Source organism: Haemaphysalis longicornis, unplaced genomic scaffold (assembly GCF_048455015.1).
Source record: "Haemaphysalis longicornis isolate Haplotype H1 unplaced genomic scaffold, Haemaphysalis longicornis Haplotype H1 scaffold_1, whole genome shotgun sequence".
In the NCBI taxonomy this organism is placed as follows: domain Eukaryota; kingdom Metazoa; phylum Arthropoda; class Arachnida; order Ixodida; family Ixodidae; genus Haemaphysalis; species Haemaphysalis longicornis.
Genome location: NW_027526203.1, coordinates 382,860,266 through 382,922,245, shown reverse-complemented (window position 1 = coordinate 382,922,245; position 61,980 = coordinate 382,860,266). Strand labels below are relative to the sequence as shown.

At 45.9% G+C, this 61,980-nt stretch overlaps 1 protein-coding gene across 4 annotated transcripts; it reads right to left on the bottom strand.

The window, feature by feature from the left end:
- Positions 1–2,711: 2,711 nt before the first annotated feature.
- Positions 2,712–58,365, bottom strand: LOC144155211 (uncharacterized). 4 transcript variants are annotated; one of them, XM_077686519.1, is made up of 15 exons: positions 58,146–58,365; positions 54,551–54,643; positions 50,024–50,277; positions 45,360–45,676; positions 40,380–40,548; positions 38,944–39,114; positions 36,245–36,435; positions 32,236–32,435; positions 30,755–30,889; positions 29,932–30,005; positions 29,363–29,492; positions 18,816–18,884; positions 17,109–17,333; positions 10,521–11,681; positions 2,712–5,966 (listed from the first exon to the last, which is right to left on the bottom strand). In XM_077686519.1, the coding sequence occupies exons 2-15, from the start codon at positions 54,615–54,617 to the stop codon at positions 5,962–5,964; spliced, it is 3,168 nt and encodes a 1,055-aa protein (XP_077542645.1). In that variant the 5' UTR covers positions 54,618–54,643; positions 58,146–58,365; the 3' UTR covers positions 2,712–5,961. The 4 variants fall into 4 exon arrangements, with proteins under 4 accessions (XP_077542645.1, XP_077542650.1, XP_077542646.1 ...); XM_077686524.1 differs by having other exon boundaries at positions 17,109–17,288; XM_077686520.1 differs by lacking the exon at positions 58,146–58,365 and adding an exon at positions 57,937–58,089.
- Positions 58,366–61,980: the final 3,615 nt, after the last annotated feature.

The following is a 61,980-nucleotide window of genomic DNA, read 5'->3' as shown; positions in this document are numbered from 1 at the left end:
CAATGCGATGTCTGCAAGCCAGACAAGAAGTGGTTCATCCAGTTCATGTTGGAATAGTTCAACTGCCATGATCCACATCAACCAACCACTGTACGGAGGTCATGCACTTTCCCAAAACACCATGAACTTTTCACTCGCACAAGGGCAATGATACAGACTGTGGAAGTGTCCGAGCCATACAAACGAAAGATGGAATTGTGAAGTCCACTGTGTGTATATCTCCAAGCACGCTCAGAGGAGTAATAGTGAGAAGTTCACGACCACGCACTTTGCATGGGTTAGCTATGATAACACTACCTCTGTCACCATCGTTGGAGGTTACAATGTGGACATCTCAAAATCACACAAGAAGTGGTTCACTTTGTCTGTGCTAGAACAGTTTGGTTGGGAGTGTATCAAACTAAGTCACTCAACTACTCAACAACAATCGTGTACAAATTTAGCTTCAGTTGAGAATCTGTCCAAAATTGCAACTGGACCAATCAATCAATAAATACACATACCCTTGTATAACCTTGTGTGATGTGCTACAGCTTTACTGATCATCTACCCTCGCAGAGTAAAATGGATTTCTATTACTCATCATAGGCAGAATATTTCTTGATGCCCCCACCCCTCCCTATTTCATGGTTCAAAGGAGTTTTCACGTGTGATCCAGGGGTTGCAACATTAACAGGACTGGTAAATCAGCCTTACTATTATTGTGCAGAGCACAGTCGTCCATGGGGCTTAGCTGGAGCATCACATTTGACTTTAGCACGGAATGTCTCAAAAGTTCCTCACAAAAACTGTTCAAACGAATGTGCAGGACTTAAGAGCCCCCTTAAACTTGAAAGAAATGCAGCAGTTCTGACTAAATTACCTTACACCAAAGCAGTAGAAAACAAGTGGGCAAAGCATTGCTCCAGCTTAGCCTGTGGACGACTGTACACTATAACTTTGGCCTGCTTTCTGCATGTTTCGATTGCAGTTGCTCAAGGCAGGTGTCAGGAGATAGTGATAATTTGTCACACAGCCTGCTTTCAAATTATGGGGGCTTAATGAGCCAAAGCTACACCTGGGTGGTGAGGCACGCCGTAGTGGAGGGCTCCGGATTAATTTTGGCCACCTGGGGATCTTTAACGTGTGCCGAAATCTCGAACGCGGGCGTTTTCACTTTTCGCTTCCATCTGAAAAGCAACCGCCACGGCCGGAATCGCACCTGCATCCTTGGGCTCAGCAGCACAGCGCCTTAGCCACTGATCCACCATGGCATGCAGTGGTGAAAAGTGTGACGAGGAGCATGAAAGTTGCATAAACCATGCCACAATCCCATGCCGTTTCCAGTGCGGATAGGCCTTTTAAATGTGCTGCTAGAGGTTGTCCATAATACGAGACTCGCCTAAAAGAAGGCACCACAAGTGTTTTTAAGGTGGCAAGTTTCACATGTGGAGGAGCACACGAGGGCACACGATCAGGCTCAAGTGCACCAGAAAAAATTACCTTTGCCTCCCCCATTGAGCTGATGTGGCCGCAAACCCAAGATATGTATGCCAGTGCTGGGACCGCAGACTGTCCAATTTTTTTCATGTTATCCTTACACGCTTTAAATCTTTAAAGGGGCCATGAGGACAACATACAATTTTGTTTTATTCAACAGATTCGGCCAGCGCAAATGATGCTTTATTCAATGAGAAATATACCAGTTACAGCCAAAATTTAATCCTTCTGCTGCATTGCATGTTTCGCAAGGTCAGCCATGATTTATTAGGACAAATTACCTAAAATGTATAGTTAGTATGTAATGTTGCAGCCAAACATTACAATCCAGCAGGAACCGGAACCAAGACTGACAGGAGCTAAAACTGGCAGGTTACTGTCTGACTGACTGTTACTGTAAGACTGTAAGGTTACTGCAAGACTGACAGGTTACTGTCGGCCTTCCTAGATAGTGTAACGATGCTACTCAGCAACCGCTCTGTGCTCAGTTTAGTTCCGATTGGACCTGCACTGCACGTATGTTGTTTCATAGTAACTGTATCGTGGAACATCGGTACGACTTGACAAACGGTTGCATAAATGGCAGTGTCACTTACGCCACTTGGCCGCTGTAGTGGCAGATGCCCAGTGAACCCAAGAAGTGTCTGCACAACTATGGTGTTTTGTAGCCTTGGCTGCCGGTAGTTCCATATGGAGTGTGCATATGTTTACGTGTTTGTTCAGAAATTGTATTGTTTATTCACCATTCTTGAATCTGTAAAAAGAATATGCACTAAATTTTAAGCTCGTATATTTTGTTCTGCAAGTGTATAATCCCTTTTTCGATTTTTGTTGGCCTCAGCCAATTGCACAAGCAGTCCGTATTGCATCACAGCTCTGGTGCGGGAAAGTAGATAGTGAGCTGCCTCCTTGTTCTGCTTTCCTTACGTACTATAGATTATTTGAGAGAAGTTTGCGTTAAAAGCGGTATGAGTGTTATTCTAATGAGGCAATATTTAAATGAACTGTACAGCACAGTCCTGGTAAAATGAACTTAGCCGAGTCAATATAGCTGGTTTGTTGCAACAGACACAATTTTCCCAGTACCTTCAAGTTCACCTAAATTTCACCTGCAGTAATGCAACAATTTCACTGGAACGTTTATCCATGCATTTTTTTTTAATCTACGCCAGTGCGAGTTGCCATTTGTGGACCAAAGTGTCAAGAAAAAAAAAACAGGCATTGTACACACATTCACTTAACCATTTTATATATATCGTACAGATTATTGCACAAGTCACATCATATACAATGCTTCTGAATGCAAGTATAGCAACAACGTCATTAAAAGTCTGGCAGCAGCCAGTGCCCAGCTGGTCTCAACCATTTGAACTTTGACTCAGCTGCCAGCTAACTGACAAGAAATCTTGGCTGCAGACACAAAGCGCTTAGTCTATCTAGAACTTCTTTCCACAGGATACATAAGACCACATGCTTACAATTAGTAACGTTTGGCAAACAGATACAACCTGGTCAGCAGTGTTTAAAGGAACGTGAAACATGAAGCAAAGGCTGACGGAATTCAATTTTACTGTTTGTTCTTAAATTGAGGAGAAAAAAAAAGTACTTAATTATATTTCTGTATCACCTACATTCAGTAACAAGTAAATTAATTCAACTATTAACAGTAACTGCTGTTGCAGTACTAAAAAGCACTTTTGTTTTCAACAACTGCTTTCTTTTATGGGGTCATTTGAAACACTAATTAAACCGATTGCACATGTAGTGAACAATGCAAAACATTTACATATTTTAGGAAATGTAAAACAGCCCCATAAAGAATACCTTGTCTGTTTTGAGAGTACATATAAGCTGTTAAAAAAAATAAAATATCACATGAAGCGCATGCTGAATGCTTACCAATTAATTTCTTCCAGATGCAGCACAAACGTTTAGGTTACAAGGGCTAACAAAAAATATACTAATGAATATTTCATGTGTGTAAGATGCTTGCTGCTTGCACATTTTCAGAGACCGCACCAACCGTAAACCGTGGAAACTTTGTTACAGTGCATTTCATTTATAACGGTATCGCATGTGCCAGCTTGTCGGTTACAATACCTTTTTTTAAATATTGACTCCACCAAGTTACAAGAACCATCCAAATATGATGATTGGCGACAACTAAATCTGCCAGTTGACTTGGTATCATCATATAACTGCACGACACTACACTTTCACGAAAATAATATGACAATACTTGGGTAACGCAAGTACACATGGAGCCCCACACAACCTGAAAAAAATATTAAAAACAGAACAGATGGCTTTAGAGGGATGAGAGCATAACTTCTGCCACTGCCAGAATTTTTCTTCATCGAGCAGCATTTTTGCACATCGACTAATGAATAAACCACTACTTCAATGGGCCTTTGAGCGCAATCTTGGGCCAGCTAATTCAGTTCAAATAAGCTTTTCTATACCAAAGCTACAACCAGGCTACAAAGTGCGAACGGTACACAAGTGTTTTGTTGTTTTTCATGTCAATCTGAAGAAAAGCTGCTACAGCTAAAGCTCGACACATTCTTAATAACATCTGAAAACTGTAGCGTTAGTCTTTTTAAACTGCAGACTCAGCTTGAAAATTCGGCTACCTCCTGTGGTACTTTTATGTACAGATTTATCAATAAACTATTATCGGTGCAAATGCAGTCCTCACAAATAATTCTACTTTCATCCTCGTAAAGCAAACCATGGTATTCTCAAAACTCAGTCCATGTTGTGTGGTGCACCATGTGTGGTCTCCTGAAAATGAGACAAATCAGCTCCCTAAAACGGAAGAAAATAGGAAAAACTGCCTTTGATCAAAACACAGCAGATCATCAAAGAAATTCTCAGCACTCATGCAAACACACAGGCACCCGCACACACACAAAAGTTAAGAACACAATTAGTGCACACTACACTTCGTCTCTCTTTTCAGCAGCTGGAAGATAAATAACGATGCTTCCTTGAGAAAGCAGAGAACTGAATGAACCTACAAAGATTGCGTCGAAGACATTGCATTCTACAGGAGACCAACGCAACACTAGTCTAACGGAAATAAAGCCGGGCAAGCAGACGGCCCTAAAAATATCTCTTACCAACTACACCTGGCAACCAGGTTTGCATTTGTACATTGCAAACTGAAGTTTAACGCTGCTGTATACAAAGTGTTAGAAAGGTGTCGCGAGAGAGATTACAAAATGCGGTTTGTACGCTCTTTGTTGTCAGCCCTCAGTATTTTGTACGAGAATAATGTGTCAGTTTGTAACCCCAAGCACACTGTGTTTACATACATATATCAGTGAGAATAGCACTACACACATTTTCACAATAGGGCACGACCAACACATCTGCAGAAAACTTGCAGAGCTATGCGGTGAAATCTCGCCTGTTTTCAGGGACACAGTAGCCAAGATCAGACAGCGTAGTAATGACAACGCCGTTTCAGCCACAGTGCGCCACTGTTAGCTGCACAAGTCCCACACACGAACAGCACACACATGCAGGTAATCAGTTGGAGAGGTCAAGTTTAATGTGCTCCGATGTGGACCCCTCGTAGTGCCCTCCAGTGTGAAGGCCAAACTGCAGCCCAGAGTGGCAGCTGGCTTTTACGGAGCTGTTGGCACTGCGCTCACTTGTGCCTGATCTTCCTTGTAAAGTGGAGTTAAAAACGGCAATAATTTACAATGAACCAGGCGAGGCATTTGCCCCCCTTGCTTCAGCTGCACCCACTTTAGGCTGCTTGCAGCACTCAAATGACTCACGCAATGAAGAACAATGCATTACCCGTTGCGAGAAATGTTGCAAACACTGTCACAATATGTACGCCGTACAGAAATTTGACAAGCAAAAAAAAAAAAAAAGGAGGGCAGGAGACATAGCAGACGAATTTCATTCATGTAAATATAACTTCAGGCCAATTCCATGCAAATATAACTTGTGATAATATTCAGGCAATTGGCAATTTATGGGGGATGAACAGGAATGGTTAAAAAAAGAGGGGAAAAGAAGAACACTTCCCGCACTCTAGTGCACAAGCACACTGAAGTGCCCATGGGAGCTGTCTCAGTGTTTCTGGTTAAACACTGGAAAATGCCAGCAGAATTGCTTGTACTTCCTTAGCACTTGAGGATGGCAAGAACTGGGACATGCAGCACTAGTAAGGCCACCCACACCCCTCAAGCAGACACAATGGGATCTGGAATATGGCCAGATACCACCCATAATGTTCACCTTACACCAGCAATGGCAGTGCACCTCCTGCGAGAGCACTGCATTGGGACGCACACCAGACAACACACCCATGCACCTAAGTAGCACTACTGAACACTCCCACACTGTCTTGCGATTCTCCACAGGCTCGGCGACTACTGAGTGACGTTCACAAGACAGTGAGATGAACCAAAACGCCGAAGATTGGCAGTGTCCATGTGCCTGCACTGTTGAGTCAGCACGCTTTCACACTGGAAAAAAAAAAAGAAAAGAAAAAAAGAGAGAGAGGAAATTCAGGTGCTACCATACTCCAAGAACGAGCACTTTCAGGGGCACAACCGAGAAGTTTCAAGGTATGAGATTACGTTCAGTCATTTAGGAAGCATCAAAGGAAAAGAAACGAGAGAAAAACCTGGTAGTAGAGAATTGTACTGGCTAACAAAATGCGCATAATATCCCTTTCTGAAAGGTCATTCAGCCATTCTGCACGAGACTTCAGGGAAACTAACTTCAGACAGCTTATTGGCAATTATAACTCAATTACAACTTGGCTGCTGCAAAAATGCCTACAACCATACCACTAACCATGGTTAAAAGCCTTCCAGTTTAAAATACTACACAGGTATTTGGATAGGGGAGAATTGTGGCACTCTCATCTGCAGACCATGTATCTCATGACAAAATCACGATGATAAGCCCTGCTGCTGCACAGGCTCAGAAGATTTATTTATCCAGTTTAAGCTATTAAGCTATCTACAAGTTCACAGCTGGCTTGCAAAGCCTGAATAAATGCTCCAATCAGTACCAAGTCTACAAGGGAGACTTTTAATGCCATCAGCATTGCATTCATTTATCCTTGACAGGCTCTCTTGCATGAACACATACAAGTCTTGGCATTGGATTACCTGGATCACATTATTAACGAAAGTTGGACCACTTACACAAGACAATTTGGATGTACTCTCATAAAAGACTACAGACAAGACGTAGAGAAGTGTACATTAGGTTTTCATTAAAAAAGAACATTTCCCAAGTTACTTCAAACTGGCGAATTTCGGACAACAGTGACAACCACGAATTATCTACTCAAGTTTTCAGCACAAACACACCTTGTCCTCGACAATAAGTACCATTCTGTTTAACCCTCTCAGACGCTGCTCGCTATTTGCCCCTACAAAATTTTTTTTGTTGTCTCTGTGCTTTGTGTCTCACCAAATAAGATTAATTGGCAAGTTACTGACCCCAACACAATCTTAGTATTTTTTTTTTTAGACATGTACAGAATTGATTGATGATTGATTGTGGGGTTTAACGCGCCGACGCAACGCAGGAGATGAGGCGCGCCGTAGTGGAGGGCTCCGGATTAATTTTGACCACCTGGGGATCTTTATCGTGCGCCGAAATCTCGTACACACAGGCGTTTTTGCTTTTCGACATGTACAGAATTGTGTACATAGCATCACAGAGGTCAGGAGAGTCAAGTAGCACTGAATATTTCCACATACATATATATTTGTGTGATATGCATTGTTTCTATATTTTTTTAGGGCCACAAGTGTTTTGAGAAAACGAGGAGAGAGTGGAAAAAGCTCACCCACTGAAGCCGCTGCGTGCATCGCCATTTTGTTTGTTTACGCTATTAGTAATCTTACTCGCTGCCAGATGGCCTTAAAATCTTCGTTGTTAGAAAAAGGATACACAATTATGCTAAACTAGAGAAAACTTCCAGCTTTGGGATTTCTTTTTGTAAATAACTGCAGGATTGAAATGTACACAGTTGTGTGCATTCATCTGAGAGGGTTAAAGGGATCGTGAAGACAACATGCAACTTAGTTCCATGAAAGAACTGCCACTTTTGAAAAAGGAACACGCCAATCTCATCACAAACATCATTTAATTAAGGTAGATAATTGGGAAAACAGAAGAACAGGTGGTGAGGCACTAGCAACTTGCCCTGTGATGTCACAGGCACGCGTAATAAGATGGCACCAGTAAAAGCCGCCCAAGATTACAGAATCTTGCAGGTGTGATGAACTAACCAAATGTGGCTGAAATCTGAAATACCACCAGCTTTTGCTAGGAACACGGAAATTAACAAAAAGCCTCAAAGTGAAAGCAGCAACAGTTTGATGTACTGGAGATGATGCCATCTGTGAGTGGATCTTGTAACTACGTTATCATTTCTTACAGCCACTTTGCTCACTGTTGTTAGGACCACCTCGTTGTCGTCAGCTGTGCTGTCCTAAGTATGAGGCATTTGAGTTGGCACGAGTTGTTAAATACATGATGAGCTTCATAGCGCAAAGCAAGGTCAGAACCAGTGGCCACAGCATATTTGGCGGTGAGGTGTTTCAGTGGCGCCCCCTGGTTCTGACGTTGGCGTAGGGACTCGCGCCGCTGTCGTCTGCTACATTCCGCTTGTGAAGGGCAGCAGTTCCAGTGCTAGAAATCGCCCGCTTTGATGCTTTAGTGCAATAAAAGCGCATTTCTAGTAATTCAGTTATTTTTGCCAGCTTCTGACAGCTCTGAATAACTTCAAGCTGTATCCCACACAAGTGTGCAACGCATGCGGAGAGAGAGAACTACTTTCTTCAGAGCATTGGTCAGATGATCGTGTGTAACTCGTCCTTTCTAGCTTACTTGCGAGGTTCGGTGCTCAGAGCTCCTTGATAAGCATTCAAAATGCGTAGGCTTCCGTAAAGTATTTTTGAGATGCTCTTACGAAGACTTAACAGCCTAATGCTACGCACCAAGCAGTGGGCCCCTGCACAGTGGGCCCCTGCATTGCACAGCAGGAAATAAAGCGGCTGTCTTCTATTTCTCTCGCTATTGTTGGCATGTATCAGATGAATGTTCTTTCTGTACCCAACGCATTAATTTTTTTGCACCGTCACAAACGTCTTACTAGGAGGTTTAGGGATGTTTGGAAGGCTCACAAAGTTCATGTGGATATTTTTTTCAAGCTGTAAGGCATACAGTACCTTCTTCACAAATTGGCTTTCATTATGGCTGCTTGCAAGAAGGTGCATATACACAGCATGCGCTGTTTATTCACATGCAAATGCAATGAAAAGGTTTGTGCTACGCCACCGTGAAACGGTGCAGACAACGTTGTTGTCCAGAGTACTCGAAGGCGGCCTTTGTGATCCAAATTTCTATCGTAACCACCGTTATCATAATGAACTGACTCGCATCCTGAACAGTGATGACATGATTACAGTGTTGAAGGCTTGATATACTCGCTGGCCAACGTAATAAATAGTATACGTGCCGGTTTTTAGCATAACAAAAATCGAAACCGATGAATATGTACCAAACAGCTCTTTGTTTTCCAACCTTTGCAGGCGTAAAGAGCCAATCCTGGCCTACTCGCGATGGTGTTCTATGAATTGAAGAAAATTACTCTTACTCTCTTGTCCTGGATTAAGGACTCAGCACTCGATTTTACTGTTAAATAAAGTTGTTTCCTCCCCCTGCTCCTCCGTCTCCTTTAGAGTGCAGTTTTACTATAATGCAGATCTTAATATTGGGAAGATATGGCTGTGGGAAATGTACTAAAGTATCCCTCCAGCCCTGAACATATATAGTGTGACTGTATATTTACCGTAGACGTGACTCGTTTTGCTCAATACGCCTCCACACTGATTTGAAGCCTGGTATAAAACCAGCCCACGCCTATACACATGGTAGGTTATTTGGAACTCAACCTACATTTTTCGTGGCATGAAAGTATGCAGACATGTACTATATAACATGCCTGCATACTTTCATGCCATGACAACGTAAAGTGATGGGATATAATACTTTTGAGCATTCGCACATGTCTGCATACTTTCATGCCATGACAACGTAAAGTGATGGGATATAATACTTTTGAGCATTCGCAAAGTTGCAAAAACTGTTTTACCATCTCCTTAAAATAGGATTACTGGGAATTGTAAAGCCGTCTGCCAAAGCCAACAGTCCCGAAGGCCTGAACTTTGTTTTGGTCTTGCATTTTTGCTGTTGCCGGTTGTTAGCAGCTGGCTTTTCCCTTTGTTCGAAAGATTGCTGAATACAGAAGCTGACGCCTAGCTCCGACTGTTCACGCTCCGCAAAGGACCGGCTTCGCAAGGACAGCGGCGATACCGGCAATGTTTCTTCCAGAGCGGTATCCAAAACTATGCTTTAAATCACGGCTTGAGCTAGTGTATGCGATTTTTTAAGTCATTTATTATAATAAAAAATTACGCAAACACAAAATCTGGTGCGGAAAAGCATCAAAAGTCAACTGAGCGCAAAGCAACAGCAGGGAGAGCAAATCCGAGTAAAGCAGACGACAAATGTGAGAATTCCTAAGCCAACGTCACAGAGTCGCGCTTCACAGTGCCACCCATGGTCGCGTTCACCACCAATAGAGGTGTCTTACACCTCACTAGGTTTTGGTCGTTTAATCAATGAGCACCCTATTTCCAATTCTTGCCTCACCATAGGCATTGGCATGCAACGAGCACACTGGCTGCCTAATCTTGGCTGTTGCTGCGATCATATCACATTACAATGAAAGAAGCGGAGAACTGGAAACAGGCCCCTTCAACTGCAAATACCTCAGTGATGCAGCATCGTTTCTCATCAGACACGAATTTAATGAGGTATGAAGACTATCGCTTTTGAATGTAGCAGAGTTGTATACGTTGTCTCCTTTAAGTTCCTTTAAGTCAGTTTGTCTAACAATATTGTTGTAACTGGACCTAGCCAGCCTCATTTTACTTGCGCTAAAATGTGCTGTGTAGTGCTAGTTGTGGATGAGAAAATGCTCGTCGTACCATTGTCAAAAGCATTGGGGTTGATCATGCGCAGCAGCTCAGACTCCGGAAGCATCGACATGGCCGAGATGTGGTCCATGTTAGGCCCTTGGGGTTGGTTCTGAACTTGCTGAGCCGACGACGTAGCCTGCTCCCTGGAGAGCACCAAGCTAGGCTCCACAACCAAGGTTTGCTGCTGGCTGGGTGGCTGTGCGACGGCCTCGAAGGAAGCCATGCCAAATGCACTCGTGCCCATATTGTCCTGGCACTGAGGGCTGCTCTCGTAGGCACCCGCCACGGAGAACTGGGCATTCGGTGCTGCGCTGACTGCACCCGGGTCCATGATCACCTTGTCGCCAAACACAACGGGCACCTTGTTGGGCTCGGGTTGGCTGAGCATGCCATTCAGCGAGTTTGGCCAGCTAGGGGCCCCCTCCGACTTGACTGCGGTGCAGGTGAAATCCATGCTCTGCACCTGCTGCTCCAAGCTGCCTGAGGGCCAGCTGGCCAGGGACAGCACGGGGGCGTCCTTCACCTTCTGCTTCTTGAACTGCTGCTCGTCCGCAAAGGGCGTCGCCGCATTCTCCAGGCCGACGGGCATCTCGGGCGGCTCCAGCTCGGTCTCTGCGGCAGCCTGGTCGCAGCCCATCTGGCCCCACAGGGGCTTCGGCTGGCTGTCTGGCTGCACCGGATGGCTCGCGGCCAGGCTGCTCCACTGGCTCTCGCACTCGAAGCTGGCCGAGGCGGCGGCCGTGTGGGGGGCGCCCGTGGCCGCCTCAGTGGCGGCCACCCCCATGAGCTGCTCGACAGTGCACGGGGGCATGAGGCCCTGGTCCGAGTAGAAGAGGCCCAGGTTGCCCAGCTGCTCCTCGCCACTTTTCAGGGGCTCCTCCCCAGGCAGCTCGAAGTTGGCGGCGCACTTGTCCGGGGCCCCTTCCGCCGCGTGCGAGATCTTGCGCTTGAGGTGACACGACTCGGCTGGGCTCGTGTCTTCGGACTTGAGCAGCGCCTGCTGGGTCGCCGACGACACCACGAGGCTCAGCGTGGCAGGAGTGGCCGGCTGCGGTGGCTGCTGCTGCTGTTGCTGGGGCTGGGCCGACGGCTGTGCTGGCTGCTGGACCACCACAAACTGAATGTTGTTGGGGGCTGCTCCACTGCTACTGCCTGGCTTGGCTTGAGACTCTGGAAAGGGAGGAAAATAGCCAAGGTTCATTTAGGAACTTTTATTTGTCTTAGCCTAATGAAAAGCAAGCAATTCTTATCAAAAACTGTCATTTAAAAAAAAAAAAAGAATAAAATAGTAGTATGCAGGTTCGATTTCGCTTTCAACACCAGCTTTCAAGTAGTACGCTGGTTCGCTTTCAACACCAGCAACATTCTTTCGACCAACTGCTGAAGCGAACCCACTGTTCGAACTTCGTGGCTTTGAAGTAGAGCCTCCGTTCCTATTGTGTAATGGCCTGGGGTCAAGCCCCCACAGCCCTACATTTTTCTTTATCTTCAAGTCCAGTGAATTTTACCTTCAAATGTTTCTAGATGAATACCTGTGCCCATTTTTTCATAAATAACAGAGGTTTAGTACGTTTTTAGATTGCTGTAGGTTCATCGTGCAGCCAATAACAGTGTTTAATGGATGCTTTGTGCTGGGCAGGAAGGGCCGCTTCTGTACAGCTGACGAAATGGAAAGCTGCTCCCAGGCCAGTACTGCCTGTACAAATAGTGATGGACAATGCGGGTGCCTGCATCCTTACGCTCAGAAGTGACCTCCTCAAATTGAATTGCCTATGAGCCCTGAGCACTGGTATAGTGGTGCAGCGGTGGTGTAGCCAGGTCAGGATTGGAGCAATTTTTGAAGCATGACAAAAAAAAAAATTTTTTTTAGAAGTTCTTGAGCAGCAAAATTACCATTTGGGATTGCCTATGGGGCTGTGCAAACGTAACTTTGTCGGTAGCATCTGGTCATAGTGCCCTCTTAATATTGCTACACTACCAATAAACTTCCTCCACAATGCAGATTAAACATTGTAAGATTACTTGTGCCTTGTGCCTTGTGCAGTGTCTGGCGTCCCTAGGCCATGTTTCAGCCACTCTGGGTGGATTTATGTGAATTTATTTAGTAGAAAAATCAATTCGAAAGCACTGTTCTTGTTTCTGCATCCTCCTAGCCACTTTCCTACCACGTTGCCTATGATGCGCACTTTTTTTGATTGGCTTGACAGTGCAGCTCACTGATCACAGTGCCTACATAATCAGTTTGCTGCCCGCCAGCAGTTTGCCGCAATTAGATTGCATAGGCCTAGAGACACTGCAGCGCCGTGCCTGGAACAATGTGGCTCTATCTTATTAGTTTGTAGACTGTATTAAGCTTGGAAAAGTCGATGAAGTGAAAATAACTTCCCACTAAAACATATGCGATACGTATTTTGGCTTACAACGCTTCGCTGACTTGGCTTCACAGGAGCTGTAAGCTGCATGTGCGTGTGCGACTGGTATCCAATTAAACGCCGGAGAAGAGTCAATGAAGTTAATTTAAGTAATAATGAATTAAAATTAATTGAAGCTTTTATTATAAAGCATAAAACTAAGGTACGAAAAGCACATTTTGCACAGGGTGAACTAGCAGACCAGTCTGCAGCATGACAATACATTTGCGATGGCTTTTGCTGCCAGAACACAGTCGCTGGTATTCAGATATTTGTAGGGCAAAGGGGAAGCTTGCTGCATAAGCGTTATCTAAGAAACGCTCTGCTTAGCAACTCGGAGTGCTGCAATGCAACAAGTAAAGCCACAATGGGGTAGGCCTCTGGGAAGTGGACTTGTTAATTGTGAGCAGCTTTGCATGCTGTCTTAACTCAGTTGTATGGAGCACTGCGCAAGTAACATCTCACTGTGTGGGTTCAAATCCCGGAAGGTTTTTTTTTGTTGTTCTCCCCCTCCACCAATGAGGGGTGCATTTATTATGCAGGCACATTTAATGCACTTGCGTGTGAGTGAATACTGTTTGATTTAACCAGAGGCCCATTAATTTGCACTGTGCGGGTGAACCACAAGGATGCGGAGAAAAAAAAGAAAGTAGGACATGACTGATAAAGTGAGCCCAAATGCCGCAGTGTCAGTTATGGCGCGCACGAGACAAATCCTTTTTTGCGACACCCACTAACATAAAAAATGACTGCACTGTGGTTGGCTCATGGAAAAAATCAAGGAACTCCAAACTGGCAGTTTCTCTATTGCACTCGTGCTCGGTACGCCTGTGTGTGGTCACCTTATTCAGTGGTGATGGCTATTGATGAAGCCTTCATCAATGGGGTTTTAGTGGGGTTCTTCAATGGAACTCAATTTGGAGCTACTGCTGAAAAATTCTCCTGGTGATTAGTGCCCGGTGCTTCAAATTCAAGCTATTTTCTAGACTACAAACAGAGGCTTTGAGAATTGCTTGGCGTTTGTTGAAATGTTCAACTGCTGCATGTGTATCATGAAAATAAGTGGTGAGCCAAGTTCTCATTTCAGTGTTTGTGGCACTTGCTGGTAACTTTTTGTGTTGCTGTTCAAATTATCCGAAGAAAATCATTACTCGCTTCGTATTCGCTTTGACGACAAAAGTCACAATTAGCACATACCATACTTACCCGATTCTAACGCGCCCCCGATTCTAATGCGCACCCGATTTTCCTGGCAAAAAAAAAAACAAAAAAACTTGCATATCCAATTGTAACACGCACGGAACTTTGTGAGCAAGAACAACGAATGCGAGAGAAACGGGCGATTTATTTCCCGAAGTAATCTTACTCATCTCGCTCCTCGTCGCTCTCTGCCGACCACAACATCTCGTCCTTGGTGCCGTCAAGCGCGTTCGCAATGCCACACTTCTGAACGAACGTTCAACCATGGTCGATGGGATCGTGGCCCACGCCTCGCACGGCCATCCCGCGAGCTCCTCCAGAGCTGACCGCTCGTTTTGAACGCGTGAGAGCTGCTCGTAAGCCGTAAAAGCAGCGCACCTTCGTTGCCGCTGCTGCCACTGCTGTTATCAAGCACACAAGTGGAACAATTTGACGATTTGAAAAGCCTAGGCACCTAGGCTTCCTGTATGGTCCCTAGAAATATTTGCTAGTCTGCCATCCCCGCGCCGTCTCTATGGGGAGGCGTGTCCGCGCCGCTGATGCACGCACAGCGCTGCGAGCAATCGGAGCGCCGGAGTGGTCAGAGTGAGTGGCCGCTGGCCGGCCTGTGCCACACGCTACTACCGCGGAGAGCATTGGGGTTTGTTGGCCAGTTAGAGCAGTGAAATCCAATGGCTCGAGGTACATCAGCTCACAATTGAATCTACGATAGTATACTAAAGACCCTTTAGTTTCAGGGCCCGAAGTTTTCGCGAATCGGGCTATGGAGCCTATTTGCGGCCGCTGACCTTCACGAGTGAGACCAAAGAATGAAACTGCAGCAACGAGAGTAGCCGTTTCGCCACCGTCGCTGGATCACGCTCAAAGAGAGCCCAGCGGCGCCAGACTCAGTGTTTGTTCCAAAGCTGAGTTATCTCCGAACGTCATGCATTGACGGTGGTGCTAGCTCGAGAAAACGGGGGGAAAAAGCTGTAGAAAAACGCTTTACACACACACACACACACACACACACACACACACACACACACAAAAAAAAAACAACTTACCTAAATCTAAATACTCTGAGAAGGAGGGGGGGGTAAAGCGAGGCATATGGTCATCGGACTAAATAAGCCTCAAGAACTTTTCTTCTTAATTTCAAACAGCCGGGGAAAAAAAAAAAAAAAAAAGAAAAAGAAGATTGGCCATAACATATTTTTCCTTGTTGCTTTCCACGTTGCGTCTCGCGATTCACTCCGAATATGTGGGCGATCAAAAAAAAAAAAAAAAAAAAAAGCGCAATGAAGAATGCAAGCGTTGTTTGGCAGCCTGATTTTTTTTTTGAACCCAAGTTTCGCGCACCCCTTAATAAGTTAGCAAATTTTCCAAATCGCGGATTTCACAAAAATTACAGGCGCGCAAAATAAAAGGTTCCCCAGTTTCAGTTTCTGCCTGTTGAATTAAAGTGGCAAAAAAACATCGTACGCATGCATACACAGGCAATATTTTTATTCGGCATTTATATTTAAGAGATATTCCCAACTCAGGAGGAAGACGTACGATGGGGACTAATTAATGAACAATGCAAATTGGTCAGATACCGTTCAATTGCATAATTTGACTCGCAAACAGAGAGAAGTCAAGATGGTTCCAAAGGGCTAAAAAAAAATTTGCGGGGGCGCCCACACACCACACAAATATTTTACGCGTTACATAGCCATGGCAGTGTATGGCAAGGGTTAACACGAAAACGCTTCTTTGTTATGTAACGTAGTTGAAATTCCCGAGATGTGCCCCAGCTAGCAAAAGATGCCATGCTGACAGAGTTTCTGATGCCCCCGAGTATGTGTGGAAACCTTTTGCCCGGAAGAGGACATAGAGGATTGAGCGCAGCGACATGATTCCGTGGTTTGGCTCGATCGTTCATAATACGCAAAAACGTATACTGTACTCCCATAATTCATGCTTCACTAAAAAAACTCTTGGTATTCATAGGAACCAATTTATTCGGCTAATCTGTTTTGTAGACAGAAACGAAGAGAGGACGAAACCACCCAGAACTACGAAGGCAGCACGCCGGAGTGCCGTCCCCCGCACTGCTGCCCGCACCGGCCCTGGCCGGCCGCGCTCCGATTGCCTGCAGCGCCGCCGCTGCATGCATCACGGAGGAGCCCCCTTCACGGCCGGCGGACGGCAGACTAGCAAATCTTTCTAGGGACCATACTTCCTGCGTTCGAAATCGTTGTTATAAGCTTTGGCGCCATCTTGAGATGGTGATGGGTGGGACGAAATTTCAGCTGTTGCAGCAGTTTCGGTTTCTAACGCGCATGCGATTTTTCGGCCTATTTTTCCGGAAAAAAAGTGTGCGTTAGAATCGGGTAAGAACAGTACCTACTACAGAGCTTGCCACTTCGGACAATGGCATTGATGGGCTCAGTTTACAGCACTGGAAAGAGGTCTCTCGATATGTCAAAGCGATAAAGCCATTCTTTGACGCCACTGTTATCACCAGTACAGAAACATATCCACCACTTGGTACCACTTATTTTGGGAATGCTACATCAGCTCTCCAAATTTACCAGTACAACTGGATTTCATACAGCACTGGCATGTTCTGTAATATCAAGATTCATCTTGTATATCAAGATTCACCTTGTTTTTGGACACGTGCTTCAAAACCATTATACGTATTAAGCACCGAGAAACAAAATATGCATGTTGTGGCTAAAAGGTTTAGCGCTCCAAGACCTAGTCCTATGTGCTACATTGGAAGGAACGGACTGAAAAGCCACAAAAGAGGAGGCCAGAGCTGCACACTGAGTCTTCACTTGCAGTCTGGAATGCATTTGAAAATTCGGTGAGGAACGGTGCGGAATCTGTAAGGCCAGGCAAAAGTAAGCACTACCCAGCCAAAATCTGTGGCAGTGGCAGCGACAAGCACACACTCCCCACACGGTTGCTTTCCGGCACCACTACACTGCCTGGGTGAGTCTTTTCGCGCACTAACCTGGGACAGGAGCAGATGCAGGTGAGAGGGAAATGGTTGTGGTTGGGATGACAAGCGTTGAAACAGGGTGGCGCTGTGACCGCGGGGATGCTCCTGCCAGGAGTGGGATCTGGATTATGGTGGGGAGCTGGGCTCCCTGTGAGCCCCCAAAGGGTTGTGTCTTCAGTTCCAGGCTTGGTGCTGCACACAATAGATGCCCATGGCAGGCATTAGGTGGACCACCACCTGAGGCAAATGACAATAGCACGATTACTTGAGAATTGGAACAAAACAGTAAACCCTCGTTTACTGCATTTTCCTGTTATAACAAAGATGGCAGAGAAAGATTTCATTATAACAGGTACTTCTTTAACGCATATGTTAGTAGATCGGGCCACAAATAATTTCGAATAAAATTATACTTCGAATAAACAGATTTCATTAAAATGAGGATTTATTTAACTGGACTGCTGGGTCCTAAGTGCTCAAATGTCACACAGCAAGGCAAGTCACGGTGCACAGGGTATTCTTGCGGCTGCACTTGGCAAAAAAAAAAAAAAAAAAAAAAAAAAAAAAAAAATCATTATCACCATTAACATCATCATCCTGTTTGTGTCTACTGCAGGACAAAGGCCTTTTCTATGTTTTCCCAGTTACTCCTGTCTTGGGATGCCCTAGTTGATTCTTCACCTCAGAATCTTTTTTATTCCTTTCCTCCACTAAGTTTTGTCTTTCCTTGCCTCTAGTCGTACCATCTCAATAGCCACGATCATTGCTCCACGAGAGAGTTCACAGAATGCGTGCAGACTGACACTGATGCGCTGGCAAGTTGGTGTGGTGTTGACATAAGCACCAACTGCTTGTGGGCACAGTGCTGAATCGGTCGACTTTGGGCCTGGTGCGAACAGTTACGAGCCAGGCAAGCTCCAAAGGTTACGAGCCAGGCAAGCAAAGCGCCTCGCATTTGAGCGTCTCCAATGACGCAGAGGGCATTCAGCCACTGCATACACCTTGGCTAGTGATCGTTGCGATTCTAAGCCGTGCTGGAAGGCTTATCTGATGCATTTTACAGCCGACAACATGGCAGAAGCTCGGTATGATGATTCCCAAGATATCAAGAATGCTCAGCCAACGATAACGGCAGACGCCAAACACGCTGCTCTACAGAACCGAAACCGAAGCTGGTTGGAATTCCAATCTTGGACATCATCCAATCACACTGCTTCTCGAATGTGCATCATTGCTGTTAGTTGTTGCCCCCACCGCAAATGTCGCATGGTATTCTTTCTTCATTCAGGCTTTATAAATTGAATGCTGCCTTATCAACTGGACAAACAATGAAAAGTGTGTTTATTTGAGCCAGTCTAAGCAATGCCAACAAGAACAGAAGTTTGACGAATTCACTTCAGTGTCCGTTTAATTATCCTGATTCAGTAAAAATGTCATCCGTGAATCTTACGTGTCTTGAGTGCCCCCCATTCTCTCGCATCTTTCACTTCTCCCAATCAAGCTTCCTGAATGTCCCCTCCAGACGGGCTGCACAAAATTTTGGAGAGACAGTGTCTTCTTGGCTCGCACCCTTTTTAGTCAGGAGCTTCTCCCTCATCTTGCGAAGGATTATCTTGCCTGCACATTGCTTGTGTACACTACAATCAAAAAGATCAACCAAGTGGTGATGCTAGGGTTGCCACATGCGAGATGCAACGCAGCTCTATTACTAGCACTTACCAGCCGTGATGTTCGCACCCTGCTTGGCCTTTGTGGCGCTCAGAGAACCAGAGGATAATTGGCCTCCACCTACAGTAAACAGAGACCGGTTACACGCCACCCTTCCACCTGGCAGGGCCAAAAGAGTGCGAAAGAGAGAGAAACTGATAAGAGGAAACGGCAGCACACTCTACCCGCTAAAGTTACAGACCGCCCAGCAACAGGTTGACATCAAACAGCAGCCCCCTGCCACCATGTCAGAGGTATGAGGGGTAGACTGAAGTGCATACCAGCACCTTTAACGCAAGCCACTGACAAGACTGTCGCTTTCTATTACATTCCCCTTGTCCTCAGCATGGTGGCAGCTCGGAATCATGCTAAGTGTGCCGCACACTTTGGGCCATCACACACACACGCAGTCACGCCACCCGCACAAACACGCGCCTTCCACGCATGCCAACCAGCCACTCAGAGCCAGGCACAGTCATGCATGCACAGCACTCAGTCGCTCATTCACTCGGCCGAAGCCATGCACCGAGCAGCATCGCAGCAATGGCAGAATACAGCCTTCACTGGATTAGCAGTGCACTGAAGGTCTCCAGGTGAAGGAAGAGCTAAGCTTATTCGCACTGTAAAACCCCCATGTAGTAAGGTATTCTTGCTAGAATACCGTTCTGCGAGTGTGCTAGATTTTAGTACCTGTGCGGGCATGTCCATGGCTATTAATTTCATTGGCAAACAGCTGAGGCACAGAAAGTCAGTGACATACTGAAAAATAGATGCATACCCATCTATCGCACGAGATGCTGCGATGCCTCCTCAATGGGTCTCACTGAATTTATGGCAATGCGAGTGATAGGAACGGCAGCCACTTTTTGTATGTTGCCAATGCAAGCTTAGAGCTGGCACTCATAAATAACACAATGGTTAGGTGCTCCGCATCAGAGTTTCCACCTAAGCTTCATTTCAGAAGCAGTCTGAGCTAACCCCTAAAAGTTAGAATAAGCCACCAGGCCAAATTCTAACATTAAATTCTAACATTTTTTTTTCATTGCACTTATAACATTAAAGGGGCCACGATGACAAAACATAAGCTTGCTTAATTAGAAAGAGCCCTCTTTTGGTAACTCCCTCAGGGCCATTCCAGCCACGAAAGACGATTTGTAAGTGGGGAAAAAAATTAAAACAGAAGGAATGTTAGAAAATGTTCAAATTTCGGGGAACGGCGATGTTACGGGAACGAGTAGCGTAGTATGGGCCAGCACTAAAAATGCAATTTTCGGTGTGTTAACTGCCCGTTAGCATTCCAGTGATACGACCAATTGAAACTAGAGGCCCCACTACAGTAGCCCAGTCATGTTTCTTGGCGGTGGCAAAGGTGAGCGGCCGCCAATCATACAAACAAGATTTTGTGCCATCACAGACAAACTGCCGAAAAGTGGCTGGAAAGTTGCCACTGCTTCATGTGTTTTCTTCGGTATCTTGATTATTTGTCAGCAGTTTGCGATAAAATTGGCATCATTGTTATCAGCACAGAGCGCCTTTTTAATAAGCCAAACTTGTATTTTGTCTTCATGGCCCCTTTAAACATCATAGAGAAAATTTTTGTTGAAATATACTTTTCGGAGCAAATAGCCTGTTCGAATGGCTAACATTTTTTTGTCTTATAATAGCCCTGAAGGTTCTTTCCAATGGCAGTTTTTTGCATACGCTGATCCTTACTGAGATCTCCTAGATACAGGGGCAAAGCCCGTAAAACAAAGACAAAAGAGTTTTTTCGCGAGCATTAGTGTAGACATCTCAAATCATCCAGCCTAACTGTGATACCCCTTTTTTGTTCAACTATAACGCTACTAGAGGTTACCACACAGTTATTTTACAGTGCAGAATACAAGTCAAAGACAAAAAGCATTTATTTAATTGTAATCAAGAGGGTAATGTTTTTTTACAAAAAAAAATCATTTCTCTAGGTGCAGGCCTTCTGATTTTAGACCACAAGTTGAGCAAGTCGACCAAAGCGACTCCCTGCCAAAAGAATTTCCCTACCAACTTGAAGTGCTGCTCAATGCATGATGACCATATGTCACGCACCCAAACAGACTTAGTTACTCAACATTCAAGTCCATTACATTACGTACCATGACGGAAAGAGAGAAAAGAGAAAAAGAAATGGAGAAACGAAGACCTGACGTATCGCACACACGCACCCACACAACCTGTCGCACAAACCGCGCACTCTGTCTTGGGAGCCACGCAAAGTCAGGTTTCACACAGCTGTGCGTCCCTCCCAAGAGCTCGGGGAGGAGACAGGCACTAGAGCATTCCGTGTGACAACTCAGCCTGCACCTGGCACCTTTTACGGGGGGCAGTAAGGGGGCATGAACCGGGCACGGGACGTGTGGCCCATGCGACGCGCCAATCAGTTCCCAGCTGCTCGTCCCCGAGATGGGCCCACTCACACTGCACCAAAGCATGCGGCACCAGGTCCCCTTCCCACCCAGCACAAACCCAAGGTGAAGGGTCACAAACTAAGAAGGCATAGCGTAAACGACAGATAGTACGTGGCAGTCAGTTCTGTCTCAACCATCACCAACCAAGCCACCTGTAAAGAGGCACACCAACAAGAGCCATTAACGAGGGTCACACATCAGCACACTGAGAAGAGCAACACGCATCAACGTCAGGGCACCTGCAAGGATAGTACACGCATGAAGTGAGAGCGCTGCACGACTAGCAAAGTTTCCCTAACCACGGCGCCGTTTGAATGAACAGTAATAGAATGAGACGACATGACAAAGTTGGGAATAGCAAAACGCAATACAATCATTCAAATACAACTTTGGCTATGAACTTGATTGAATTTACTAATATGCCAAATTCTCTTTTTTATCAATGATTACGTTGAAGACACTATAGTGCTTCCTTCTTTTTTTTGTTTCTGTAACACATGTAACGGCGTTTCTTACTACCACTGTGTGGAAGAAGAACTTTGATTTTTCACTGACACAATGTTATCACCAGGCACAAGATAATCCAGAATATCCAAGGAAAATGATTTGGCGACAACAGAACAGTTGGCGCAAACTAAAGAAAACTGACAATTCCTTTGATATCTCTCAATGGTATAAGTATCGATCCTATAATTTTCTCTGCCAGTTCTGCAAGTCACCTAAAACTGGTAGCACTTTGGAACACTCACGTCATTTTTCACTGAGCAGATATCATAACAAACATATGATAATATATTAACTGTAACAGCACTTAAAGCCAAACTGGTTATTTTTCCCTTGTTTTCTATCTTTAAAAGCTATCCCTATCACTCCATTTGCAGGTGTTATCATTATTAAAAAAAATCATGGCACTAGCTGTACACTCTTCAAATAGATCAGTACCATTGGCTCAGGCCATATAGTCTTCTGCTTATTAAGCACTATATATGTTGAATTTTACGTCATGAAAGATTTCATTGCAATAAGGAAGCTCGCCTCATAAACTGTCTCGTAAGCTAAGATATTTTTATGCATTTAAAAAGGGGCCATGAGACAAGATACAAGTTCAGTTTATTTGAAATATTGCCTCGTTGGAAATAACATTCATCACATTCCCCGCAAACTTCCCACAAATAAGCTGTAGTATAATAAGCAAAACAGAGAATAAGTAGGTGGCTCACCGGCTACTTTCCTCCACTACAGTTATGGTATATTATGGCCCCCTCGTGCAATTGACTGAGGCCAACAACAAAATTAAATGCAAGTTAACATGGATTATAGGCTTGCAGAACAAGCAATTTGCACTTGAAATTTAGAGCACATTCTTTTTATCGCTGCAAGAATGGTGTGGTAGACAACAGAAGTTCCAAACAAACGTAACAATCTATGGAGCTGCGCTACATACAGCACTACCGCTAGCCGACGCTGCGGAACACCACCGCCAGGCGTGTTGGGCATGTCCGACATAACACCGGCCAACTGGCATAAGCAACACTGCCGCTTACGTGACCCTCTTTGTTGAGTCGTGCACGATGTTTCACAAGATGATTACTATGCTACGAACCAGAACAAAATATGGCATGTACAGGTCCACTCAAACGTAAATAGAGTACCGGGTCATTGCCAACTGGCATCACTGTGCCAACTAGGAAGGCCAACGGTAACTAAGCGCATTTTAGCATAGCCTCCTGCCAGCCACAGTTCCGGTTCCTGTTTAATTGCAGCGTTTGGATGTTACATGGAGTTACCATACTAACTACGCATTTTAGGCACCTACCACTAAGACGCCACTGTTGACGTCACGAAATATGCAATGCACCAGGAAGATTAAATTTTGGCTGTAACTGGTAAATTTCTGAGTGAATAAAGCATCATTTCCCTTCAGACAAGCACTTGAGGGTACTATAAAACACCGAATCTTTTGTTTGAACGTTGTAAACAAAGTTGTATGTTGTCTTCATGGCCCCTTTCAAAATGTCTTACACAGACACATGCAACAAGCACACAGCAAAATTACTTCAATGGATAACTAGCACATTTAAGAACAAATAACTTTATGTAGCAAACCATAATACAAAAACTCAGACCAGATAAAAGAGTATTAAGTGTGAGAAAGACAACACTAAGTCTGTAAGAACAAACAGTGCTACAAGCACTGGCACAGTCATAATGCTAAATTAATGTGGATTTTAAGGCACTAGTGGCTTCATCATCAGATTATTTTCCCATGTCACTCTACAAAACAAACTACTGCCACACGAGTGGTATTTGAACAAATACTCTTGAATTCAACAAAACAATTAGCACAGCACTGCATAGCCTGACCACACAAATTACCTGTTACAGTAGAATCTCGTTTAATTCGAATCCACTCAGCCAAACTTTGGGTTGATTCAAGCTAACACTACGGTCCTGCCAACAATTCTTTCAATGTGCCAAACACTTTGTAATCTAAATGCGTGAACATTTCAGACGACAAATTTTAACAGATTGCACCACCTGACCATGCTCCTGCAAACTAAAGGCCTTAGCTGAAGGCCTTTCAGTTTTCAGTGGCAAAGGCGAAGACTATGACACTAGTGAACCTACTAACCAGCATAACTCGTGTAGTGTTGGTGCTGAACATGAATGAGCTCCGCTTCTCTTACCAGGAAAACGTGAATACTGCACTACTAGTGCTTAAGCTCCAAGCAATTGGACAGTGACCAATTATTTCTGATCCCAATGTCCCTTGTACTGGCCAATAAATGTTTTGCAACTTGTCATTCGTGTTAACTCAGTACACATGCAATGTCACCTTAGGCACTGCAAATACATTTGTAAAGTTTTAAACCCCTTGAAATTCGAATTATCGAGATTCGGCTGTATTATTAAGAAACAAAGTACTTTTGCTCAGCCTACAAAACAAAACTGAACGTTTTCAAATTCTCTCGTATCAGAAAATAAACAATTCCAGTAGAACAGCAGGAAAACAAAACAAAAAGAACATGATTCTTCCATCGTATCAAGAAGTTAGCCAGTAAGGACAATGTTTCTGCTAAAAACCTGTTTCATTAGGGGAGAAAAAAAATACGGAGGCTTCACTTTTGAACTTACTTGCTGATTAAAGGGGTCCTGAAGCACCCCCTGCCGGCACTATGGAGCACATAATGTCCCAGCGCAGGTGAAGTAACCACCTCCCGGAAAAATTTTGTTAATTCAACAATAATCATGAGAGTTATTATATATACAGAAAAAAATGCACGCTCCTTTTTGTCCCCCCCTCCCCTCGACTTTCGGAACACTGTGGAAGGTGCCGCCTTGCTGGCTCAGGCACTAACTGTGGCCTGATGATGCGCACATCAGCCAAGACTTCCGGCTCATGCTTTAATTTTAAAGTATGGTAGTGACCGTGGCTTTCATGCAGCCGTTCATGATCTTGGCACAACTTTTAAATATGAAGAGAAACTACTATGTGCTACGCTGAGCACTAGGGTTGAATTTCAGTGGTCCTGTGCTTTGCCCAGTGCAATCTTAAATGGCTGTAGCAATCAATGCGTACATCACAAGAGTGAATGTTTCAAATTTCTAAAATGCACTGCAGGCACAAAAAAAGAAAACAAAGGTGGCTGGCTGCAGTAGCAGTTCATGTTTTGTGAGCCTGCAATTCAGTCCTTCTGCATTCCAAGAAAAGCACAATTAGAAAACGGTGGAAGGTCAGTCTCACCAAATGCTTTGGTACAGGCTTTGGTACTTGATGAGACGCTTGGACGTGCGCAGCTGCAATTTGCAAAGAAGCTGCCCCACAGCCTACACAATTCCTTTCCACATGGTGTGTGCATATCTTGCAAAAAGGTGTACAGAAAGATACCTTAGACGATAAGATATTTTAAAGACAAGGGCAAACAAAAACGAAAACAATAGCGTGTAGGCTTGCTGCAGGCGACGCTAATTAATGAAAACTGTCGCCACCGACGGGGAGATCACGACATATGAATGATGCTTTCACGTTACTGGAAGTGCCTGAAAAAAGCTGCCAAAAGCAGAGATCTCTGCTCAGTGATGAAGGCAGCACACAAAATGCCGGAGATGGTAAATAACCACTGGAAAAAGCAACATTAGGTTCAGATGCCCATGAGCTTGTCACAACCTTATGATTGCTCTCAAGTTCGCTGACCGTGCCGAAGACGTGTTTCAGGATCCCTTTAAAAGCAGGTAAAAGGCTGACAATCAGGCACAATGTAAGCACAGAATCGGTGGGGGCCGGATAACCTTTTACCGGACGAGTAATATTACACCGCTTGTGTAGCAGTAGGTGTTCCCAGTTTAGCAAAGCCCTCAGTCTCCACTTGGAGCGAAAATGTGCGGAGGAAAGGAACGCGAGACAGAGGAGAAGAAATGACGCGGTCGTTGGAGAGAAACAAACAACGAAAGGCCAGCGGTGCCGGAGTGCACCCTGTGGCGCAGTGATGCAGCTAAGGCGGCGAGTGTCGCACAGGCACAGTCAATGCAGTAGCGGCGGCAGCAGCAGCAAACGCTCGATAATTAATGGGGATATGTAAAAAGTGTCAAGAAAAACCTCCGTCTGCGGCAGAGAGAGTAGGAGTAGGAGGAGGAGCCGCCCAGGCAGGGGAGGTGTGAGCGATCACACCCTGTGCACAACACACCGATAACCCCCGGGAGGGCGCTCATTCCTTTAACCTGCAGTCTGAGAAACGGGGAGGAACAACACACAGGTTTTCTCTCGCTTGCACGGCCACAGGACTATGGGGCCACTCATCAGCATCATCATCAGCACTTCAATGAGGCAAGAAAACAACAACAACATCATAAAGCACAGCACACGCGCACAAACTCTGGCCCGGCGTGCAGAAGGCCAGGCTCCCGAAACAGCTCCATGAACCGTCACAGTGCGTTTATTTTACGATTTTTCCCATTTTGGAATTTCAAAGCGGAGCTTTGTGCCCCTCTGTGTCTTTCACTGCGTGAACACTGCCACAAATCACCACATCTTCACTGCATCTCAGGTCGTGAAGTACAAGTGCGAAAATTTAGCATTGGGTTTTCCCCTCCTTTCATTGCAAACCAATTGCGGCCCAAGTCTGGCCCACTTTGAAATGCTCAATCGAGCTACCCGTGCGTCCCTTTCCCAAGATGTGCCTGCAGTGAAGATGGTAAAAATTTGCAGCACTAGCACCAATGATGGTGAGCCAATTGAGCAATGTGAGGGAAGTCAAACACACACACACACACGCACACACACATGCACACCCATGTACACCACATTCAGGCACATGCTTCGAAAATGGAGTGCCTCCCTTAAAATGTGCCGCATCATAGGCAAGGTACTGTTCAGGACATAGTACTTGCTGCCAAATCAACGTAAATGGGAAATTTTATTACCACGATGAATGACGAAGTGGCTTTTTTTCCCTTGACTTCACACCTATAGAATGCCTAGTTTTTAGGAATGCTTGTTTATCCACTCAATTTAGCAGCTGCAAAAGCACACCTATGACAAGTACTGTAGCCCCTAAATGTAGGCCTGTACGCATAACCCTGCCTTTTCGACACCGTCTGGCCAAGCTTACATTCTGCTGTGCCCACAAACCACCAATGAGCAACCAAGGTGGGTAAGCCTGGACAAAATTACGGGTGAAACTGAATAATCTGCAAAGCAATCTGCAAAGCAACACGTAGCGAACCTAGTTACTTATGCCCTAAAAAATACGGTGCATGACACTGCACACAGAACATTGTGGCAGAGTAGATTAACACCATTTTTGAAGCAATGAAAAGGCCATTCACACTATGTGCACATTTCAGAGTGAAAGGGCGCAAACTGCTGCCAGAACTCAGCCCAGGTGCTGGGTGAGAAGAAAATCATGTTGCACTGCGAATCAGGCATTTGTCGCAATGGCGGTGCCTGCATTTTTTTGTAGCTTTTGTGCAGAGAGAAAGTGCAGCTTTCAGTCTGAAAGTGCTGCCCTGGCACACATTCCACCACGCATGCGTCGGCAGACACGCCAGCTGCAGATGACAAGAGACACAGGGCACTGGGAGAAGAAGGAAAAGGAGGAGGAGGAGGAGGAGGAGGAAGAGGGGGAGGGGGAGGAACTGCCCCGGAAGCTGGCAGCAGCACGCGGGCAGGAAGGAAGAAAGGGGGGACAACTGCTTGGGCCCTGCCGCACAGCTGCACACCTTGCACACTCTCGCAAACCTAGGGGGGCCGCCCACACACGCGCACACACCCTTGCACACCACCAGGCACACCAGGCTTCGAGAAATGCCAAAACAACGGCCGAGAAAGGAGGGAAAAAAAAGGGGGGGGGGGAGGGGACTCGTGAGATCCTCCACACTGCACAGAAAAGCAGAAAAACGCTGCCCTTCTGGAGCTGGAGAAAAAAAGAGCTGCCTGCAAAAGAGCCAGACCTTCCCCACACTGCCACAATGCATGCAACGCGACACGCTCTTTATGAGTACAAGCACAACAACAGTGGCACACATCTCGCAAGCGATACCAGTCAGGTAGACATATGTGAAAGCAGCTACGTTGTACTTAAAGCTAGATATAGACAGACGGGCAGCAAGGGCGGGTAAGCTGGATACGTTCAGAAAGCTACAACAACGCGATGCCTAGGGACTAGGGGAACGCAACTATAGTGCGCCCCGAGTGTGCAGCTAACTTATATACCTATGCGCAGAAGTTACAAGGCTCTCTGCTTACTTATGACCTCAACTTGTTTGTGCAACAGAAATTAAATTTCAGCCCTGTCACCTAATCACTATGTTTTTCCACTCAGGGAAATCCAAAGCTGGCTGAACAACTAGGATTTTAATTACTTTTACACACAGCCAGAGGGAGCACTCAGGTATCTCAACTTTACATTTGTTTGTTTTTTCATTAAAGAATTAGAAAATTAGAATGTGCTCCTTTAGGCTTGTCCCAAGCTTCAGCTCTGACAATGACATGAGCAAAGCACCTTTTTGAAGCATATGCCAAAACTGGAGGTAGACTTCAATATGCAGTCCCTGATGGCACTAAGACGCAATCGTTTTTGCCTAAACACTAGCCTTACAGAAATGGTCAAAGCATGTGCTAAAAAAAAATGGACACGAAGGAAAGACAGCTCCTGTAATAAGGGCAGTAATCTGTAAATGACTGGCACAATCCACATGCATACAAACACTGCAGAGTATACAAGGGTTTTCGCCCATAAAGCCACTCGCATTTGATGCACAGGTTTGCACTTAATTTAATATGACTAATATGTATCTGAAGTTCTTTTACCTCCAGTTGGTGTACCTTACCAAGGCAATTTTTAATGCCGTTCTTAATCAGTTTTTGCAAAACTTAGTGGCAGCTCAGCTTTGCCTTTTAATTTCTGAAAGAAAACAGCTGGAAAGACTCAGAAAATTTACACGCATAAATTGGACGTCAAGCCTCAGTGTCAGAAATAGCCATTCCCCTGGAAAAATTGTGTTCGCAGTGTCAGGCAATTCTTTCTTAGGAGCACACTAAGCTTTTTTGAGCACAAAAATATGAGGGAAAAATTGAGCTAGGAGCTAAAGAAATGTAACAACGGAAGCTGCATTGTCTTCATGGAACGTGTCAGTAGTCTAAGGCAGCTATGCGGTGTGCCAGTGAATGTTGCTGCCTCACGACACAATAGCAGCACCTATTTGCTCCAGCACTCACTGATGATCTAATAAAGCTGCTACGCGGTGTGCTACATAAAGCTACCTTCTGGGCGCGGGCAGTAGCATCTAGCTGCGGCACTCGCTGATGGCATAAAGTTGCCTTGTGACACACTAAGCTTACTATGGCACCTAGCCGTTTCTTCTCCTCGCCGACTGCCTACGGCCAATACGCAGCAGTGTCGCAATGCAATCTGAGCCTGTAACTGCAGCTTGCTCTGGACAGCCTGAGACTACCATGGGGGCGCGCACTAGCTATGACGGCAGCGTGACACTGTTTGCAAGGATCGTGTCCCTTCCCCGCTGGCAGCCGCGCCAGCGCCTACCCGTGTGGTCCCCTGGTGGTCACCCATATGGGCAGAGAGGCCCGGGAGGAAAGAATGGGGAGGGGCCGAGGCCTACCTGACAGGGGCGTGTAGGTAAACGGGTGGGGCTCGCTTGCCCGTCCCCCGCTGGTCACCACCAAATGCACCACCACCAGGTGCCCCACGTCCAGGTTCCGGTAGGCCGGCACGCGGCAGATTAGGTGGGTCTGCGAGGGAGGAGGGCTCAGCACCACACCCCGGACCAGCCCACTGCCACAAACTGACTTCAAGGGCGCACTGCTGAGCGCAATCAGGTGACAAAGAGGACATAATAGACTCCACATCATTCCTAACGAAGTCGGTTCCTCTACAGATCCTAAGCACTGTAACAGGCCCGAAGCCAACAATATATAACACCTAGATTAGCATCGGAGCAAAATGACGGTATGCCATAAAGTCTCTTCACATGTACAGGCATGTGCGTGTGCCTGTAACTGAATGTGGTCATAGTCTCTCAACAATTAACAATCGAGCACCGTAAAAATGATGACTTCAGTACTAGTGGAAGAGACACATCAATGGGCAGGAGGTCATCAGACCATGTTTAGCAGTACACATTCAGGGTAGATGCATTCAACACAATGTACAAAGAAATTTAATACGTACCGGCTGCAAATATTCTTTTTCTGGAACAACACATTTTTCCCATATATATTTTGGCTCACAATCTCCCAAGTTCTCTGTGAAAAGAAAACAGAAACACTTCAGTGAAAATAAAACAAAGTAAAATATACCTCCATTCCAGGGTTAAGACATATCGTGCTACAGAAGGATCATCGCTATATTAACGATACCTTCAGGTACTATCTGTCTTTCTGGACTGGTGCAGATGAGTCAGCAAATATCACTGCTATAGCTCTCTTATGGTTCAAGGGTTATGGCTCAAAAATAAGGCAGCAAGACACAATTCTGGCCCCACTGTAGCTCTTGAAGCGCAAGTTTGAAATGACTGAAATGCAGTTCAACTTCACTTGTTCACAGTAGCGCAACAGTGAGCCACACGGAGCTTCACAGATTGCAGCCCAAAATCAATTTAACGTGAAAGGTCATAAACTTGAGTGAATGGTCGAACCAAAATTTCAGGTTAAGGATTATTTTTTTTTTAAACAGAAATAGCAAATAACTTACAAAGTTTCAAGAGCTTTAGTATTTACAGCACAATAGCTCATGAATTAAAATAGCAACGAATTCGTGCAAATTTCATCATGGTGAGCGGTGAGAATTTAAAGCAGCCAAATTCACATCAGTTTTAACTTAAGTTATATAGAAAATTTTCTGAATGTTGTAAAAGTTGAGGCCAAACAGAAATAGTGCAACTAAGAAGAAAAATAAATGATTATGTTAGGTCCAATGCCAGAACTCATTTAGCAAAACGTTCGCACGCAATTAACACAAGAAACACTTCAGGAGTGTATGCAGTTTGACTCACCAGAAGACGGTTCCTTAAAGATTACTTTCGTATCCTTAAGAAAATTTTTGCCAATGATGAATAGTTCCACATCTCCCTTCACTGAGCACTCAGCCAAAGACTTTTTCGATATCTCTGGGATGCCTGGTGGCTGGGCTGAAAATAAAAGTGAAAATTACATAAGCAAAACCAGCAGTCAGAACTAGAGTAGGCATTTTTTTTTTATCTTCAAACTAAGTCATGCTTTCTCCAATTCAGAACAGGGGCGGTATTCTCGTAACTGTCCCTTTTGAAAACGTCCCTTTTGCGTCCCTTTCATCATGACGTACTTCCGGTTAAGAAGTGGTCGTTGGCAGCATGGAGAAAGGTTGACAATAGGTTTGCCGCGCTTGCGTTACGTCACTTCCGGTTGTTTGCTTTTAGCCAATCAGAGCTCGCCAAAAGGGACACTTTTGAAAGGGACGCAAAAGGGACAAAACTCGAGAATACCGCCCCAGATCAGTTTCTAATTAATGCAAAAGCGTCAACAATGCCCTCAACAGCCCTTTCAAGAATGCCTATGTAACTGAAAAGACCATGCAATCAGCCTTACCAGTGATCATAATTGTTTGACTCAAGCTCCTGTGCCCCTGGACCGTGGACCCTTGCGCATGGTGCATTTAATTGTGGACAAGCATTCAATGTGTTATAAATAATGATGACTACATATATTAATCGTTGGATGTGCACTGCAAAAAAGCCTGTCCCAATGGCTTCCAGCAGTTGCTATCTGGAATCAGCTGGATCCCCTCCCCTGAACCCCATTTTTACCTCATTCCTCCTCCAGCTAGGTATCTGCCCACCGTTGCTTCTCATCCTGCCAATGAATAGCCACACTGCTACTAGTGGCGTACGTCTGTTGTTTCTCTGCAATTTTCCACCCAACCAAACTCCACTTCCTTTTTTCACTCGGAGCCAGATTGAGCACTCGGAGCCAGATTGAGCAATATCTAAATGAGTAAATATGCAGGCAAGAATAAAAAAGAAAAAGGAAACAAGGGCCTGCGTGCACCCCATTGGTCTGACAAACAGCAAGGAAAAGGTGCAACTGTTATGGAAGTTAGCTGCTGCACAGGGTCCGACCACCACTGTTACGTGCGATGCCAAAGTCCACGGGGGGACTGTGGCATCACCATGCAGCTTAGCAAAGCAGACTGGCATCAGCCATTCCAGGTCTCATAATTCTGGCCCAAGAAGGGGGCTCCAATCCTGCTCATTTCCAACAAGATCCGAGACTAATGTACAAGCAAAACAGTAGCACACAACAAAGAGTGGTACAGTGTAGTTGCGGGGGCTGCGAAAATACCCACTACAAGCGGCAACAGCAAATAAAATTGTTTCAAACAACACACGAGAAGTGCCTATTAAAAAAGAAAAAAATACACAGCTTAAAAATTTGTGCTACGCTGGCACTGAGCACTACTGGGTCTTCAGAGTGAGGCCCAGCAAAAGGCTCCACTTACTGCACAAGATTGGTGCTGAAGCCACCTGCAGAATCTCTGAAGGCAGGCCCCCACTGTCCTGTGCTCGCTGCGCAGGCAGTACAACACGGAACACCAGGCGGCACTTTGTGCTTCGCTTCTTGTTGCGCGTGCCTCCATAGCGGACCAAGCGCTTCTCCACATCAACGTTGCGCTCCTTCAGGATCCCCACGCAGTCACAGCTGCAGGAGGAGAACAAGCACAGGGCTGACTGGGGCAACCACCGAAGAAGAAAACGCCAGTGGCCATGCTGGGCAGTCCAAGAGGCCACACACTTGGGGATGGATAAATACATATTTGGTCTCCCTGAAAATTGGTGTGGCCAGGATAATATTGAAAAAGGGGTCCTTCAACATTTCACATGAGGTTCACCCTTTCCCATGGCAAAACTACACAGGTACCAAAGGATTGCAACACTTTCGCTACTATCTGTCCTTACTCTAATGCAATAGCCATAGTTACAATGGGCCTGTTTGATTCATGGGCCGTCTGGCAGCCCGCGAGCTGCCAGAAGCTTGCTCTTGGGCAGGAAGTTGCGTCATGATTACGTTGCTCGAGTGCCTCAGGATACACCGGAAGCCGGGATGGAGAAATCCAGCCGCGATGAGCGCTGCAGAGCAAATTTTTTTTCGGTCGTCTGCTACAGTTTAAACGTCGAAATGTCGGACGACGCAAGAAGTGTGCTCGCTGCTCTCACCGACACGTTCTGTGGGGACCGCCGTCATCTTGCAGATGAAGAGTACAATGGCGGAACAGAGGCCTTTGACGTGTGCGTCATCCTCGCAATGGTCGAGCGGGAAGAACGGCACCGCGTACCCCTTTACGTGGAGAACGTCGTGCCGACCTACCTGGAGTTCGATTCAGGAGACTGTTTAGCCTGTCGCGGCATACTGTGGCAGCCCTGGTCGCCGAATTCGAACACTCCGAATTCTCCCCGAAGGACTGCGAGGACACCCCAAAATGCATGCATATGCCTGCCCAGAAGACAGCTGATTGCCCTGTCGTACGTCGGTACATCGTGTACCATGTACATGATCGGCCACAAATTCGACGTGAGCGAGTCATCTGTTCATGCCACAGACTACAGAGTCATCGTATTTTTCATTTCTATCAGCAGACGATGGCCCAATATGATGGCCCAATTGAGCAGAACGGGAGCGCAACAAGCGGGCGTTCCAGGCTCTCGTTCCTTGAGGAAGTGGAGGACTGCCGGACGTGATCGGCGCGATTTATGGGTGCCATGTCCGCATTTCTATACCCTCGGAGTCTGAAGAGAGTTACTACAATCGCAAGAAGTTTCACTCTATCATACTCCAGGGAACGTGCAATGCGGACACGGACGTGTTTGCCGGCCTTCCTGGCAGTGCCCACAACACCAAAATGCTGCAGGAGAGCTTTTCTTTCCAGAGGATAAAACGAAAACTTTCATTCATGACACGTGGACAACCAATGTACTTGCTTAGAACTCTTTACACGAAGTAATAAGCACAGGCATGCCTTCGTCTAGAATTGCGATGGCGTCCTCGCCCACGAGCTGAAATAGGCCCTCCATGTCTGTTAGAAGACGAACCGCAAATGAACGTTTAGGCGCGAATCATCTGTCATCTGACTTCCTGTACAACAACACCAAAAAAACGGGTGTTGCGATGAGAAAAATGAACTGAAATGTGCGCAAAAGATATTTTTCACAGCAAATAAATCAACTTCACACGGTCCAATCAGAGAGAGAGAGTTCAAATGAGTGCATGTGCAAAGAAAATTAATGGAGAGCAAGGTGCTCACTCCCCGTGGTCACGCTGCTGAGATAACAGAGTCTGAACCCATGCACAACTCGTAATCTTGTCCTAAGAAAATCACCTGATGACATTTAGAGTGAATGACATTTGGTGGCCAAATGAGTCAGGGACTACATTTGCATTAACTTCCGAACTTAATGAGTGGCCTCAACAGCAGTACTTCCAGTATTTCCAGTCCTTCTATCAGGCACACTTGCAACACGTCGGGGTGACGTAGTGCACACAACCACTTTTGGTGTGTCGATTGTTCAATTCCCGAGGCTCATGAGCTCGCTGTCAAACACTGCAATAACTCAACATTTTACAACATCGCAATCAGCACAAGGGTTCATTTCATAAAACCCAATTGCAGAAGCCTGCACCACATTTTACACTCAAGTACGAGCCATGGCGAAGTCGTCATTAGCACCACGTTGTTTTCAACGGACTCCGTCTTTCGAGCCGTGCCACTTCCCGTAATCTGGCACACATTCCCAACAATATCCCTCCGTTAGCATCACCATTCCGTACCAAAAAAGATAAAATGACAAACGCAGAATCCAACTGACCGCATAACTTAAACCAGGGAAAAGATCGGCAAGGCGCACTGGGCGCTTGAACTACGCAGGAGCCACTTCGCCCAGTGGCCATGCTTTTTGTTGCCACAGCGATGCCCACTCGGGAAGGCTGTTTTGACGAATGTAGCCCCAGAGCAAATCAAGCTTCAGAAGCTATTGTTTGCTTCATTTCACAGTCTTTCTTTTCTTGCCGTTTGCGCATTTGCGAGTGAGCAATGATAAGGGCATTGACCGGAAGGCAGACGATGAGGGTTCAGCTGACCTAGCGATATCAAGATGATCACCCCGTCTTAGCAAAGAACAGCACCACTTCGACTGCTTGGGAAACCATGTTGTCAACTCAGCCTTTTTTCCAACTGTAACTGATGCGAGCCTTGAAATACTTGCCTTTAAGGCTGTTTTGGTGCAGTTTGACGCAATTTTAACTATTTTCATACTTTTGGAGCAGCCTGGCACAGGAAAAAGGAACTGTACCAAAACTACGCAAATATCCACAGCTGTTTCACCCCTGCTAAGACATGCACCTCCTCAAGCAAGAACAAATTCACAAACACAATTTTTTCTCGTCAGGACTAGTACAATTTTGTGGAAGGGGACGTAGCCTGTGCCATGATACTTGACCAATGAAAGAACTACAGTAAAATCTCGATGATACGAATCTTGCGGGACCATGAAAAATATTCGTATCATCCAAAATTCGTATGAACCAACACAGACCAAAAATTTGAGCGCTAAAAAAGTTTTCGTTTATTTCTTTTCTTACTTTCGCGTGACGTTTTTCTGATTTTTTTTTTTTAACCTCGATGTCGCCGAGCGGTCCTTTCTGGACTTTCGCCTCCTTACTCGCGGTGCCCGAGCTCACTACAAGAGCGTTTCTGCACGCGATTCGTGCGCATCGGCGTTTCCGCGGCCACGGCCGCATGTGCCTCGATCAGAAAATGATGAGCGACGCGCGTGGCAGTGGGAGGCGCCCGACGACTTGCGTCAATGGGAAGGCGTGGGCCTCATGGCGGCAGTTTCGAAGCGCTCGAGAGAGCTGGCTGGCTCCGCTGGAGATGTTTAGGCTTAGCACCCCGGCAGATATTTCATGGGCACTTTTACTAGCGGCACGGATTATGTTTTACAGCACCGTTTTCGGCCACATTATTAGCTCATTTACCGCACAAGAAACTTCTTGTGTGCTTCGAAAGTAGAAGCGGTTGCTTGAGCGCCCAGCACCACTTCGCGACCGAAGCCACCGCCATGTTGCCACGGCCAACCACGCCCCGCGCAGCGTGCGGGTGGTTTCGCGGCGGCGTCAGTGCGCCTGTGGAGTGCGCGGCATGTTTTCACAAGCCGAAAACAACAGCCCGGCCGTACCTGGAAAAATAGCGACAAAGAGGGGAGAGAGAGCCCGTATGTCGCCGTTGCTTGCTCGCTCGGCAGTCGGGCGCCTCGCCGGCACGTTTGTATCATCCGGCAGGCCGTTCAGGTCCGTTCGTAAGAGCCGGAATTTTTCCCATAGCAAGCAATGCAATTTCGTCGGGACTTATCAGAAATTCGTATCACCCAGAATCATATCATCGAGATTTTACTGTACACAACAGCAAGAACTGGCTTCCAAAGTGTGGGCAACCTAAGATGCGGGCTCAGACTCACCTTACAGTCATGTCCTTGGACGGCAACATGTCGATCTCAAGGACTGTCGTGCCATCAAGACGCCGTTCTTGACAGGGCGTGGAATTTTTGCCGCACACCCTGCTGGCCTGGTAAAACATGTGCGGCTGTACCTTGCCTTGGTCCGTGCCGATGAAAACTAGCAGCTTCACTTGCTCCTGCAGCCCGGTTAACTGTAACAGTCCGCACGGTGACAAGTTTAAGTCAAACAGGTGCTTTTAAATTTGTCACGGCAGAGAAATTTATTGCAGCACACCTGCACATACAAGCATAGACACAAGCAATTGTCTGGCTTTCAAGAAATGCTTAACTTGATTTTATTTATAAGAATAATGCTAAAGTAAACAATACATAACAGGGCTCCCATTGGAAGAGAGAAAAATTGTTTTCAATACTGTATTTTTTTTTAAATCCCAGAGTGCATTGCACAATTGAGCGTAGTGGCACGACAAAGCTGCAAAAATCAAGGTGAAGGCTCGTTTGGTGTGCATTCACCCTCGCCTTTCAATCCCCGAGGCACACATTTACCACTATCGTAAGTTGGGTAACGTTGCTATGTACACCACCTCGATTTTTAGAATAAATTTCCCCTCACAGACCTTAATTACTATCTACTTCAATCAAAACAAGTTATGGTATCATGCGATGCAGCGCACACCGCAGCTATTGATGTGGCAACTGTTTTATTCTCAAGGTCAAACACAGGTCAAAGATCTAACCTGCTGTCAAACAAAGCAATAACTGAACATTTTATAAGACTGCACCGAGACCAAAATTTCCCTCTATGAAGCTGATCATACACGCATACCATGCTTCATATGCCTTTTGACTGACTGATTGATTATGGGGTTTAATGCGCCGAGGCTACACTTGGGCTATTCTCATAGCTACACTTTAGCTACACTTGGGAATCATAGCTACACTTGTGCTACACTTGGGCATTTCCACCTGGAAAGCAGCCAGAGTAGCTGAGGTCGAACCCGCGTCATTGTGCTCAGCAACACAACGCCTTAGCCACTGAACCACAGCAGCGGGTGTTTCACACTTTGTAGGCCCTACGTGCTTTTCAATGAACTCGCTTTCAAGCCACACAACTTCCCGTAATCTGGCACATGATCTTAAGCATTCCCGTTGTGGTAACGTCAGTATTCAGTACTGCAACAAATAAGAGAAGTAAATGGGAACTTGGCCTACCACGTCAGCCAGTCCACCAAAGAGCGGGGTGAAACACGTGCGGAACAGTTTCTCTCGTGTAGTGGCCATGACACTTCACTCATTATAGCGACGCCCAATCGAGGCTGTTTCAGCGCATCTCAGCTGGAGAGCTAACTGCACTTTAGAAGATACCCATTGCTTTGTTTCATTCATGAGCAACGAAAAAACAAAGCAGCCAGGAAATGCAAGATGGCTTGACCGATCTAACGATACCAAGATAGCTGTGCCCACGGGTGTCATTCCGGAGATACAGCATCCTGAAAACTGCCATTTTTTTCGTCAATTTGCACAACTATTGTAACTTCAGCTGATTTAACCATTCTTTGTGCCCTTCAGGATGCTTTTAAATGGAAAAAATTTGGAAACACAGTTTAATATAAAACATGCAATTCGAAAAAAAAAAAAAAAATTCGGTCATTATTTGCTATATGATTCTTGCATCCTTCCTTATTAATGAAAACGAGAGCATTGAATCAAGGAATTAACTCGGGTGGAAGGCATTCTAGCTTAAACTAGAGAAAGAAGTGGATGTAATGTGGAGAATTAGAGCTGGTGGGCCATGAGGGAAATGAATGGCTGCAAGGAGATGAGACGAGACGTAGGGGAAGATAGATAAATCAATGGAGGGATGAGATAAGAAAATTTAGGGTAAGCAATGAATCGCACAGCGCAGCATAGCAGCAGTTGAAGTTAATGGGAGAGCCCTTCGTTCTGCAGTGCGTATAAATAGGCTGAATGCTCTTACGAGCGCCCTTTGAAACGAAGCACTAAATATGAGCTAAAACATAAGCAGTGGGCAATTTTTGACGTTACGACTGGCTTAGAAATGTGTTTGTTGCTTTGAGAAAATAACTGCTGTCCACAATAAAGTTGTAAAAAATTACTAGGACACCTAAACGCTCCTTGTAATGTAGTAAATGCGAAAGCATTGATGTGCAAATACCGAACATGCCCTCTCATTTTCATCAGCATTTCTGTTCCCTTTGAATTTTTATTTTTATTTATCATTTACCAGAAACTTCCTTTGCTAATTGCCTAATCGCTACTCAAATTACTCCCGTACGCCTGTAGGCCAACAGTACACGTCTCTAACACTCGTTTCCAAGTCGAAGGCCATAACACATTCGGTAGGTCCACCTTTACCCAGGGTCATCGAGCTGGGATGGTGTTGGGAATGCGTGCTCATCTTGCATTCTGGAGGCCTCGGGTTCAATTCCCACCCGGACCCAAATGTGCTTAATTTTCTGTTCAATTCAACAAGTTCACTTTCGTACTCATTGCGCTGTCGGCAATTTTGTGAGCAACTTCTTGGTTACGCAGAGTGCCAGATTTGCGACCTTCCGAGTCAACTAATGCTTTCCCATTAGAAAGCTTGCAATTCATCCTTGCAATGTGACCTTCCGGAGATGTCAACCTGCGCTGCAGAGCACCCATGGTCATACAAGTGACCAAGGCGATGTGATCACCTTGACAGTGGGGAAGCCCATTCCGGTGCGATCCTTCACGGCCCCTCGACTGCCCTCAGTGAGGTAGCGGGCCCGGTGCTGTTCCTCTGGCTGGGACAGAATCTTCAGCTCTACGTCACCTCGACGGCTCCGAGTGGGGAAGGACATGTACAGCGTGGGGCGCTTGGGGACCTGCAGGAGCCAGCGCATCCCAGCCATGTCAGGACAGACACGTGCCGTTTGGCCAGTAATGCTCATTCGGTTGGCTGCACTAACCAGGATGCAACACAGGAGCACATGGCCAGTAATGTGGTAAATATCAACAACTGAATACAGAGCAGGCCATTAAATTTTGTTAGAAGAAATTCACGGAAATATAATTTTTTACATTTCATTAGATTAGCTAATTTGCCTCAGACTGAGCAATGAAATATGTAGCCCTCCACTACTGCAAGCATGGCAAAAATAAGGCATAGAAACGCTAGTGCTCACTCACTGTCAAGTTGGCATCCTGGTTTCTGTATTTTAATACTCCTGGATTGTTAACTGACTGACTGCTGAACACATCTGCAGTAAGTCGCCAGCAAACACACTGAAATGCCTACAGAAGGTCAGTAGCATTATGCACCCCAGGAAAGAAATAGAATTTTGTCGAGGTACAAGGCGCAGTATCATGGCTTCTCACTCGTTTTTTTACACTCAGAGAATAATATACTGGTCGATTTTCATTTCTGATTACTGGGAGTTGCTTTGATAAATGTGTTCACACAATAAAGTCCTTTTCCAAGCTATCAGGCATTGACAACCCCAATTATAAAAAACACAATTAAGCGCACCATTGCCCCCGTACAGCAGATGACCACAGCAACTAAAGACGAGATGAAAAAAGGCACTTAATTTGGACACTGCCTTTTGATCGAAAATTTTTTAATGAAGTGGCTCGAACATTACACATTTGTTATAGCAAAGTTCTTTGGTTAAAGCATGATGCTGACAGCTTGCAGCTAGGGGCTACAAGGAGCTCAATATTAAGGCGTGCTTGAATCATAGCTAGAGTGACAGCACATCGTACCTTCTCACGCTCTCGAGCAAAGCAGCCACAAGATTTGAACCAACATAAAACTGATCCAGCAAAAATTGTAATTTTGCTCACCACAGGGCATTAACGTGTTTCAACCTGTGTCTCCTATATTACATAGAAAAGAAAAAGAAAAGACTACTATACAAATTTTAAAGGCTCACATAAATGCCAAGATCAATTCCAAGTCAGTGAATGCTGATGTTACCAAAACAAACTATTTGTCTGCCTCACTTCAGCCCTTGTACCTATAAGCGCTCTTCCTTATTTTCTTTGAGGCACATTAATAAAAGGCTGGGACTGCCAGCTAGGGTTGACTACACCACACCTGTTTCTCCTAACACCACACAATGATAAGCATCAAGAGTCAATCACTGACCTGACTGACTCTCCTGGTAATTCCACCCTTGGACACTATTGACACAGGTGGAGCAAAAAGTCCCGCAGAACGATTCGAGCTAGAGTCTGCCGAGAGGAAGCTCTTGGCCACTCCACAAATGTTGGCGGGGGTCACGTGGGGCTCCTGGGGCGAGGCTTGCGTCACCTCCCTGCATGGAACGATGAAAAAAGTGGCAAACACTTAAAATACGAGAATGTCAGCGAGGCGTGTCTCTCACTGACTGGAGCTGCACGACACAGTAAGTGCTGATCATTATGAATAGATTCCAATGCCAGACGGCTCCAGTGAAGGAGTGCCAAATCTGTGGCCTCCAAGCCACAAAATAGCCAAACTCAAGCTCAAAGATAGGTCGGAGGTGTCAAGTTTGTCCCAGCCTAGAACCACTGGTATGCCAAGGCCAGACAAACCCGAAGCAGTCAATTTCACGGGTGCTTCAATGTAGCGCACTACTTCCTCATGCAGAATAAGCTTCAGGCATTTCTTCAAGGGGAGCTTCCCCTCAGTTTTAACTTCACTTGCTTTCATTTTCTTGGTTTCCTCTTTTACCCCACATAAAAAGCAAATGAGACACAAAAAATTTACACCATCTTCCCGCGAGGGAAACCATGGGGTAAATGAGACGCATCGGGGGTTGCCGTTGCGTTTCCGTTATGTTAGCGCGTGGATTGCTGTTGTTGTGTGTCCTATTTACGCAGCATGTTCAACCCCGATGCGTCGCATCTACCCCATGGTTCCCCTCGCGGGAAGATGGTGTAAATTTTTTAGTCTCCATTTCAGATCATCGGCGGTCACCGGAGGATGTCATCGGAGGAGCGCCGGCGGAATGACTGAGCGGAGCGGCGCAGTTACCACGTTTATATGTACGGTGAGGGGAATGAGAGAAAGCAGCACAGAGCAGCGCAGAGCAGCGCATGCGCATGTGTAAACCCGCACCCACGCACAGCTGGCACGGCGACGGAGCGAGCGCAGCCGAGCGCTAACACGCAGATGGCGCTGCCGTGAGAGCGGCGCTAGCGCGCAGCTGGCGCGGCGAGGAAAATGGGGGAGGGATGCGGACACCGCCGGACTACGCCGGAGGGACAAGGCGGGTGAAAGAGATGCGTTGCATCTAAAATATGAAGTGATACGCAGAAATCTTGCCATCTCTTTTGACAACTTCAAAATGGGGCACAGCTCATTCACAATTTATGAAGGAAGGACGTTCCCCTTCATACCTGTGCCATGCCTGCAGCCCCGTAGTGCTTGTACATTACGTGCTTTCTAATCTCAAGTTGTCCCATTGTGTTGTCCCATGCAATATGGCAACCAATGCCAGCAAGTGGAGCAACCAGAGGAGGCTGAAGGCACGTAGGCCTACTTTCAACATGACGGCGGGTCGGCTCCCTCACCGCACCGTACTTGCACAGATGCGCCAGCGGCACCGATGAATTGTCCCCCAAGCCCCATATGGTGTGGCAGACTCTGCCTCCGAAGATGTAGCAGTTGAGAGTACACAAAAGCGCACGATAAATCCTTCACTACAGCGGTTCGGTGGCCGATGTGACATCCGACAAAGAGCGAGGTGGACGTTGAAGGTCAGTCTTTCCTTTTCGCTGCGGGTGGTGCGATGGGCAACGAAATAGTCCCCACACTACTGGGTGCATGCATCTTGCTGTTGGAAAGGAGGGGAAGGTTCTGCGTGAGATCGCATTCAGGCTGGAAGAGCTTCGCGTGAGCAGGAAGCTCGTTTTGTCGCGAAGTGATTGTTAGTCTTTGTAAGAGAGGGACCTCAGACGACTCTGGGAGTGCGTATGCACACGCCCGTAAGCCACTCAGATTGCGGCGAGCACTGGGTCTAGTGCAGCTGGTATTGTTGCGACCGGGGGTGTTTGTGTGTGTGTGTGCGTGCGTGCGGGTGTGAGTGTGCGCCCGTAAGCCACTAGTATAGCGGTTGATGGTGGCTGTACTCACCTGGTATTGCTGCGAGTAAGTTGTAGCCCTACCTGCTTGACACTAATGCAGCTTTGCCGAGTAACGCACCCAAAGAAAACTCGAATGGGTATCTCAACGCCAAAACCTGCATTAAGTCAGACGAGCTGCTTCTAAGTAGGCTTTCCCACCAGTGACAGGAGTTGGTGGAAATCTGCTGCTCCTCCCTCAAGAATGGGAATCGCTCGCATCGGATGATACAGTATACCCGACCCGCCCCGCGCACGGATGGCACTGGGAATCGCACCAATGACCAGTCACCACCGCCATGGGCAGCGAGGACGGGCCAGCTGAACGTTCCGGTGGGGTCTGCCAGTGAAGGTAGCACTAAGCACAGTGTGTTGAGCTGCCACCAGCTGCTGCACCCCCTCCCCCCTGCTTCCGGGCCACCCCCCAGCGGGACAACCCACTCAGCCTTTTGGGAGGACCAGCTCCCGAAGCAGCCACGGAACCCAGGAGGTGGAGGGACCCGGCGCCTAAGCAAGCGGCGCGAGCTTTCGAGCAGCCGTTGAGGCTGCTGCCATTGGGGAGAAAGCCTCAAGATGGGAGTGGGGGTCGCATCAGCCAGCGACCTCCACATTCATCAGATGCGGCTGCCAGCTACTCCTGGACCTGCCAACCTGCTGTGCTTCCCAACCACGACAGACTTGGGCCAGCGCAACAGGTTTGCAGCTTCGTCAAACAAGCTTCGCGGTGATGGCATCATATGGTGAACATTTGTTGGCGTGTTTTGTAACTTGAGGTTTGGGAACGACTCTTGTGCAGCACGGCACAATTTGAATTCAAGTGGCACCCAGTATTTAGGGAGGAGGAGTGTGGGAATTGTGGAAACCCACATTCCTAACTCTGTACGCGGTTAGCGGACGATGCACCTGAGGCACTCCGAGACAAGTACAATGGCGCAGCTTTTGTCCGCGCGGGCCTTCGACAACAGCGGCCGCGGCGGTAGGGTTCGCTTGCGCCCCGTGAGATGGCGCCACCGCCTTGGCACATCATGGTGTGCGGATGGTGGGAGAAGGGACTTCAGCTGCGGCACTCAACACAGCCGGATGGCTGCGACGAGCGGAGACTGGTTACAGACATCATAGCGTGCGGCGGCGTAGCAACCTGGCTCCTTCCCTTCCAGCCTGGACCGACCATCATCCACTGGCAGCGCTGGAGTCCAACGACTACGGCTGCTCAAGCAATGTGGGACGTGTCGACGACGAAGAAGACAGGAGCGCTAGGGTGGTCTCGAGAATAAACCCCCTTTGAGGTTGGCATCAGCTGCCTTTGTGTCTTGCCTGCCTCCCATGCCGGCACTGTGGACACGGCAGCCGAGTGTGGATGATTGTCCGAGTCAGACCCCCACCACAAATACCACAGATCACTACCACAACAAAACAATCCATTCCTGGCCACTTTCATTTGTTGACAACCACAGATACTATGTATGCCTCCATTTTTTCTTTGTCTTGTGTGGATAGTGGTGGCCACAGAAGACATAAATCTTAACGCACACCTTGTACCCTGCCAACCTTAATCCTCAATGCTCCTCTAAGAAAATGAGGGGGCCCAATTAATACACAAACTTCCAATTTTAAATGAGGTTGCACTATTATGAGACTCACTCAGTGACGGTGCAATGTCCTTGACATTTGGAGTTTTGCACTGAAATCAAGCGATTTCCCATGTCTTTGCAATACAGCCGCTTTTAATTTGCCTTATCAAACATAATAAAATGACTCTGAACCGCTAACCACATGGAGTCGGGCTGCAAGCCCACAAGACTACCGTATAATGCGGAATATAGGTCGAGATTTTTTACAGAAAAATTTGCCGAAAAGTCACCCCTCGACCTATATTGCAGTCACTGGCAGTTGTCATCTGGCGACCGGGCAGCCCATCGAGCCCATCCAAACCCCAAAGGCACCATCGCCACCACCATCAATCGGACGCGACGCCATCTTTGTTTTGTTGCTTCTCTCGCTGTCGGCGAATGTGTGCGTGCAATTTTCTTCTTGCTCATAATGAGTTTAGGCACTTGGTGCCAGTTTACAGCAGCATGTAAAAGAAAAGTTGGGGGTTTTCCAGGGCCAATTACGTGTCTGCCTTGCGCCAGTTCGGTATCGCCAAAAGAAGTGATGCTAGCGGCGTTAGCTGAAGGGGCCGCTCTCGGTATGCAACGCTCGGAAGGCTTCGTTTCATGGGCGCTGCTCTGTGCACCTGTACTGCTGTACAAAGGGGCAAATTTTGCCCGCTAGCATCGTGCGATGTCTCTACGAATGGATACCCCAAGGTGTTTGCTGACCGCCTGCACAGACTGGCTGTCGCTCCGGTCTGCAAACGAGTGTCCCATGCTTTGCGCTCGCTTCACGATGACATCGTCTTGCGAGTGTTTAAGAAGTGCTGCATAAGCAATTCCCTGGACTGCACCGAGGACGACCTGCTGTGTGGGCGACAGCGAGCCAGAAGCAGTCGTCCAACGATACTTCAGACAGTTTTAAATGAGTAATCTGAGACGAAACAAGTTATAGTCTCAATAAAACAATGGTTGATACCTAATTATTTTTTTTGCATTTTTCGGCTACAAGGTAAGGGGGTCGACCTATATTCCGCCTCGACCTATATTCCGCATTATACGGTACTTTAATTTGCAGATGCTTGTCTGCCTCAGCCAATCAGGCCAATTAGTGTGGCTGTGGCACAAGTGCTTAGGTATATTGCTGTGAATCGCCATCCTTTCTTTCCCCTTCCTTGTTATGAAGATTATCTGACTGATGTTTGCTTTACAACTGGCATGAGTATAACTCTAACGAAGCAATGTCTCGAATGGAGTGACATACATTGCTTTCAGCACTTAAGACTGCTGCTGGTCATAGGGCGCAAGAAAGAATTGTCAGTATCCCTAATAGTGCAGGTGGAGCAACTCAGCTTCTTTTCTCCCCTGCCCCCCTTCTTCCACAGTACAAGCAACGCTGCCTCATTGGTTCCCAGCTCCCCAGGACTCACTTGATTAGCGCCCGCAATGCTGTCTGCAGGTTCTGGTAATCGTGCGAGGTGCGCGACGTCGACGGTGCCTCCGAGGGCTCGGGTGCATCGCCCAGCGTGGCCTCCTCCGAGACGGCCAGGGGCGAGGCACCCCCGCGCCGGGGGGAGTGCGTAAGGGGCGGGGGGCTGGCGCTGGCCCGGCTGGACGAGGGGCTCTCGCCCCCCGAGCAGGGGCTGCCCCCGCTCAGGGCGCCCAGCCATGACTGCTCCTCCTTGACCGTCATGTGCAGCATGCGCACCAGCATCGAGTTGGGCTCCTGCAGCAGGCTGCTCGTGTCCTGCAGGGGGGCAAGGGACGACGGCTCAGCACCCAACCATTTGAACTTGCTACAGGGCGTTTCCCTCTCCTCCTCTGTTAATGCAGAGCCCCCATCACACTCCAGTGGCCCCTTCCCAACAAGAGCAACATGCCCATACCGCAAGTTATACCCACTTTGGAACTGTGACAGCAGAGCAGCTTGACAATTGTAGAAGCTGTGCAAACAGAATTAAACCCAAGACCCCATTCCATTTGCCTAGTTTTTTACATCCATCCTTATTATGCACCAACTAACCACTGAACAAGTTGTTAGTGCAGCTAGTCTTTTTTTAAGTCCTCTCACATTACTTTGTCATTGCAGAAAAGTCCTGCTCACAGCTTTTACAGCAGAATCTCCTTCTGCATGTTTATAGCCATTTACATCTGGTCGCATTAGTAATAGCAGAGTCCTTTAATGCTTTTCTGGTCACGAAACTCCTGCCTAAGTTTTGTTTGGAGACAAAGGCTACCGCGAGGTACGCCACCGCAGATCAGAGGGCATCGGGCGGCCGCCACTGCTCTGTGTGTGCAGCCGCGCGCGGCAGAACCTGCACCCGCCTTTCTTTGCACTTTCTGGATAGAAACGGATTGTTGGTAACTGTGTCCTCAATTGTTGCTACAAAATGAAGCCAGCAGGAAAGTATTATAATGGCAGCCCTTACAGGGAACCCGGGGAACCCCATGTGTGGGAGACTTTCAACCCCAAAAATCGATTTCACAGCATGACCATCGCAGCTTTGGAAACGGCACTGTTCACTTCTAGGGAAAATTCACACGTGACAAAAGCCTAAATCGCTTGGCCGTGATGCTCCGTGCTTGCATGCCGTAGGTTCCGAGGTTTGAGACATTTTCTTTTAACCCACAATGAGGTGGATATAGGAAGTGATATGCAGAACTAATTTCTGACACCTGCTACGACTGAACTCTGTGTGAAAAGCAGGGAAGATGTATCAACGAGGTGCGAAAGGAAAAGTTTGCATGGTGGACAAATATTTTTTTCCAGCTCCCTCCTGACTCAGCTTCTTCAATGCTTTCCTTTGACACATCATTGAGGTGCAGTGCTGTCTCATAATACACTTTTTCAAGATGCTGAAAGCCTTGGCATTATTGAACACTATAAAACAAAGATTACTCTTGCAAGTGCCTCTAGTTTCTGATAAAAACAAGTTGGTTCTAGCATTCAAGTTCAGAATGTGAATGGCAGTTGGAGCATTTTTTTTAATAATTCTCAGCTTTGTACATTGCTCGTTAAGCATGCGCTCACAGAAACTTATTCACAGCGAACATTTATACATTAATTTTTACATATGATATAAACACAGTTGACCTAGTAACAGACCTATGGTGACGAGACCTTTTATATAGCGAGGTTATTTCTGGCCTATTCACTCCCGAAAAAAAGCTTGCCCCGGTGATAAAGAAAAAAATATAAAAAAAAAAAAAATGCGGTAGTTTTCAGAGCTCCTTGTACAGTTCGGCAATGCGCCCGATTACAAAGCAACCAACACGTCCCTGCCCCACCTCCCGAAAAAGAAAGCGGAAAGAGAACACAATGCCAAAAAAAAAAAAAAAAGATCACAGCAGCTCTCACTGGCTCAGCTTCACCTTCAGTCACTGGGCATTATGAGCGAATCGCTGTCCTCGAAGCTTTACTATTTTTGCAAGCAAAAAGATGTGGGAAGCATTTCAAAAAAAGTGGATCTTTTCTGCTGTTGTGCCCACAAAATGTAATGTGCATCGCTCAATTGCAGAGAAGTATATGCGCTCTACAATGTCTGCGTACACATTGGGGCGCTATTTACTTCCATTCATGACGCATTCCCAAAGCAGGTTTGAACATGTCTTTCTTTTTTTTTTAACATACGTGGACATGCAGTTAATAAAAGCTCAATTCGCTAACTTTTTTTCGGAGAATAGCACGCTTCTATCTCGCGTGCAGCTCGGCGTCGAAATAGCGACGCTTTGTCGATATTTCCTCTGTAACCAGACCGGCAGGCAGGAATGCAGTAAAAACATGACCGTCCACCCGAAATTTTTCTCCACTCACAAAATGCCAAGCCTGTTCTTGCGGCCCACGACAAGTAAAGCAAATGTATACTAATACCGCGCTGAGAGTCCGGTCCCTGGTGAATGCCCCCCGACCACTTTCCCAGCTGCCCTTCGATCAACGCCAGCGCAGCAGTACGGCTTCCTTGAGCAGCGCAGGAAGCGTTCCCATGGCATTACAGTGGAGTTTCATGACAGAAAAGTATTGAGGGACTCTGGTAATAGTGTCTTCTTCCCGGCCAACCTACAACCTTAATGAATTACAGATATACTTACCCTGTGTCCAAACAATGTGTGCTGACTTTCCTTACCACCAAACGTAATGTTTGCCTCGCTCCAATGAAGTACCTGTCCGTACGAATGTATGCTACGAAGGCTCTCCCCCCCCCCCCTTTTGAAGGAGAGCTAAGGCCAAAAAGCATTCTGGACTCTTGGGGTGTCACGCTGAGCAGCACGAATTTTAATCTCCCTAGTACAACCCATAGTATATGCATCCTTTTGAATGTGCTGATGAAAACTAGCCCCGTTAATACTCTCCTGGCTATTGCACGTTTTTGGACATTATGTTGTGGCAGCTCAGTCGCACTGTAACTACCCAAATTAAGTTCTAGTAATATGTTTCTCGTATAGATGGCCTTCACGAAAAAGTTTAGCTGCCAATTTCTTCGCTTGGCAACACTGGAAACGGCCACGGACATGGCCAAAGTGCCACGAACCGACATTGCCATGGACATGGTGCGGCTTGTGCCTCTGCACCCACACACCGCAGAAAAAAGAAAACACCGGCGTGCGTCGTCTGCTCCATTTCAACCCGATTCTCAATGGTGGTGTCAACAGAGATGTTATTAATCGCACTCACATTGGAGCCAAGGCATTACTTTGCGTTTGTTGGGGTAGAGTTTGGAATGTCCAACACACATCCTGCGCTTAGCGCGGGCAAGTACCGCCATCCCACAGAGCCCGACGTAACCAGTGATGGCGCACTCACATGGTTGCCTGCATGCGTGCCTCGCCATTGAATACAACCTATAGGAAGCTATTCTGTTTTCCAGCCCCCGAAAAACTTATCAACGAGATGTATGTGATACAAAAGACAGCTACTAACTTAATGACACTGTTTTCAGTATGTCCAAACACTAAATGTCCCACTGTTGGGCACATGCAAGGCTAGAACTGGTATATGAATTAAGGCAGGGCTGCCCTTAAGAACTACTTTTATTTGAAATGTTTATGTTGATACTAACCATACCAGACAAGCAATACATTTTGGAACCATACTGAAAGTAGAAAAGAACACCGACAGAAAATATATTTTTTTAGACATTTAGTTTTCCCAAGATGAGTTGGAGCTAAAACAAACTTTTGCAAGGAAAACTAGTGTCTATTTCTCAGATTTTGTATCCAGAACATAGGAGACATATTACACAAAGTTTTGTTTCCTTCTAAACTTTGAACACTTAGTATTCACTGCGCGAACTTAGTTGTCCACTAAGGTAAATTCAAGGTACATATATATTGCACTGCTAACACTACCTTCAATAAACAGAGCAAAGAGCCAATGAACCATCAGATCATTGAAAAGCACTCCATTATTACATCTAGAAATAAATACAGGCGCGAATCACACTCAGTCATGTGAAAATGGTGCCAAAACTCCTTTTTTTTTTCTGACAGTGACTGCTTTAGGGGCACGAGCCCATTTAATTTAGCTACAAATAACAAGTGTTAAACTCTGCTACCAAAGAACATCGCCACAACAAACTTGTGTATAACATAGCTGTCATTAAAGAAAAAAAAAAGGCATGCACTGCATTCACTATTGGCGTAGTGGAAGTACTTAAAGTACTTCCACTATGCCTTATAAAAAGTTCTTTTGAGAGAAGTTTCCTTTTTTTAAGTCAGGAAAGTTCATCATAGCGTGGCTTTATTTAAGGCCAATTATCAGTTACAAAAGCACAATGCGAGGAAGAAATGTGCAAGAGAGAAGTAGCTAAGCACTCACTTTGGTCTAAATTTGTTTCCTTTTCTAACCATTTAATCAAAGTACAGTGAACAATTGAACATTTCTTTTTTCAAGTGGTAAACATGTGCATTCTCTTTCCAACTAAAACTACTCTACCCTTGAGAGCCCGAGCCTAAGACCCTTTCTTACCCCTACTACGTGACATCTTCAGTGGCTCTAACAAACCCAAATTGACAAACATCTGCTGAACGCAAATTATTTTAGCTGACGAGACACACAAATGAAAGCAAGTGAGCCGACAGCTGCACCACCACCAACCTGCGCAATGTCGCGCACTGTGGACGACACGGAGTCCTCATGCTGATTGGTCGTGTCCAAGGTGGAGTCGAGCGTGCTGAGATTGGACTCCATTCTGTGAGACTGCTCGCACAAGGCACTTGCCAGCTCACTAAGCTCTGGGTACGGCAAATCCCGGTAGGTTGCTGAGGGGTGGCTCGCTACTTGCCGAGGATGTGAGCCATGGTGCTCGCCCTTTGCTCCAGAGGAGACTGGGCCTAGTGGCACACCAGACCCTGCAACACAGCACCAGAAAGAACAGGGGGGGTTAACAGCAGAGCAACAGAAACATCAACCACAACACTTGCACAACAACTACCCTTGGAAGAAGCTGTACCAAGAACCAGTTATGCTGCGTGGTTTCGTCTCGCCCTATTCTTTTTTGCACACAACTGCTTTGGCCCTGTGGATAAGTCTCTGTTGCTCGGTTGAAGTTTCAGGTTTAACCTTTGGCCACGGCAGCCTCATTTCGACAGGCACACACGTTTGTTCAGGCGTGGGCTCTATCAACTAGGCCAATTAAAAGTTTTGCAGCAACGTTAAAGTCATAAATGCTGCACCATTAATTCTAAATCATTTTCTTGGCTTTACTGCAAAACCAAGTGCACAGCACTAGTGTTCCTAAAGGAAAACTGGCTTTTTTTCACCTGTGGTGAGGTATCTTATTTTATAATGTTTTCCAAATGAGGTTTGTGCTTTTCAAACAGAACATGCTAAGCAAAAGTTTCTGCATACATTTATTTTACATTTACATGTCTTTGCCTCAGTGTCTATTTCAGACAAACAGTGACACAAGTTCCACGAACTCCATTTCACAATTTGCAATTTGTGATGCCGCAAATCACAGTGCAGGAAAGTGCATGGGGAAGCGGTACCTGTTTTCACGCTTTTGGCCTTTTCTGTGCTAATAAGCAATTGCTGGTGCTGCAAGTGGCATATTTGTATTCATGACACTCTAACCTACCAACACAGGCCAATTTGCTTCAGCATTTTTGTGTCCCTTTAAAGAGAAACCCTGGTGCTGAAGCTATTTCAGTAACTCTTAAACTTACACCAATTGAAATTTTCACACACAGTACCTTTCGGCATGCTGAGAACAAGTACACATCAGCTTTTGTCTATCAATCATAAGCTTGAAGTTATGTAATATGTTACGCTACATTGTTTCACCCAAATTATTAGTTAGCTATGCACTAAATACTGTACTGCACTACATATTTTTGTGTTCTGCAAGGACCCGAAACTACAACCATACTGCACCTGTATTCTTATTTTTATCATTGGACAAATTGTGACCATACGAAATCTTATGTTTTATAACATAAGATTTCATATGGTCGCAATATCTTGGTCAAATAAAGTACAAAATATTTTACATCTGTGCTAGCAAGTCTTAAACTTCCATATTTTTATTGCATTACCCTATTGATAAGCTTTTGAATGCAGCAAGAATTCGGCAGATCTGGCCATTACAGCCAAAGATACTGTGGGCAACAGTTGGTCCCATGATCCAAAAGTTAGTTTTGAGAAAACAAGGCAAGAAGTTCAAAAATGAAAGCAGAAATGGCCCTTCAGGCAATTGAGGAGTGTGACAGTGTGGTAAGTATTTATGATAGGATTGCAATATTTTTCAAGTATTTTCTTTAGAACTAGAATTCTAGGTTACAGATAAAAATAGTACATAAAATTGGCCTTTGGCAATTATTTTGACTCTTAAAGGGACACTGAAGTGATTTGTACACATTGTGGGATTACTACCTCTAATTGTAGTCTGGAATTTCTAGGCCATGTTTCGACAACTCTCGCAGCGTTTAGCAACTTTATTCAGTAAAAAAATCAATTTGAAAGTGCTGTTCTCCTCTCTGCATCCTCCTTCCTGATTTCCTATGACGTTTCGTATGACGTCAAAACAAGATGGCTTGGCTTGACTGCACTATTGCACAACTCGCCGACCCTCCAGCAGAATCCATCAGCCCAGCATTTAGTTGGCCGGTGGCCAGCGGGTCACAGCAATTCGTTCGCTCAGCTGAAACTAAGCCACGGTACGTTTGTGCCAGGAAGAATGTGCCTTTAGTTTGTTAGTTTGTCGACTGTATCAAGCTCCAAGTACAAGTTGCTCCACACAAGCATCTATGTGACACTTCGCTGACTGGTACGCTAGTAGAAAAATCTAAGGCCAATTGAAGGTGGGAGAAGAGTCAGTGAAGTTAATATAGTTACAAAGGAATTAAAATCAACCAAAACTGTTATCGTACAGTGCAAAACCAGGGTGCAGGAAGCACTTTTTGTGCTGGGTGAACTAGCACAGCGGTCAGCAACACGACTACACATCTGCAAACGCTTTTCCGTCTAAGGAATGAAGTCGCTAGACATGAGATATTGTGGGAATTTGGGGGATGCTTACTGCACGAACGCTATTCGAGAAATGGTCATCTAAGCTGCTTGGAATGCTAAAACTAAATAAAAATGTCAATTCACTATACATTATATACTTTACATTTCCGCTCCTGGCATCGCTGGCTTATGGCCAAGTGGTCTGGAGCACTAGGTATGTTATTTTGCAAGTCGCCAGTTCGAATCCCCGATAGTGCATGTTTTTTTTTGTTTTTTGAAGTTGATCTATTTGTTTTTGGGCAATGTTTTCTGCTTCGAATTCACCATTTTTGCCCCGTAACGTTCATTGCTCCACGAGAGAGTTCGCAGAACGCGTGCAGACAGACACTGACGCACTTGCGAGTGTTCTCGTTGGCGTGGTGCATAAGCACCAACTGCTTGCGGGCAGTGCCGAATCAGACTCTGAGCCTGGTGTGAACACTCCTCTTACGACACAGATAGGAGCCAGGCAAGCTCCAAAGGTGGGGGTGAAGAGCCTCGGATTTGAGCATCTCCAATGACGCGGAGGGCGTTCAGCCACTGCGTACGCCTGCCTCGGCTAGTGATTGTTACTACAATTCCAAGCCGTGCGGTACAGCCGACAACATAACAGAAGTGCAGTATGCCGATTACTGAGATATCAAGAATGCCCAGCCAATGATAACATTGGATGCCAAGCATGTTGTTTCACAGAACCAAAACCAAAACTGGTTTGACTTCTAATCTTAGACATTGTCTAATCACATAGCACCTTGTATTGATCTCATTGCTGTTAGTTGGTGCGGCCGCCGCAAACCGCGTTTGGTAGTTTTCCTTCTTTCAGGCTTTCTAAAATAAATACTGCTTTATTGCCCGGATAAACGATGAAAAGTGTAATTATTTGAGCCAGTCTACGCACTGCAAGCAAAAACAGGAGTTTGACAAATTCACTTCACTCATTCAGATTTCATTGTATTCAGGTTTGGTTTTCAGCCCAAAAAATAACATTTAAAAAACTTGTAAAGGCAAATTCATTTCAGTTGCTTCACTAGTCGAATCAGCAAACACCCCTGCTACTTGTAAGTCAGTTTCCAGGGCTGGGAAGAGATACTCAAAAAGGTATCACAGAATATAAACATTGTAGTACATGTGCTGCAAACTTAAAATGCAAATACCGAGATTCACTTCTTTTTGACGTAAGGGATATCTCAGAGGGACTTCTGTAACTACACCAAAAAAAACCCTTCAAGAATACAGATACCAGAATACGGAGAGTGAAACATACCTATTTTGGGCAACGCGATCCACCTCATAATGTAGGTGACAGGCTATGTATTGCAAGGTACAAATACGGCTTGATTAACCAACACAGGTAAATTCTCTATCAACGAATATACGCAGCAATCTTGTAAGAAGATTTCCTACCGAGGCACATAAATTTGTATTCAGCAACAACACCCTTTCGTTATTTTCGGACAGTGTTAGCTTGGTATTGGCTCGGCTCACAAGGCTCATGAATAAGGGAAGTTTGTCCACCCCCACGTACTAGCATAAGGTCGTGTTGCAACGATTAAATGCTACTTTCCTGGTGCTTATGTCCTGGCTTGTGACAGAACCCCTCATTGTATAAACAAGATAATGAAAGACCACTGAGGCATGGATACGATTGGCTGCGCCTAAAAGAAACGGGGATAGCAAACGGAAGACTATTTCAGTCACAAAAAGCCCGCTCAGGGTCATTTACTATTCCTGCTGTAAAAACACCTTAGATCATTTCCAACAATAATGGTAACAAGACACTTATGCCTCGCAGCGCATTGTGATAAATCGATACATCATTAAAGCATTTCACCACAGAGCTAGTACAAAAAGATTTGCCAAATATATCACGATACAGAAATACAGATACTCAAAAGTGTCTCCAGGGTACTATGATGATACTTTTGTAACACAATGCTGCCCAGACCTGCTTACTATCAAGTGGCTTTGCCCACTATTTCCTGCACCATTAAGCTTGGATAGGGACTTCTGGTTTGTGACCATTTTTTCATATGAAGCAGATCATTTTTTCATATGAAAACAATTAGCAGTAGTTGCTGCCCAAATATTTGCTCCAAATAAAAACAAGAAAGCCAAAGCGAAAAAGCCTATTCTCACCTTTGGAGACATAACCTGACGACAAACCCTGGGCGTCAGACTGGGGGCGATTGGTGATTTTGCCCATGTCGACATTTGTAGTAGCTCAGAGGTCTGAAGAAAAGAAAGCAAGACAGTGGGAAAAAGGCAAGACAAGGTCAGTGTGGCACTGAAAATGTTTACCACTAGACAAAGTTACAAAGAGCCCATAACAATACAAAATTCAGAATTTCATCCAGAAAGTATAACGAGCGTGGCAGAACAACATCCTTGCTGGACAAGAAGATAATGGTAACAAGAAGTGCTAATCACGGCCCTTTTAAGGAGCTTACCCTTTACCCCACAAAAAAACACTTTACTCAGGAAGACAGCAGTACGCTTGATTCAATGCTACAAAGACATGCAAGGCAAAATGGAAAAATCACAAGCCTTCAAAGAACTACTGCTCTCCTTGCATGGTATGACAACATTGATCATATTTTAAGAACTAGCTAAGATTTTCTGTATGAATCATGCAGTTAGGAGCCAATGCTACCTTTGAATTTCTTCCTTTATGCAGGCGACCCCAGCTTTTAATCAGTGTGCCTTCCCCATTTCCCCTTAGAGTCAAGCTTTATAAAGATGGTGTGTATGCTCATGTCATACAGTGCCACGTGTATGCGTTAACCGCATGCCCTGGGAGCGAGATAAGCAGGGTGGTCCTCTGGCTAGCAGCTCACAGGGAAGGTGTCGCTCCCGCAAACAAGTGCCTGATCTACTGCAGCGTCGAGAGACCGGAAAGCGCTTGGCAACAGCCGTCCAGCCGCCTCAAGCCTGTTTACTAGTTGGCTCTTATCAGCGTCAACGAGAAAACATAAACACCGTAGGACAGGCATTGCCGTGACAATGAACTCCGTGCTACAGGGAAACTGTGGTCTGCCCCCCATATCCAGGCTGACTCACTTGTACTTTGCTCAGCAAAGTTTGGCTACAAGCAAGATACCACTGGACGAAGCCTATCTAGCTCCAGAGCCAGACGAAAGTGAAGCCCCCTGTGCCAACATCGCCAAAACACTTTGTCTGGAAAGTTGTTGCTTTGGGAATCCCCACAACCAGGGTTTACACAGCAGACAGACGCTGGGAAGTCACTTTAGAGAGCAACATTCTATCCAGCGAAACACACCCTACAAGAAAACAGACTCGGAACAGAGACATGCTAGCTTGATGGACAAAAGCCAGCGGGAAGCTGAAATGAACATGCGAAGCACTGCTAAATTAGTAGGACTTTGAGCAATAATACTAAAGATACTGAACATACTTTCTGCTGGCCTCTTTGATGGCGTAATTTCTCACCTCATACCCACATTTTCCTTTATGAATGTTCCACTCTGTTACATTTCCTGCACAAGCAAGCTTTAAAAGATGGAATCACTGCACTTACGAGCAGGCAGAATGTTGCCACAGATAAGTGGGCATTCTCAACTGCTCGTGTCAACTGACAGCACCACAGCTGTGGCCACTCCAGGGCCCCAGGAAGGCATCACTTTGGCTGGTGGGGATAAAAGAAACAGGACTCCAAAGATAGCTCGGTCCCTTATCACTGCAGGCCTCGTCCAGGCACATGATGTGGCACCAGAGACAAGATTACAATGATGAACCAAAAGACAAACAACAGCTCAGCACTGCCGACACCACATGATTGTTCATGATACGGCCAATGACACTATCCGGAAGCACATCTCAGTTACCACTGAAGGCGGCTGGCAGCACAGTGCCAAAATATTGCCACAAGGAAATAATGAAAAGCAGCTGCAACTTTAAGCGATCAAAACACTGTGCATCCTTTATTATTATGTTTGATCCCTGAAAATACAGATATACATGCCATTTAAATAATTCTGAACCTCGTATAATGGTCCCTTCATTTGAAGGCAGGAAATAAGTGGTGCAAAGAAGAAAATTAATGTGCTTACAAATTTCAACCAACTAAGGAGGCCCTGCAAGCATAATCAATGAGTGACAATGCGCAACACACTATAGAACATTAAAAGGGAAAGCTGCCACACAGAGCCAGTAAATAAAAATGTGGCCTACATACTGCCTACACCACACCATAATTTAAAGCAAGAGACAAGACAGGGAAATGTAATTTTGGCTGCGTTTTTCCCTTTTCTGCGAGCTGGACGCCAACTCCAACAGTGAAAAATGCATTTATGAAGACATCTGTTCTCTGCGAGTCACGCCCTAAATTTTTTTAACTTTTCCGCTGCGATATCTATGCAAAACTACAAAAACAACAAAAGCCTAGGGCGAACGCAAATATTAGTGCATTCGTATATTCGTACAGATCACCGTCCCAAGTAAATCTGAATCCGAGACAGACACAATCCAGCCAGCGCAGCAACAGCAACGAAGCTGCACGCTCCTCAAAGACACACGAACTTTGCAGGGCGCAGAAGGGGGCAGCGGGGATCGACGCCGTATGCGGAAAAAGAATGTGACAGCTCGTAAGGCAACCTTTACGAGCTTGTTAACAGCCGCAGCAACTTTCTCGACTTGCAAACACACTCAAGCGGCTCCCGGCGGCACCCGAAGCGCGCAGTGCCCGGGGCTCTTCACCTCATATCGCTTTATTGCGGCCGGTTGTTGCCCTCCTGATATTCGGATACAACAGGCACCACCAAAAGATGGCAGGCGTGCGAGCACCTCGCTGCGTTCTCAGCCAGCATGAAAATACCGTCACCGTGCTCTAAGAACCACCGACAACCACACGGTAGGAAGTGCACAAAACAGAACTATCGACGTCCATATGACGCAGCGGACGTAAGAAACGCGTTCGATCGCAGGGCTTCCTGCCGGGTGAGCAGACGCAAGCTCCACAGTACAAACAGAGCGCCAGGACGCGTCGCTCCAACGCGCTGGACCCGTAATCAAAGAATGCGCTGACTCTATCTTTACGCTAGACACCGCTGCATTGCTTTTTCACTACAGGTGACGATAGGCAGCCCTAAGCTTTAAAAAGAAAGAAAGAAATATGCGAAACAACCAAAACATGTTCGAACGCAGCTTGTTTTCCAAACCTCTTTGGCTCAAGGACCGCATATATGATCAGTTTCGCAAGAGCAAAACCAGAGGAGCCCGGAGAGTCACCAGAAATAGCGGAACGCACCACAAATGCGCAGAAAAAAGAACTCGGAGAGCCCCAACACACAACTGCACAAGTACCCATGTAGAAATAGAACGCATGCAGGTCGCCACAGCCAGGATCCGTATTTCGAGACAAGGAGGTAAAGGCACGTTGAACTAGAGAAACACATTTGCTTGCACAGATGTGGCTGAATAAACTGGCATCCTCATCGACGTTGTGCGTTGGTAATACTAGCATAATTGGTAGCATAACAACAGCACTCAACTCGAGCAGACCTTACCACTTTTTGGAGCCAGCATGCACAGATGTGTACACTGAGCGCCGCAAGGCGGCATGCGCAGTAAAGCCAACAAACACCCGTAGCTTGGCGTGTGTTTGTGGCTTAATGCGACACGGAAGACTTCCGATTAAGCACAAAAACGTAGCATCGATACAGTTAATACTGCTAGACTGGACGCCATTATGGGTCAAGATCCCAGGAACCCTCACCTCAAATCCACGCGAGCGACGCGCAGTTCCTTCCCTGATGTCGGCGTCTTCTCGATATCGTGACACAGTATTCCAAATTTTGGCTTTCATGTAATCAGGTTATGTAGGGCGATCGGAAACTCTAACATACAAACAAAACCGCGCCGTTGCGCGGTAACAAACCGCAGGATTGAGGTTATGCAGCCGTCTGCCTGAAACTGGCTCTGCGCATGCGTCGTTCTCTCTCCTCGTTTTGCCCTTTCCGTCTTTGCGGTTGTTTTTCTTGATGTTTTTCTCCCGTGCTGTCACGTGACTTGCTACGGGCAAAGTCGCCGGAGTGCTCTGGGTGCTTGGTGGGTCGACTCGACCGGCTCGGCTTCGTTGCTGCTTCCGGAGTCGCGCCGGACGGCGTGCGAAGCAGCGCGGCCGGATAGCTCAGTTATCTGGCTCTCGGTTTCAGCACTACACTACGTCCCATGACTCCGTCCCCTCCGACGCACTACTGTTGGCGGTGGTTGCGCGCTAACTTTTCTCCTCAAAGACAAAAAAGAAATATGGCTTGCGTTAGGTCGGGGTGAATCGCGGCCTTTCCTCCACAGTGGGCGTCCTACGTCCGTTTGCCTGCGACACCCGTTCGGTTTGCGGTTTTCTTGCATTCAATTTTGCCTTTGTGTAGAAACAAAAAGGGGTATTGTATTAACATGCAAGGCAGAAATTTCATTGCCTTCATTTCATTTCATTTCCGGCAAAAGACGCGCTTCCTTAGGAACCTACGAACACCGGAATCGCGCACTTGTTGCTCTTAGAAAGAAAAAAAAAAGAGTGAATTCTCCGGCCGCAAGCTACAGTATCGTATGTTTTCGCTCTTCACGCTTTGAAGCGGCGTTATAAAAGTAGGTCGCGCTTGTTCCTTGGCGCCGCGCCGGACAGATGGCGGGAAAAATGCGGTTGCGTACGCTTTAATGCAACAAATTGAGCAATCAGCTGAAGGAATTTCACGCTTCATTTCAAAAGAAAAGAAAATATTTGGCCCCCATGTGTATATATATATATATATATATATATATATATATATATATATATATATATATATATATATATATATATATATAGAGAGAGAGAGAGAGAGCGAATCAGAAATATGGGAAATGAGGGGCTCGGTGAATTAAGACAGCATAAGGGTTGGCAGTCAAGAAAACCTCGGAAAGCAAAGGGGAGGATATGGTAAGTCATAGCAACCGATGAAGAATTTTTTGCAGTCAGAAAGAAAGCGGTAGAAAAAAATGCCCCAAAAAATCCCACCCGGCGGGCATTTATTCACCACTTTCTTTCTGACTGAAAAAAATTCTTCATCGGTTTCTATGACCTACCACATCCTCCCCTTTGCTTTCCGAGGTTTTATTGACTGCCAACCCTTATATATATATATATATATATATATATATATATATATATATATATATATATATATATATATATATATATAGCAGAGAAGGAATTCTTGGCTACTGTTTAAATATTCAAAAACTTGGGTGCGACCACTTGGAAAACACTAACAAATACTTTATTTCGACAGTTTCGACCAGTGGTCTGGTCTGCTTCAGGGAAAATTACAAGTGGAAATTTACAATTACAAGGGAAAATTACAATTTTCCCTGAAGCAGACCAGACCACTGGTCGAAACTGTCGAAATAAAGTATTTGTTAGTGTTTTCCAAGTGGTCGCACCCAAGTTTTTGAATATATATATATATATATATATATATATATATATATATATATATATATATATATATATATATATACAGGGTGTCCCAGCTATCATGCACCAAGATTTAAAAAAAGAGTAAAGGCGTAACTCGAAAGAAACCAGGTGCATAATGTTTTCAGTACTGTGAAGAAGCGCACAATATTTTTTTCTTTAATGAGACTTAATTAACTAATTGTAATTAATTATCTAACTCGAGAAATACTGTCCTAATCACTAAAGTGTCAATGAGGCACTTGTAGGTAACCACGAGGGGCATCTAACTGCGGTATTTTCAGCGATGAACTAATTGCGTACACATTTATCCTGACTGATAAAGGAAACCCGCGAAATATGAAAAATACCACGTGACGGCGCCTCCGCGCGCACCGTAAAGCAACGCCCTCAAACAGGCTGCCTCTGAGTTAGCCAGAATGAAATAGACAAAAGAAAGAAAGAAGAAATCGCGACCGAGTTTGTTCCTTATCTGCACACGCGTCCCGCGAATCTTGCTGCTGCTGCTCCTTCCATGCATGCTATTATCAAGGTGATGCGCTGTCTCTTCGGGCGGGTAACACGCGAAGCAGTTGCTTTCAATCAGCTTTGTTTGGGGACGCTGCTTTACAATGCGCGCGTAAGCGTCGTCACGTGGTATTTTTCATATTTCGCGGGTTTCCTTTATCAGTCAGAATAAATGAGCACGCAATTAGTTCGTCGCTGAAAATAGCGCAGTTAGATGCCCCTCGTGGTTACCTACAAGTGCCTCATTGACACTTTAGTGATTAGAACAGTATTTCTCGAGTTAGATAATTAATTACAATTAATTAATTAAGTCTCATTAACGAAAAAAATACTCTTCGCTTCTTCACAGTACTGCAAACATTATGCACTAAGTTTTCTTCGAGTTACGCAATTTCTATTTTTTTAAATCTTGGTGCATGATAGCTGGGACACCCTGTATATATATATATATATATAGTCTGGAAAGATAAAAACTCACACAGAGCGCGACAAAAATAAGGTTAGTAGAAACAGAGACACACGAGAAAGACGTAGAAAAAATAAAAATAAGTTTACTGACGTTTCAGAAGAGGACTTCCTTTCTTCTGAAACGTCAGTAAACTTATTTTTATTTTTTTCTACGTCTTTCTCGTGTGTCCCTGAGTTAAATTTCGCCTCTCCATCTTGGCGAACTGATGGAGGCGAAATAGTGATGTTCTCTTGATGCGCGAGCCGAGAGGACGATCTCGACTCGCTCCGATGACCGACGACCGATGCTTGGAGCGGGTGAGGGATGAGGACTGCCTTCCTTGCTAGATATTAGGTTTATTTACATTATTTACAAAGACTCCAACTTTACATCACGTCAGGGTGACGGCTACATTGTCACTCTGACAGCAGCAGCCTGTTCGGCCGAGATCTATACTAAGCTAGATCCCCTCTCGACCGACCCTCGACAAAACCCAACACTCCGGTTTTGATACGAAAAACCCCGCCTCCAAGAAGGGGGCGTACAAGAAAGAGAGAAAAAACCTTTCAAACAATTAATAGAAACCATCGATTGGCCACAGGAACTAGCCAATCACACACATGTCCCCACCTGCGGTCACGTGACCTAACACTCTCTCTTACACACTCATAGTGCGTTTCCTACGCACGCTGTTGCACCCGGCCAGGAAATACAGGCCATCTGCGGCCTAAAGTGAACCATCCATAACGTTTAGCGGGCGGCATCTGCACAAACAACAGCCAAGCCGAGGGCCCGGAGCGGTCCCCGCGCGGCTGACCTCCCTCCGCGCGACGCCTCCCACGACGTGGGGCGTCTGCACGCGCGGCGTGACAATGAGGATTGCTAATTCCCTCCCAGACTAAAGGGGCGCCGCCGGCCACCTGAACAGACCACGGGGAGAGACGCTGCCAGCCGAGGCGACCATCGTCGAGGCGAACGACCCGTCGACGAAGAGCGCCCGCCGCCGGAGTCGAAGATTTTCCAAACTTACACCGCGCGACCTTTCGACACTAAGAGGCACGATCATTTAGCTTGCCGTGAGCTCGTCATGACGAATGACCCAGCCACCTCCGACGCGACAGAGGTTCTCAGGCTAAGCAC

Excerpts from the sequence above, each read along its gene's own strand:
- LOC144155211 (XM_077686519.1), bottom strand. The coding sequence starts at position 54,617 with ATGGGCAAAATCACCAATCGCCCCCAGTCTGACGCCCAGGGTTTGTCG. Across the intron at positions 36,436-38,943 it reads TGGGCTTCCCCACTGTCAAG|TTAACCGGGCTGCAGGAGCA; the intron begins GTGATCACATCG and ends GGACTGTTACAG. Across the intron at positions 30,890-32,235 it reads TTCAGCACCAATCTTGTGCA|CCCAGCCACCAGGCATCCCA; the intron begins GTAAGTGGAGCC and ends TTTTATTTTCAG.